This window comes from Propithecus coquereli, unplaced genomic scaffold (genome assembly GCF_000956105.1).
Source record: "Propithecus coquereli isolate 6110/MARCELLA unplaced genomic scaffold, Pcoq_1.0 Scaffold503, whole genome shotgun sequence".
NCBI lineage: Eukaryota > Metazoa > Chordata > Mammalia > Primates > Indriidae > Propithecus > Propithecus coquereli.
This window is the reverse complement of record NW_012150875.1, coordinates 1532905-1603663: the sequence shown is the minus strand read 5'-3', so window position 1 is coordinate 1603663 and position 70759 is coordinate 1532905. Positions and strand designations below refer to the sequence as shown.

General features: G+C 51.3%; 1 protein-coding gene across 3 annotated transcripts; it reads right to left on the bottom strand.

The window, feature by feature from the left end:
• Positions 1-32123: 32123 nt before the first annotated feature.
• EDN3 (endothelin 3) lies at positions 32124-53006 on the bottom strand. 3 transcript variants are annotated; one of them, XM_012656489.1, is made up of 5 exons: positions 52592-53006; positions 51704-52016; positions 35139-35315; positions 33916-34003; positions 32124-32153 (listed from the first exon to the last, which is right to left on the bottom strand). In XM_012656489.1, the coding sequence occupies exons 1-5, from the start codon at positions 52644-52646 to the stop codon at positions 32124-32126; spliced, it is 663 nt and encodes a 220-aa protein (XP_012511943.1). In that variant the 5' UTR covers positions 52647-53006. The 3 variants fall into 3 exon arrangements, with proteins under 3 accessions (XP_012511943.1, XP_012511945.1, XP_012511944.1); XM_012656490.1 differs by having other exon boundaries at positions 32131-32153; positions 33951-34003; XM_012656491.1 differs by lacking the exon at positions 33916-34003 and having other exon boundaries at positions 32124-32160.
• Between the last annotated feature and the right edge of the window lie 17753 nt (positions 53007-70759).

The window sequence follows — 70759 nt, the reverse complement described above, 5'->3', positions numbered from 1 at the left end:
GTGCCCTGAGCCGGGCTGCGCTTGAGCCTACGACAGCACAACTATTCATTTAACTGATGGCTGCTGTCTTCATTCAAATGAGGTCCACCCTGTTAGAAATGAAAGTCCATGGAATCTGTCACCATGATAAAGTGCACCTGCGTTTATCCTTTTGCTGCCAAGGCTGAGAGTTCAATATTTTGTCCATTAATTTTTAAGACTTTTTAAAAAATGGGGCTTTAGTGAGGGAATAAAGAGGCCATCACTTTCCCAGGCATACAGCCTTCCTGCCTCCTCCCTCTCCTGGGATTCGGCAGCTAGCAGGGTGGAGGCACCCCCCTCGGCCTTGTCATTCAAAGGCCCAGCCCTCCCGAAGCTCCAGCTGATGGGCAGAAAGATGTGGGTGACTTTTTACCTGCCAGGGGGCACCCTGATTTGTGCCCAGGTGTGTGTGGTTCTAGAAGGAAGGTCCCACTGTATTTAGAAAATACCCAGATATTGCCAAGGCCCCCAGGCTGCCTCCCCCTCACTCAGTCTGTTCTGGTCACCCGGGAGCCCCTTCTGTTCCAGACCTTGTCCCCTCAACTAATATTTACCAGTTGAATTGATTAATTCTGTTTCCATAAGGCTCTGCCATGGCTTTGTCTTCCACAAGTTTGCGCCTTGTAGGGAAGGACAGATGACCCCGACATGCCAGCTCTTTCATTCATTCGTCAACCTGTGCTAACATCGTGCTGCGTGCCGGGTCCTATGCTGGGCTTGCGGAATCGGGATGGTCACATCAGACGGGACCCTCCCCCAGGTCTCAGATCAGTCACGGAGCAGCAGGGAGGAGGCAGGTTTCCCAACCAGGGCTATGTCCCGGGGTGACACCCCCATTGGCTGCCCACCCCAGCCCACTGTGGTGCTGGAAGCAGAATGGCACCCGGCACACGCAAACAGTAGGACGGGCAGGGCAGGGACAGATGCCGGGAGCCTGCGCACGTTTGCCAGCTTCCAGGGACTGGGGCTGCCTGTGCTTTCTGTCACTGTCACCAGCACTCCTGGGGAGTGGAGCTCCTTCTAGGAAGTGTCCCCTGACTCCAGTCCCCCAGGCATGGACCATGCTTGCCCCTTAACCTCTCTGGGCCTCCATCTCCTTATTTGTGCATGGGGGTGGAAAGAGCCACCATTTTTGTGCAGCGCTGAGTGCCTGGCAGTCCACTAAGCCCTCCCTGTGCTCTGTCTGTCTGTCGTCCTGGTGACCTACACGATAGGCTCCACCTGCCCCTCAGCGCCACTGAGGAAGCTGAGACTCCACGAGGCCATAGGATGGAGGCTGATGCCCTGATCCCTCTGCCCCCAGGACTGGAGGAGCCTCGGCTGGGATGCTGTGTGAGAAAGCCGGGGCTTGGCCTGGTGAGGCTCGATTTCGGCTTCCTTCCTACCCTCTGAAGAGGTGGCTGGAGGGGCATTCCTGCCCACGTCCGGTCAGTGTGAAACACACCACTGATGGCCTCACCCCACAGCTCTGACCACATCCGGGATGTGGCCTTGGGGAACACCCGGAGGAGTGAAAGGTGGTCTTACTAATAACCTGTCTAACCAAGGAAAATAGCCTAACAGAAAGTAAGGGAAATAAAATCACAATGCAACTACGCTCTGTTTACTTAAAATACTGTGGTCTAACTTGTTATCTCCAAGACTTCGTTTTTTCTCAGCCTCGAAGAGCCCTAGGCCGATGGTAGGGGTGCAAACCCCCCACTTCAGTTCTTGCCAGATTCCAAGGACACAGATAACCCAGCCTCACGGAGAAAAGAAAAATAAAAAACACCTACAACAACTTTGCTGCCACTTCTGTTCTCAGCCTGCTGACGCGGAGGGAAAAAGCCATCTCTACCCTTTAAAACGCCAGCCGCTTCTCCTCAACGGCCCAATATTCTCATTCTTTCTCCATGTGCCGGGGCCACTCCCTCCTTCTCTCTCTCTCTTTCTTTCTTGGGAAAATAAATAAACTTTGTACTTCTTTCTACCCTAACCTTTGTCTGAGAAGTCTTTCTCACAGGCGCCACGAGTACCTAATAAATTTCCATCCTTTCAAGGGGTCCCCTCCCAACTGCCAGCGCCGTGCCATCCCATAGCCCAGATGGCAGGTCCCCTGGAATTTCACAGAGCAGCCCCAAGCCCACCTCAGGACCCCACCTGGCAGGCCCAGGGGCCACCTGCACCCTCTAGAGAGCACTCCCTGGTATCTCGGGGAAGTCTTCGGTTCCTCAGAGGCGGGGCCCTACTCCCTGTGCCAGGTGGGGCAGGGAGAGAGAGGTAGAGGAGGAGAGGGGAGAGGAGCAGGGGAGGGAGAGCGGGTTGCATCCTCGAAAATACAGTGGCAAGCAGAGACGGGGAAGCCAGGCCCTGGCTCGGACCCCCAGTGTCCACAGTAGTGGAGTGGGGCGGGGGACACGGCCAGGTAGCAACTCCCTCCTGCTCTCCTGGATCCCAGCAGTCACTTGGTGTGGTTCTCTCAGGGCCCCAAGGCCCTGAAGCCCAGAGATGACACCCGTGACAATGAGGGTCCTTTAAGGCCTTTCTCCTTTCTCCTCACGTGCATGAGTGATAGTAATACTACTAAGGATATTAAAAATAGCCACCGTCCCTGAGCTCTTGCCAGGCCTGGGGCACAGTGATTATTCCACCGAACACTCACACCAGCCCCATGGGAGAGGCTGCATGGTCACGTCCATTTTTCAGATGAACAGACCGAGGTGCCATGAGTTCAGTGGCCCGCTGCCCGAGGCGGGTCAGCCAGGGGAAGCGCGGCCGGGCCCCACAGCTCGAGAGCCTGGGGCCTTCACACCCCTTGCGGCTCATTCGCTTGTTTCTTTCACATCATTCACTGGACCCCTCTGAAGCTCCAGGCAGGGTCATGTAGGGGTCTGTGCTCTCGGGCTGATGCCCACTGGCAGGAGACCTGACCACAGCAGCAGAGAGGTGACTAGAGTTTCAGCAGGTGGACCCTGCCCCCTGGGCCAGCGTGTACTTGCCGGAAACCGAGAAACCGAGAAACCTCAGGCTCGTGATCACCCACGGGGCTCCGTGCTAGGAAGTCGTGGAGCCCAGACTGTTTACATCCAACCTCAGCTATAGCAGGTAATACAATACCTCTGCATAATTATACTTAATTGAGGAGGAAATGGGCTTTTATCACAAAAGGCATAGATGGGATTTTGCTTTTTAATTTTAAAAATTCCATTCATTTAAAAAAAGCAAAACAAAAAGCCTAAGGGGGAATATTTAGGCTGAGGCAGGAAGGAGAGAGCTGGGGTGATGGGAGATGTTCCAGGCAGAGAGCAGAGCAGACAGGACCCACACACAGGGCCCCGCTGGGCACTGGAGTACGGACGCGGCACGGCCAGCTCTGCCCTGTGCACACGGCGGAGGGAAGCTCCACTGCACAGCAGCAAACTGCCAGCAACAGCTGCATTGTCCAGCGTGGCTGGGAGTCAGGCCTGGCCTGCCCGGCTCTGCATCCCACCCTTGCTTGTGGCCTGGGTGAGTCTCTGAGACGGTGGCCCTTGTCCTTCAGGTGGGGCAGCTGCAAGGACTCCACAAGGGCCCAGAGGAAGAGCGCAGGAAGCTGCACGGAGGATGAGGACTTTCTCCCTCCCGGCTTCCATCTGTTCTGGGCCATCCACTTCCCCAGGCCTGGAACATCACCCACAGGGGCAGCAGACACACACACACCAGGTGTGTGCACTTGGGTTAGATTCCACTAAGGGAAAGTTGCTGCCACCCGGATCAATAAATCAAGCCACAGATGCCGGGCCCAGACTCTGGACAGCGCAGAGCAGAAGTGGCTCTAGAGTCCCCATAGCCAGTGAGAATCTCAAGCCACATCTCAGAGAGGCAAGAACCAGACAGGCTCTAATCCTCCCCATCGAGGCACGTCACCTGCACACGCCCCTTCTGCCATCTGAGTGCCAGGGGGCTCCCCAAAGTTGTGCTGAGGTCTGAGCAGATGCCAGAGCATAGGAGAGAACCTTCTGGGCGGGTCCACCTGTCCACACTGCTCACCAAACAGGTGCCGGTTGACTCAGCCGACGAGGTCTCGCCGACCGGCCCCTGAGAGCTCCCAACCTCTCTGCTGGCCGCCCTGGTCCCTGAGCGAGGGATGAATGGCCTTCCTCATTTTCCGTCTTTCTTCTTTCTCCACCAAACCACCCCTTTCCCCTCTCTCTGCAGCCCCTCTAGGACACCAGCGTTAGTTCTGCCAATGCCCACGGTCGGGGGCAATAGTTAGGCGGGCAAAGACAGACCCTCTGAAGGCTCCAGCTGGTCCTCAGCCCCAGCCCCGATGGCCGCGTGGAGATGCAGGGCCAGGTCACCTGGGAGTCCCGGGTTTTATGTGAAAACTCTGAATTGCACAGGGCCAGTCACTGCAGCTTCATTTTATAGAAGGAAGAAGCTCTGGCAGGTGGCCGCCACCTGGGCGCCCGTAACACACACCTGCCCAGAGGCCAGGGGACGCAAAGGGCCCAGTGAGCTGCCGGAAATGGGGGAAGGAAAAAACAGAAGGAAAGCCAGCTTGAGTGGCTAAAGAAATGACTTGCTCGGCTGCCAGGGACGCAGAGGAGGGCACCTCACGCTCCGGGCAAAAGACCCTGAGAGTCTCTGAGCCATCACTGGACAAAAAATAGAGCCGCCAGGGGTGCAGGGTGAATTGCACACTGAAAAGGCGGGACAGAGGAACCTCACCATCAAGCGAGATTCTGTCAGCCCTGCCACCCTGGACTGGGAACAAATTATTAATTACTCAGATCCAGTCCAGCGATAACAGCCCCGAATTCCACCAAGACGCCATAGGATGCCGGGCTCAGGTGGATGAATGTCTTCAGACGGAAGATTTCCGGATAACTGCCCACGTTGTTCCCGCCACGCTCCATTAGAGACAGCAAGTTCAACTAGCCCAGGCCCTCAGGATGATGAAACGCTGCCGCAGTTTTAGAAGGAGATAAAGTCATTTTTCTTTTGTTTGTTTCTTTTTCACTCTTAAAACTTAGTTTCCCTTGCTATGGCCTGCACTAGAGTCCCTTGAGCCAGCAGGTTGGGTCCAAGGTCTGGCACGCGAGACCCACCCGATTTGCTTCTCCTGCCTCCTTCTACCCACTGCCCACCCTCCCTCTCCTGGGCTCCAGCGGCCTCAGTTACTGCCCTTAATCCTCCTTGGTTGAAATGTAGGCATCTGTTTGTGATCTTTTCCCACCTCCTGGAGATGCCTTTGTGATCGCTGGATGGAGTTTTTGACGGTTGGATGGAAGGAAGGAAGACAAATGGGTGGATGGATTGGTGGGTGGTCTATGGATAGAAGGATGACTTACCAATTATTAAGGCAGTGGTTATCAAATGTCAGTGTGCCGAGTCCTCATCTCTAAAATAAAAATTATGACAATACCTCTGATTGGAGATTATTATCAGTCCCACTTCGCAGATGAGAAAGCCAAGGCTTAGGGAAGTGGGGTACCATGACCCAAGCTCCCACAGAGACCTCTCCCCGATCCCCCATCCACAGCCACCTACATGGTTGGTGAGTGAGTCCCTGTCCCGTGCAGTTCAAGTCCAGTTGGGGAGGTGGATGAGCACCAAAGATATAAGCATGTGGCTAATCCACGAACTGGCTGCCACGGCAGGTTGAGAAGAAGCCGCACAAGACTCCAGGAAAGTGCGTGGGGGCAGAGGGCTGAGATGGGGCGTTCACGCCGCCATCACAACGGTCATGCACTTTGCTTTCATTGGCTCAGGGGCGCTCAGGGAGCGGTAAAACAGTGACCTAGTCCAGTGAATTTGTCAACACTGTCATGCCTTGAAAGGGCAGCCCATGGTGAGGAATTCCCGTAAAAGAACCAAAGACAGCTCTGAAGCTGCCCTTCTTTGAGTCTCTGTCTTCACCAACATCTTTAAGAGCTGCGTTGCCTCTGGGTGGCCCCCGGAAGAACAGACCCAGAGCTTTTCTGGCGTGTTAAATGGTCTTCCTGTTAAAGGGGCCTGTTTGGCCAAAGATGCTCGGGGGAGGAGGGCAGGGATGCCGTGACGAACCCATTGTGACGCGGCGCCATCTGCGCAGACAACGATAAGTCGCTCGGGCCCTCGAACACGCTACATTAAACTCTCATCTCGCCGTTTCTGTTTTTTTGCTTCTTACATATTTGTTTAGATTACAATGTAATCCCTGGAAAAGGTAAAAAGGCCCTTCCAGAGTTTGTTTTTAAGATCCACTGGGAAAAAACTGCAGTGTTCAAATGGAAAAATAGAACCTGGGTTAATCAACTGCTTGACTCATGTTTGTTTTAACTTGGTGTCCTAGAGTGTTAGTACTAGAACAGGCTTGACAGTCTCTTAACCTAAGCCCTGGGTTTTACGGATGGGGAGAGCTGAGGCTCCGTAGGCCACAAAGTCCCACCCAGCGGGGATCCACGGTGACCCTGGTTCACCTGTGTGTGGAGGCACAAGAAAGTGTCACTCAAGAAATACCAAAGTGTGTGGCATTTCCGTTTTTCGAATGAATTAGGGTAGGCTCAGGGTCACCTCTACAAACAAAATTACTCTTCCAGGAATTCCAATAGGTTTCTTGTGGAGGAGAGGAAGGGGGCTTCCAGGTGATTCCTGGAGTGTCACACGGGACCGCACGCACCGACGCCCAGCTGTCGAGGAGTCTTGCCACTGTGCTTGGCAGAATCGGGGCCTGAAAACGTTTCCGTGAGTGACCATGTGAAGGACCTTGCTCGAGATTGTGTGCCGGTCACTGGTGGGGTGCATGAACCCCGTGGTGGGCAGGCGTGCCAGAGCTCGAGCCAGACCCCATGGGTCCCCTTGGCTGTGTGCACACCCCCGGCCTCTGTGTGCTTGCTCTTGACTGCTCACACTGCAGGTGCTTTTAGAGGACGGTGCTCGTGCTGCTGAAATAGCCTAGGGACATGGTGCCTCAGTCCTCACCCCCAGGCAGCCCAGGGCTGAGTGCTGTGCGGGTACAGAAGCCCAGTCCCCTGCCTCGAGCAGGACAGACCTCGTTGTCGCTGAGGCTGCAGTGCTCCCCGCAGGACGGGGCTGCCTTGCCCTTCTGGGTCTCACCCTTCCCTCCCGGCTCCCTTCCCTACCTCCCCAGTTTCCCTGGGGGGGTGCCCCTTTAATGAATCCGCAATCCAGGGGCTGCTTCTGGGGAGCCTGGCCCTAGGGAAACTCCAAGTTCCCAATTTCCAGCTCTAAGGCACTGCGGGCCCCTTCGGCCACAGCATGACAAGTCCAGACTCCCAAGAGGAAAGTCGTGAATTTCTTCCAGCTGCAGCCCCAGGGCCATAGGCCCCAACAGCCTGGGATGCCAACGCTCGTCCTCCTCCTCCTCCTCATCGCTGGCACCTCACAGGCCCTCGCTGTATGCCGAGTGCCGTTCTAATTAATTAATTAAGTCGATCCTCACACAACCCTTTAAGGCAGGGACTAGGAATTACTACTGCAAACCTTACAGATGTGGAAGCTCATGCAGGAAGAAGTCACATGCCGGCCCCAGGCCACAGGGTTAGCAAGCGGCAGAGCTGGCATATGAGCAGCTCTGCTCCAAACCCCTCCACTCGCCTGCCCCTTGTCAACCTGCAGACACCTGTGGGGCCGGCTGAATATTAGCCCTAAAATGTGATACCAGTTATGAGCCTCAGTACTCACCCAGGAACCAGCCCAGCCCCTCGCAGAGCTCCCAAGTATTTCTGCACCCCCCTTGAGCCTGCCAGCTGCCGTCCCATCGAAGCAGCCCCTGCCCTGCTCTCCGGAGTCAGCCTCCTCGTGTGCACGGGAACCCGCACCCTCCCCGGGAGCTGCCCAGGGGACTGTCACTGCTGGCCAGGACGATGGATGCACCTGCCAAGGAGCTGCCACCCAGAACTCCCAGCCCCACGGGTCTTTGCAGAGTCAGGCTAGACTCCTCTCCCCCACTTGGGGCGGCACTTTGTCACCTGGGCAGCACCAAAGCAGGGCTACTTGAGCCCAGAGACTCACAAAATCTCCACTCAAATCGGCTTCTTTCATTCCTGCCCTTAACACCTCTCAGACTTTAACTCCGGGCCGGGGGCGCTGGTGAGACCAGCAGGAGGCAGTCACTGTCAAAGCACTGTCACCCCAGGGCCCCACATACACTTTCCCTGGCCCCTCTCCAGAAAGCCAGAGCCCTAGTGCTTGTTAACTCATAAAAATAACCCCCCAACCCAGGAAGGAATTCAGAACGTGAGCAAACACTCTAACTGCGTTACAAACGTCTGAGGCAGCCTCGCTGAGCAGGAAAGGCGCTGACCCGAGCGGAGGCGCTGAGACGGAGGCCACGGGACCTGTGGCCTGGCTCGTAAAGTCCTTCCACGGGGCGGGGGCACTGATGAGCAGCTCTGATACCAACACACGTGTCCCCTGCAACTGCACAACGAGGTGAGTGGGCGGCGGATGGGGAGCCAGAGTCCAGGTTCCAGATGTGGGTCTAAGAGCTTAGCTTGATTCCCGAGTGCACATCTGGACTCTCCACACCACTGCTGGAGTGAGATAGGGGCGGCTAGAATGGTCCACGTGGTGATGGGTTAGCGTTGGTGACATCAGCATGAACTCACATTGAGCTGTACATACACACAGGTGACTGCATACAAAACTATTCACAGATGTGTGTGCATACGTGGGCTAGTGTGCAGACACAGACCTCCTTCCTGTGTCCGCTGAGAGTGCCTAAAAGCAACGCCATCCCATAGCAGCGAGCTCGCCTGCACCCACGTCTTGGTTTCTAACTTCATTGTCACCAGCTACAAGGAAGCAAGGCTCCTTGGAAAAGTAGCTTATTGCAGGACTGGGACGGGAATGTACACGATGACCTTGGGGCATCTTATAGCCCCAGAAAGTAAGGAAATGCTGAACAAATAATAATAACAGCCACCCACAATGATGAGAGCGTCAGAGGAACACAGGAGCCAACTGAAAGAGCTCCCAATGGTCGAAGCTGGAACAATTTGAGCAACAAAGTATATAAAGTAGCACCAAATCATGACTCAGAGTAAAAATAAATATCCATGAGACCATACTGATTAAAAATGTAGAATAAATAAATACACTGGAGAGAAGAGATAACTCTCCCATGCAGAAGAATTCCAAATAGCTGATGTGGACACTCTGCCCTCAAAGATGGGGAGGACGGCTGCCGACTTCTCGAGGGTGGCTCCATGAGGACCTTCTTCCAAAGTGTGTAACGAGGGATCCTACCTATCCTGAGGGCAGAGGAGGCTCTCCTGATCCTCCAGACAAGATCTGAGGAGGAGTTGGTTGAATTCATATGTGGTGGTGGAGATGGAGGGAACAGCATCGAGGCACAGGGAACAGCATGAGCTAAGACTCTGGAAGGAGCAGCCAGAACACCAGAGATGGGTGCAGCCTACGAGGCACAGGTGAGACAGTGGGCGCCTTCGGTGGGAGCAGCCGCCTGCATAGGCTGTCACAGGGTCTACCCTCTGCAGACGGCCCAGCTGCACTGATGGATTCGGGGAGCTCCCGAAGGTTCCTCGGGGTGGGGGGAGGGCCATAGGGGAACCCAGGACAGCGGCTGTTTAACAGCCAGCAGGGAGGGCTCTCGCAGTTCTGCCTGGGGCAGCCAATGTCTTCTGTCAAAGGCCGTGCGGGGCATGTTTTAGACTTTGGGAGCCACGTGGTCTCTACCACGACTCTGCCCTTTTATGGAGAAAGCAGGCAAGTGAGTGGGCATGGCTGTGTGCCACGCCACTTGTGAACACTGCAATCTCAATCTCATAGCATTGTGTCAAAAAATATTATTCTTCTTTTGATTTTTTTTATCAACCTCACGGGCTTCATCAGAGAGGTGGCCTTTTATCCCAGAGCCCGGGGGCTTTGAGTGGGATCTGGGGGCAAGCTTAGGATCCAGGCCTCCGCGCTCATACTCCGGTCCCTGGGTGCCTGGACACCAGCGAGTCATTGCCCCAGATCGTCCCCCGGGCTTTGCAGAATCCCATGGGACAGCGCACAGGAAGACGGGGCTGTGTTTGCGGGTCCCAGTGCCTTGGGCTTTGCTTCCCAAGGAGGCCGGGGGAGCAGTCAGGGATCATTCGCTGCTGGCCTGGGGTTGTGATGTGTGACTTGATTCTAATGGGAAAGGCGCAGGATGGATCGCAGTTTGGTTGGCTCTGGAATCAAGCGGAGCTCTAAAGCCACATCTCGAACCTGTCACCCTACACCCTCCCCCGTATCTGATCTTCATCAATTTTGAAAGAATGAGGGGATGGGGGGCGGCGCTCTTCCCCCAGGAGGCTTTTCCGTGGAAGTGAATGTTTAAAGGCACAGCTTTCTTGACCGCCAAAGGAATGTCTCAAAGAAAAAGCTGGATGCGGGGTGGGGGGCGCCTGGCTGAGGCTTGGGCTGGGGAAAGAGAGGCCACCATTCTCGTAGGTCCGTGGAGCCGGCCTCGGCGTCGCTGGCTACAAATCCGCTGTTTATGCAGCACCTTTGCGGAGACGGCACCGTGGCTGGAAATGGCCCATCTTGGCAGTGGGCAGGTCTGTGATGACGGCACCACAAACCTGCTCTTCTCTGTGCACCTGCGTGGTGGCCTCTGCTGTCACCCAGCAGCGTGAGTCAGAATCCACCACAGCTCACCCTGGGCCATGCGCCCTGCCCGTGCTTCCCTCCTGCCCCCATCTGTTGGGTTCGCCTGAGCCCCTCCTGGTCCTCTGCCCCTGCCTCCCATGGCAGCAACCCTCACTGGGTCACCTCTGTCTCTCCCCTGCCCCTGTCCCTCACTCTGGCTCCCCAGCCGCCCCCTACCCCATCCTGCCACCCTCTGCTCGGAACCTCCAATAATCCCCTCACCTCCACCTCTGGCCAGCGTGGCCCAGCCATGTTGACCTGCCTGGCTGCACTGCCCTCAAATCTCCTTCCTCAAGTGCCCTCACCCCAGACCGCAGGGCCTTTGCCCGTGCCACTGGCTCTGCCCAGAGCTCCCTGCCCTCTTGGCTTGGTCATCCCCTCCCACATCAGGGCAGCATCCCAGCTCTGTTTCTCCGTAACTTGTGTCTGAGTGGGAACTCTTATCTCAATGGTAACTTTTTGTGATCATTTGACTGTCTCTCCTGGATCATGTTGGAACCCCCTGAGGGTAGGGACCATTGAGCACAGTGCCTGGTGCATGGTAGGTATACGTACTTATTTCTTAAATGCAGGGCCAGCTACCGGTTTCGCACGACAGGTGCAAAATGAATACATGAGGCCACCTGTGCAAAAATGATCAAAAATTTCAAGACAGCAACAGCAGAGCTGACACCCAGTGTGGGGTTCTTCTTAGTGCCGGGCACAATGTGATGGCACAGGTCACACGCCCGGAAGCTGCCCCTGCTGGGATCGATGTCCTTGGGCAGGCCCATCTGCCCCTGGTGTATCAGTGTCCTTACCGTGAATCGGGCCCTGTTTTAGCTATCTATGCTAGGTGACAAATTACCAAAAACTCAGTGGCTTAAAACAACACTTACCTATTTGCTCACAGTTCTGCTGGTCAGAAGTCCGGGTATGGACTTTTGGGTTTCGCCCGGCTGAAATCAAGGTGTCAACCAGGCTGTGTTCCTTTCTAGAAGTTCTGAGAATCTGATCTCTTGCAGTTGTAGGACCGGGGTCTCCATTTCTTTGCCAACTGTCAGGCCGGGGCCTCTCCCAGCTCCCGCAGGCCATGAACATGGCCATGCGGGCTCCTTCCTCTTCAAAGCCAGCCACAGAGCCGCCTCCACATCAAACCTCTCTCAGGCTTCAAACCTCTCTCATTTCTGTCTCTGATCTCTGGACCTAGACTTTAGGGGCCCATGTGACTAGGTCAGGCCCACCAGATAATCTCCCTCTGAATTAACTCAAAGGCAACTCATTAATAACCCGAGTTATATCTGCAAAATCCCCTCTGCTGCGTAAGGTGGTCTCAGAGTGACATCCATCATATTCCCAGTTCTGCCACACTCACAGGGACAGGACCACACAGGGCACACGCACCAGGGGCAGGGTTCTTGGAGGTGCCCTGGGGGTCTGCCACCACAGGCCCATACATCCTGACTCAGGGGTTCTGTTTTGGGAGGCTTACAGGAATAACAGGCGTGTGACGATAATTTTACGTGTCCACCTGGCCAGGCTATGGTGCCAGTTGTTTGGGCAAACGCTTGTCAAGATGTTGCCATGCAGGTGTTCTGGGGAAGTGACTAACGCTTGCGATCCGCTGATTTTGCAGAGGTCACCCTCGCTGCTGTGGGTGGCCTCATGCAGTCAGTTGAAGGCCTTAAAAGCACAACCTGAGGTTTCCTTAGTAAGAAGGGACCCTGCCTCCGTCTCCAGCCTGGGGGCCTGCCACCACAGATTGCAGACTTGGCCTTGCCCACAGTCCTGGGGCCAACTGACTGCATGTGTATATTACATCCTGTTGGGTCTTTTTCTCTGGAAAGCCTTGACTGACACAGTATGCAAGGCGCTGCACTTAGGAATGAATGCTGAGTACAAACATTTTTCCAGTGACTTCAGCCACGACAGGCCCTGTGCTAAGGCACTGGATGCAGAGAGGTCTGGGTGAGAGAGGCTCGCCACGGCCTCTGTCCTTCATCTCTGTCCTGATTCTCATGGTCAAGTGCCATCTTCCTTTGACCGTGAGCAAAGCGAGCCTCCGAAAAGGGAGGTGACTTGTCCAAGGTGGAAGAGAGGTTGAGAGGCAAAAACCGCACGTGACCAAAGTCCGTGGTCTTGATCACCACGCCACATTTGTTTTGTGTGGCTTTTGATCTTTCTGGAACACTGTTTTCTCGCTTCTCTGCCTAGTGGCCAAGGACGGTCCTTACCCCACGTTGTGGAAGGAAAGCTGAGATGCACTCGACCCCCCGCCTTCTCCTGGGCCTCCCTTTGCCACGCAGAGGCCTGGCTCCCTGTGGCCAAGCGGCGAAATCAGGGCCGAGCGTTCCCTTCCGCGCCGCTGAGCCACGCTTTCCCGCAACTGCGAGGTCCTCCCAGCCGTGTATTCCACTAAATGAGCTTTGCTGTTACTTTAATTAAAGCTGCTTTTGGAACCCGGGTCTCTGTTGTGTTGCTCTCGCCTCAGTGCAGCCCAGATGCTCATTTCCACGAGCCAGAAGCCCCCACGAGGTGCTAGGAAACAGCGTCTAGCTATAAACACGCCTGGATGTTCTCTCACCGCTCAGCCTGGGAGCCGGGGGCCCCTGGAGCACATCTGGCCTCATGCAGCCGTGGCATGAAGCTCATTTCTACTGGAAGCTTTTTAAGGTTATCGAACCAAACCCCCTGTTGACTCTGGTTATGTTATTACAGGGACTGACTCCACTAGATCAGGGTCTACACTCTGGATCCAACACTAACTAGTGGTGTGACTTTGGGCAAACCAAGTCTCTCTGAGCCGTGGTCTAGTCACTGTGTATCAGTTAGCATTTGCTGCATAACAAACAAGCCACAAACTCAGTGGCTAGAAACAAGAAACATTTATTACTGTTCATGAGTCTGGGGATCAGCAGGTGCCTCTTCTGGACTCTCTGGACTTCCTCTTAACCCACGGTCCACTCCAGTTTAGACGGAGCTCTGCTGACCCTGTCGGGCTCTCTCAAGTTCGGGATTCGGCTGGCTGTCCACAGGCGAGGGTGGCCTTGGCTGGAACAACTAAGCTCTACTCCCACTGGTCTCCAAGCCCCCGTGGGCCAGTCCAGGCTTCTTCTCAGGGCAGCCGGGCAGGTGCTGAGAGGGAGTGCAGCGTCCAGCCAGCCCCACGGTGTGTGGGACCCACCACTGGCATATTGCTGATTCTGCCCCATTCTTTTGGCCAAAGCAGGTAACAGGGCAGCCTGTGTTCCAGGGCCGAGAGACAGACTTCACCCCTTGATGGGAGAAGACACAAAGTCACATCTCATAGTACGGACCCAGGGAGGGGTTGGAACTCGTAACCACCGGGTCTATCCCAATCCGTGTGGCCGTGCTGGTTTTTCTTCTGTGTATTTCTGCTGTTCAGCGTCCACATCCTTATCCCCACGGCATTCTTTTGGGGAAATCCCTCTTCCATCTCATGAGGGAGGACTCTGAATGCTGCTGTCCCCTGGCTGAGAAGCAGGCCCATGGTCGTGCCGGCCAGCAAGACCCTCCCTCCCTGGATGCCGAGTCCCAGGCAGAGAGTAGTTGAGACGGGTGTGGCCGGATTCCTGGGTCCCGTCATTCCAGCAGCGACTCTGCTCAGACAGCTCTTCCCTCTCTGCCACGTCCCTCACAGGTGCATGCCGTATCAGTCAGGGCTTTCCGGAGAAAAGGACCAAGAGGACATAATACATACACGTAATCAATTGGCCCCTGGATTGTGGGCATTGGCAAGTCTGCAATCTGCAGATGACTTTCAAGGTCCCTGGGAATCTTGTCACACTCTTGACCTCTTAGACAGTTTAGCCTGAGTGTGACCCAAGGCTTGATATAGTGGCATGCCCCCCAGAGCTCACATGGGCTCTGTTCCAGGCAGCACCAATGACCAGAAGGCACATGGAAGTGTCCACTCTGGGTGACCTGCACTCCCACCTGGCTGGGACTGAGAGCTAGCTTTCAGCAGGCCCCAGGGCCGGGCTGGGGCTGGGGTGGAGGGAACGGGCCAGCAGGCAGCATTTCGAGGTCCCCTTAGCCTCTCCCTACAGCAACGCTTCCGAACCAGCAGTGACTGTGCCCCCAGGGTATGGCTGGCGATGTCTGGGGTGCTACTGGAATCTGGTGGTAGAGGCTAGGGACACTGCTAAACATGCCACAGTGCCCAGGACAGCCTCACCACGGAGAACCATCCTGCGCCAGACGCCAGCAGTGCCGAGGCTGAGAAACCCTAGTCTAAAGAAAGCTCACGTCAAAGGTCCCAAGTCCAAAGTCGGCCTCTGAACTCCCCCTTTCCTGGGTGTCCTCGTCTGCGGCATAGGGACAATAGTCCCCACGAGACTGTGACGAGAATTCAGTGAGACAGGCGAGCTAAGATCACAGCGGGGGCTGTGCAGAGCCCAGCGAGTGACAGCTAGCACCGAGAGCTGCACCTCCAAGCACACACGCGTGTCTGCTCCCACGTGACCGAGCACACGAGCAGCTCCAGATGAGAGGGGGACACGCACTAGGGCTCCAGGCTGTCTGCAGGGACACCCAGCCACCTCTCCTAAATCACAGCCACCCCATCAGATGGCAGGCCCGTTGTCACCACGGCTGCCTAGTGGCGCTTTTTGACAAAAGAACTCCGGCATCCCAGCAGTTCTGCTCAGCTGAGGGGCTCTAGACTTTCTGGGAGAGAATCTGTGCTCCACGTGAGCCCACCCCCACCCCCCAAAGGACTGGAGAGTCATTGTTACCAGCTGTAAATCTCTCCTGCCGGTGGGGCTGGGAGGGCCCTGTGCCAGCCTCTGTCCCGCTTGCCTGGCTGGGCTATTGTCCCAGTGTCCTGGGCCTCTGGGGCCTGTCTGGCCTCACCCACACTCCCAGGGTGGAACCAAGTGCTCGTCCTAAAGTGTGAACTTAACTGTCACCACCACCCCTCACCCTGTTGCTTTAAAACCCGGCACAGTCCCCAAGGCCAGATCTCAGCCTCTTTTCACCTTTGGTTTTCTGCTGCTCCCTCCTGCTCAGGTCCCACCCCACACACGCCCACGCACACGCAAAGTCAAACGCCCCCACCCCCAAATGCTAGCCGCACCAGACCCCACACATGTCTGTTCTCATGCCCCGGACTTCCCTCGGTCTCGAACCCTCTCCCTAACTGGGGCACCTTCTCCTCCCTGAGGCCCATGCGGAGGGGCCTTCCTGCCACCCTCCCACAGCGCCAGGCAGAAGTGCGACAGCTGCAGCTTATGCACATTGTCTCGTTCCACCCTCACAAAAACGGCAGATAGGGACAGCAGGGCACAGAGAGGTTGAACTACTGGTCTCAAGTCAAAAAGCCACTAGGTGCGGAGCCAGGATTTGTACCCCAGGCCCCTCCTCGGAGCCTGCAGGCCCGACGGCCACGCTCTGCTGTGGTCTTAGAGGCTGACAGTCCCTGCGCTCCAAGAATACCTCGCTGTCTCTTAGAGCTTCGCCCACCCTGCAGAAGGCTTCCTGGATGCCTCTGCCCACAGGCCAGATTCCAGAAGGCGACAGCCGTGCTCACAGCCCCAGGGCTCAGCTGAGCCTGGCTCCCAGCCGCTGTGCGTAATTGTGGCCACAAGGCCCTTTTGGCCCAAGCTTCCTTCTGAGCTTTTGAAGGACTAGCTGGAAGGGTTTCTTTTCGTCAGCCTCCATCTCCCCCTGAGCCTCACCATGCGGGGTGCAGGTGCTGCTTTGCTATCGTATAAGCACGTCCCCCCACCCCTCACCCCGGCAGACGGACCTCTGCACCCTCCCGCCTCTTCGGCAGACGGTCTCCTGGCTGCTCTTGAGACGCACGGCTCTTTGCAAAGACGATCGGCTGACACGGGTCATGTTCCAATAACACAGAGAGTCCATCTTTAGCCAGATTGCATCCCTGGCGAGGTTTAGGAAGCCCTGAAATGTGGGGCGACGATGGCTGTGGCCTTGTTTCATGGCAGACATGTGACGAGGTAGCACACACAGACCCTCCTGTCTCCCTTCCTCTTGCCCTCCTTCTCGTCATTAATATTCTTATTCACGACGTGTGCCCAGCACACATTATTCTAAACACTTACGTGCACTATCTCGTTTAGTTCTCACAACTGTCCCGTGAGAAAGTGTTGTTGCTATCCCCACATTACAGATGGGGAAACTGAGGCAGAAAGTGTTCAGAGAACTTGCTGTGGTTACTCAGAGTGAGGCTGAGCTTCCAGCCCAGAGCGCTCAGGCCTCCGCGGACGCTGCCGGCAAAGAGGGTGCGCACACGTCCAAAACCCCAGCTTCTGATAGCGGAGGACTGACGCTGCCTCGGAAAACAGCTGCGACGCTGCTTCCAAATTTAAATGCGTCTTCTGGATGACCCCAGCCCACGTGTGCAGCCGAAGGAGCGGTAATATTTCACAGACCAAGCTTGCTGCACCTGCTCCCACCTGCACAGGTAGAATCTCTGGCGATCCCTACAGTCGTCTCAAGGTGTGCAATGGCAGGTCCGCTGGCCACCCCCTGGCCCCATCAGCCGTTTCAGGACACGCCTCCCTCTTCTCAAGAGAGAAAATGAGTGTGCAGAGTGCAGGGGTTGCCGCTGAGGTCCCAAGGCTGCCCAGGGCCGTAGCCTGACCTTTGCGCCCCCTGGTCCCCTTTCTCTGCGAAGAGTATTACAAAGTTGTTCTTATGGCTGTATTGATATAAAGATGAATATAATCTGGGATGGATTTGTTATGAGATATTCATTATTGTTACAATATTTATTTTTTTCTTCTGATTTTAAAATAAATCAAAACATTTTCATAGGACCCTAAAAGTTTCATGGTCCCTAGGCACTGTGCTTAGTGTGGGTAAGTTTCCCCAGAGCTGCCCTGGGGTCTGCAGGCCCTGTCCTCAGCCTGGCACCTGCCTGCCTGCTGGGGCCCCAGTCTCCCCGACAGCACCACCAGCCTCGCCTAACCCCTCTTCCCTCACCGCAGCAGGTAGGCAAGGAGGGGTGAACTCCTCCCCACCCTCCTCCATTTTCTCTGCACCCTAAACTCTTTCAGCCCCCATCCAAAGGCTTATAGTGTCAATTCAAGAAGCAGATGTCACAGAGAGTCAATGCCCATCATTTCTCTGGTATCAGGCTGTGAATTCGAGCCAGGCCTGGCCAGGCTGCCATCCACCCATCCCATGTTCCAGGACTCAGCAACAGCTGGCTACCTTTGCAGGGAGCCTGGTGCCACGCTGAAAGGGAGAACCACATCTGTGATCCCAGAATCTTCGAGGAGCACCTCCCTGTAGGCAAAGAGGGTATTCTTGACAAGTTATGTGCAAGATGAATGTTGAGTGAATTCCGTGTGTTTCCTGAGACTCCAGTCTGCCGTTCTGACTTCAAGCTTCTCTGATGCTCAGACCCTCGGTCCGGGAGACAGAGCTGATGGCCTGAAAATCGGCTTTGAACCGCAAGAGGCCAACACACAGAGTCAGGAATCCCTTCTGCACATGAACAGCCACTTCCAAAACATCCATTCCAGGCTGGACTACAGCCAAACAAGAAGACCACATTTTTGTTGTTTATTTTTTGTCACTTCAACTAAATCTTCATTGACAGTCATCAGAGTATGTCTCAATTTTTGCTGGAAAATGTCAGATTATTACTATCATTTAAGCAGTGGGTTTTTTCCCCAGGTATTTTGCTATTTTAAGTAACATTGTGATGAATATCCTTGCAATCAAAGTTTGGGGTATGAACATTTTCGAGTTCTTCAATCATTTTGACAAACTGTTTACATAAGGATTATTCTAGCTTCCACTTCTACTGGTATGCCGTGAGAATGACAATTCCTATCTATTGCTGCCAGCTTTAGAAAATGCCAAAATAAATTTTAGTACTCAAAAATTTATATTTTTTTCAATTAGGAAATAAAAAATGAACCACACCAGAGGCCGATGTCTATTGGATTATGAGAAACTAAATCCCTTATTTATGACTTCAAGTACAATAAAAACTAAAGAGAGTGTTGCCCACTAGAACTCTGGTAGACCCAAAGGAATCGTGGATAATTACTCTACTAATTCACTACATAGTGTCAATAACAGATGCTCTCAGAGGGCAGGGAGTTTGTTCTTGTAAGTAGGTTAGGCATGTCCCACACAGTCAGGATTAATCTCTTAATTTGCTTTTTCATAGATAATTCACAAAGAAGCTCCAATCCACGCCTGTCGGGACAATTACAAAGTCTGGATTTATGGGGGCTGCATTACCGAATGTTGACCGCGCAACGCCACAGGTGCAGAACCTGTGACGTCGGAGGATGATCTAACTGAGGCATCGGTGGAAACAGCACAAATGCTGCTGTTCCGAGCCTTTTTGGTCATTAACCCTGAGCCTCTGGGGGCTTCCGGGCCGCATACCCTTCTCCCTAATCCTTTCAACAAATGGTCTCTTCCTTTTCTCCTTCCACATTCCCCACGATTCTGAAGGGAAAAGTAGCCAGGCCTCTGAGACCGGGGTGGAAAAATGCGGTAACTGGAGCAGGTGGGACCACCTGTGGTTGGCTCCAATTCCAGGCTCACAGCTGCTGCCCAGCTGCAGAGACCCAAATCCCAAGGTTTTCTGAGGATTTTCCCACCAGCTGGGCTCAGGAATTCCCATGCCCAGAAGCTCCTCCGTGAGCCAAAGTGTCCCGTTACAAATGTTACCAGTGTCCTCAGAGGATTCGTTCACAGCCCCTTCTTTCCCAGAGACATTTTAATCCTCTCCCACCCAGACCCCCACCTCCTCCAGCGACGTTGTCCCATCTGTCTCCCAGCAATGATCGTCCATCAGAGGACGGGCTTCCGCCCAGCCCCTCATCCAAGCCTGGTTCAAAGGGAGCTTGGAACCTCTCCAGTAACACAGTCCCCTGTACTGTCTCACGGTTTTACTGTTCTAACAGAGGGAAGAAGCCTTTCCAAGTTCTGAGAAAAGCCCCCTTCCCACCCTGCAGTTGTCCCGGCCCCTTCACCTGCTGGCCGTGTAACAACCCAGGCACTCAACAGAAGACGGGATCAGTGAGCAATTCTCTTCCGAAAGAGACCCCAAAGGGCCAGCCAACTTTTCCTGCCTTCTTTTCCTCACGTCCTCTGCATTTCTCTGCTCTTAGAAAAACTGGTATTGCGTAATTAATTTATTCATTCAACGGACTTTCCAGAATACAAACTTGGTCCTGGGCTCTGAACTACCAACAAGAACAACCACAGTAATGGCTCACATCTATTAAGTATATTCAGTGTGTACAGCATCGTACCAACGAATCCTCACAACAACCCTATGAGGACGTTAACCCTGCTATCTCCAGGTTACAGAGCAATCAGAATTCATAGAGGCCAATCCCCTCGCTCAAACAACAACAAGCAAAACAACCTGTAAGCACCAAAGTTACAGAGCCCACACTCAGCACCCATCACAGCTTCCAGGAAAATGGCAGGGGCAGTGTGGACACGTTATACACAGAGCTTCATGTCAGGAGAAACCAGGGCAGCAAATGTGCATTTTGCATCATTGTCATTTGACATACGTCAAGGCGACATTGATTACATTGTATGGAAAAGATAGAATTTGGGTATAGCAAAGTCATATTTTCTGCTAGGGCTAAGTATTTCCTTGAAATATGAAGCACAAATAAATGATAGATTTGCTATTCACCTGTGACAAACACGAAGATGTAACTCCAATTCTCCCCTCTTTCTATAGCCACATCCCCCCTTCGTAATGTGATTTTTGTGGCTCCTGTTAGCAAGAGGCGGAGTTTATCCCCATGTCCCTGGAATCTGGGCTGCTTGTGACTTGCTTCGAACAACAGAAGGCGTGGGAGACCCTGCATGCATCTCTTCTCCCTCTCTTGGGCCCCTGCCCCCACCATGGCCTGCGGGCAGATGAGCGACCCTGTAGGCAGGTCCAGGTCACTCCAGCAAAGGCCATGCCGGGCCAGCCGGTCCCAAGTTGAACCACTCGCTGACTGTGAACGCACAAGCAAGCCCAGCCCAGCCTAGATGAGCAGAAACACACCAATGGCCCATAGATTTGTGGCTTGTGTGGGGTGGACATTAGTTTTTTAAGCCTCTAAATTTTAGCAAGATCTGCTGTAAAGCAACAGACTGGCGCAAAAGCTAACAAAACTTTAGGCATTTTGCTTTCTCCCTCAAGGTCAGTCGTTTGAATTTAGGCAATACTTGGACCCACGCATAGCTGTGGCTTAGGAGCCTTTCAAAGTGCTTTGAGGGCTGAGGCGAGCAGAATCTGTTGGCTCCAAAATATAAAGCAAGACAAAGCAAAGGAAAGAAAAAACACAAACAACCATGCAAAATAAAATTACCAAACACTTCATCAACTGTCTTTCAAACATAGCACTATGTAAACTAGTCAGATGCAACTCTATTATTAACAGTATGTAAACACATCAATTAAGCAAACCTAACCCTATAACCCCAAGGAATAATTTCTTCTTAAGATCCAACATTTTAAAAACACGTAAGAAAATTTTATATTATTATCTTTGTCACTTTTACTGAGCCAAATTCCACATAAATGTCCAAAGAAAAGTAAGAAACCTTTCAGAAAATTTTACAGGCCCCCGAATTATTGCCTAGCGTGCAATGTGTCACCCGCACTCTCATGTGTTCACGTGCCTTGGCCTGCGCCATCCAAAAATGACCGTGCCCAGGGCCTGCTAAAGTCTCAAAACAGCTCCGGGAAAGTATGGCCATTTTTTCAGATGGAGAAACTGAGAACTGCAGGTTCTCTGGAGACAGTGCGGGTCTGACTCAAGGTGGACAAACGTGGTTGCTCTGGCTGGGGCCAGCGGAAATGTCACAGCAGGGCAGATCCAGGAGAGGACACCTGCTTCCTCCAGGCTCCTGGGCTTCTTGGAGCCTGTTTGTTCACTTGATTTCTCACGAGGGAAGGAGCCCGCGGTGCTGTCTCTGCACCTTAGTCCTCTGCGGTGGGTGCTGACTGCGAAGGGCCTGTCGCAGCACCCATGACAGCAGTCAATGCAACAGCCATCAGCTCCGCCCTCCAGAGGGAGACTGATGGCGGGGACAAGTAATAAGAAATTTCGGAACAAGTATGCACAAGACAGACTATTTACGACCTTGACCTCCCCCTGCCCCTCTGGCTTTCTACTGCTCCCCCTTCTCCCCAACCTCCAGAGGCTCCCCCCTCATCAGGCCAGTTCTCTAGGCCCTCCGGGAGGTAGAACTGGGGAAGGGAGCTGAGAGCCGGAGACTCTGGCGTGGGACAGGGCAGGATGGGGCAGGTGTGGTTAAGGAGGTGCGGAGAGAAGGTGGGAGTGGCTACAGGGAGATCTCGGCAAGTGTTGCTGATCTCTGTGTCTTCCTTTGCAGCAAAGGGGAAATTCAAGTAAAAACTGAAGGCACGCTTTGGCCACCGAGCTGTACTTCTTCGCAGCTCTGCCCGGCGGCTGGCCCACGGGGGTGGTGGCCTCCTGAGATGCATGCTGTCAAGCACAGAGCAGCAGGGCCGTGATCCAGACTGGGTGGGGATGGAATAGATGCTGGATGAATAGAGCGGAGGGGAAGGAACATTCTAGACAGAGAAACAGTCTAAGAGAAGGTCACGAGGTGGACAGGAATTCCAGCAGCTGCACGGAGCCTTGTGTGGCTGGAGCCTCAGGAGCAGCTGGGCGAGATGGGGCGGAGCGCCGGGCAGGGCGGGGTACAGACGGCCCCACAGCCACGCAAGGATTCACACTCACTTTTGTCTTAAGAGTGATCAGCAAATAGCAGGTTCTTAAGAACCAGCTTTCTTTTTTATTCAACGTTGACGGTATTTACCAAGAGAAAAGGCAAATACCCGTAGAACTCATCCTACCTCGCTTCTAAGCTAGGGTCATGCTGGAAACGGAGCAAGCAGGAAGCGCACCCCGCGTGGGGAACCTGCGGCCTCGAGTGCGGTCCCTCAACCGAATCCAAACTCCACAGAACAGATCCCTTGATTACAAGGCTTTGTTCTGTGAAGTTTGGATTCGGTCAAAAGGCCACAGTCGAGAGTCCAGAAGGCCACCTGTGGCCCCAACGCCACAGGTTCCACACCCCTTACAAGTGACCCGTACCTCTAGGTAGGACTCCCTGAGTCCAAGTCCCAAGGTTAATCAATTAGTTACTAGGAAAATATTTCCCCTGGTTTTTGATCCAAGCAACTAAGTGAATAAATACTTGAGATATTTAAGGTTGAACTTTGGAACTCCAGGTTCTTTGACCCTGGGTATGATGGGGATATGTTTGTGACACTCTCTTGGGCATCCCTGTAATGATGTCACACGCTTACTGGCTGTGGACTTGCAGCCGCGTGGTGATTTGGAGGAGGTGGCCTCCTCCTCCAACACCTTCAATAAAAGAATGCAAGTTCTCCCACTGAATTATCTCTTCTTCCTATTTATAATATTAAGCTGTTTCTTGGGCAACAAGTCATGGAGAGAAATACAGGAAGATCTTAATATCATTGGGTCTTCTCCAGTGAGAAATGTGGGAGAGACAGGTGCGTGGAGTGTCTGGATAAGCCTGTCAAGGAGCATTTCATATTGGCAGGCTGGAAATTGGTGAAAACCTCAATTTATCATAGAAGCAGCACTTAATGCCCTCAATTCAAGACAGGTACGATGTCATAATCAAGGTTCGTGGCTTACCAGTTGCGTGCAATGGGCCCTTGCTGGGATTTGCTGTTTGTTCCACATTTTTTCTTCCTCTGGGAAGAGCATCCGAACTTCCCTTGGATCCGGCAGCTGAGTCCCAGAGCCCAGGCTGACCCTCAACCCATAACCTCCTAGCCCAGTGATTGGTCCAGGGATGGACACGTGACCCAGGTTGGCCCAATCACAATGGAGCCAGCACTTGTACAGGTGTGGGTGGAGACAAGGCTCTCCCTCTTCCCTCTTCCACTTGCAGTCCTAAGAGCTGGTGATTGCTGGATTCTCTCTAGCAAATTAGGGGAGGGTGCCCAGGTCAGAATTTTTATCTCATTCCATGAGCTGGAGGGACTGGACGGACTCTGCTGAGAAGAGACTGTATTCTCGCACGAGATCCAAGTATAAAGTGCAGCCAGTCCTTGCGAGAAGTCCAGTCAGGGACAAAGTGTCACCAAGAACCAAGAAAGCCCCCTTTCCTTTTCTCGCTGGCCGCAGGCTGTCTTGCTCTCTTGTAGGGTTGTAGCTCCCTTGCTTCTCCCTGACTCTAGAGACCCACTGTCCCCACTGCTCTGAGAATGAGGCCGGAGAGGCGTCTCCTCCGCAGGCTGCTGCAACACCTCCAGCTCCCTGACTCCCGGTATCTGAGCAGTTCACCCGGACACGTCCGTGCTCCTGGCCGACAGCCTTTCCAGGCACCCAGCCCCAATCCAATCAGACGTGGCCAGAGCAGCGACAGCAAATAATACAAACTTCGGCACAGAGACCCACCCTGGGGGTGGCAGGGTTAAGTTTTTGGGCTTTACAAACACACCCCACATGTCTGCTGCTGCATGTGGAGATGGGCCTTGTCTTTTGCACTCTCAATGAGGAAAAGGTTCTCATCTTGGTGAAAAGATGCAAAAGCTACTTTTATGAGATGGGGACCTAGTGCTTCTGAAAACAGCTGCTGTCCTACACAACCAGACGAATCAGTCCACTCTAAAAGAGGGAGATTCCTCAGCAGTCAGGAAGGAGAAATAAGCACATTCTGCTTGCAGTGGTTCCCTCTGCCCACCCCAAATGTTAGCAAAATTCCAAAAAGAAATCACCTCCAGGAACATGAGGGAGCAGGGGGAGAGTCTCACCCTTCAGTGGCTCCTGCTCCTTTCTCTCGCGAGACTTCGCTCCACCTGCCGTTTTGCATAATGTTCCTACACGTGGAACCACTTTATCTCACTTTCACCAGGAAGCACCTTCTGCTCTAGCCCATCAGTCTTCCCTGTCTCCTGAATACCTGCGTCCACTCCTGCCTCCTTAGTAGCTGTGTCACTTAGGGAAATTGCTTCATCAGTCTGAGCCTCAAGTAGGGGCTTTATCTACAGGCAGAGATAATAAGGAAACATTCCTCAAATCTGGCAATGTCTACCAAAAGTACAGCTGTATTCTCCCTTTAACACATCAATCTCACTTCTAGAAGTCTGTCCTACAGGTAGACCTGCACCTGTATGAGATGACAATTGTGAGGTTATTCATTGGAGTATTATTTGTCATAGCAAAATACTGGAAGAAATCCTATTGTCCATTAACGGGTATCAGTTAAATAAACTACGGTGTATCCACCCAGTGGAAAACCGTATGACTGTAAGATGAACTAGAATACGGTCTGTGTGCTGATACAGGAAAATCTCCTCGATACAGTAAACAAAAGCAGCAAGGTACCGAAAAAGTTCAGTATGATAAAAAATAAATGTTTGGTCTTTATCCTTGATTCCTAGCAAAGAGCTCCTAAAACCCTTGGAATTTGCAGCCTTTTGTGTGCTAATGAAATGGCTCACAGAGTGGTGACAGTCTGGGCTAAATATCTTCAGGATGAGGAATGTTCACCCCAGCAGACCACAATTAGAGAGTTGGAACTTTCTGTCCTACCCCAGATGTCCAGGATTGAGTTCAATCTCCAATGGCTAAAGATTAATCAGTCATGCCTTTGTAATGAAACCTTCCTAAAAAGCTTTAAACAACGGGGTTCAGGGAGTTTCCATTTTGGTGAATACATTGACATGCTGGGAGCTGACGTGCTCTGTGCCCCCAATACCTTGACCCATGCATCTCTTCCATGTGGCCGTTCCTGAGTTCTGCTCTTTGTAGCAAAGCTGCAGTCACACACAGAGCACTTTCCTAAGTTCTGGCAGCCGTTCTAGTGAGTTATCAAAAGTGGAGGGGTGGTTTATGGAGCCCCCAAATTTGTAGTCAGCTGGGCAGAAATGTGGGTCACCTCGGGACTCCACTTGTGGCTGGGTCTGAAGTGGGGGCAATCTTGTGGGACTGAGACCTTAACTTGTGGGATATGATGCTAACTCCAGATAGGTAACATCAGAATTGAGCTCAATTGTTGGACACTCATTTGATGTTGGAGAATTGGAGAACTGATGTGGAAAAACAACATGTTTTTGGTGTCAGAAAAAAAAAAAAACTCACACATTTGGTGGCAGAAGTGGTCACAGAAAAAAATGTCATATGTTAACTTTTGTGTAAGAAAGAGTGGAAATGAGAAGTGTTTGTATTTGCTCAGATTGCCCAGTGCAGTGGGGAGACCAGATAGCGGCAGCAAGGACCGTCGGCATGGAGGTGAGCAGGGTGGGTGGGGAAAGGCCTCCCTAGGTAGAGTCTTTCACAGTTTCAACTTTTGAATCATCTAAGGGCTGAGCAAGTATGCTCAATGTTTCAATTAAAAATTCCTTCTTCATAAAATTATTATGACCCTTAATTCCTCACCGTCACGTGCCATTAACTAATTATATGATAGGACAAGTAAGCATGCTGTGGACAGGTGAGGACACGTTACTAGCTATGTGACCACGAGCTAGTAGCCCCTCTGGGTCTCAGTTTTCTTGATAATCTGTAAAATGAGGACAAGAATAGCATCCACATCATGGAATTATACTGAGGGCTTAAAAAGAGGGTGCAAAAGAGTGCAACGCGCACCACCCGAAGGATGGACATATTTGAAACTCGGACTTAGGGGGGGAGGGGAGGCAAGGGCAACATACATAACCTAGACATCTGTACCCCCATAATATGCTGAAATAAAATTTAAAAAAAGAGGGTGCATACTTTGAATGAATGCAAGACTTCGTGTGTGTTTTGGACTCCTCACGCGCACCTTGTGCAAGGAGGGCTCCGAGGAACAGCTGCATTGACTGACAGCGAGGAACAAAGCTTTGTGGGAAAACTTGCTCCCAGATAACCTAAAATAATCTCTTAATGACAGCCCCTGATTTTCAATACTAAACTCAGACTCAAAAATAGGAGAAAAAAAGAACATATCAAAATATGCAGGCAATGGAGAAAATACGTAAATTTTTTTTTGGGGGGGGGAGACAGTGTCTCTGTCTCTCTCTCTCTCTCTCTCTCTCTCTCTCTTTCTCTGTCTCTCTCTCTCTCTCTCTCTCTCTCTCTCTCTCTCTGTCACCCAGGCTAAAGTGCAGTGGTATCATCATAGCTCACTGCAACCTCAAACTCCTGGGCTCAAGCGATCCTCCTGCCTCAGCTTCCCTAGTAGCTCCGCCACCATGTCTGGTTAATTTTTTCTATTTTTAGTGTAGATGGGGTCTCACTCTTGCTCAGGCTGATCTAGAACTCCTGAGTTCAAACAATCCTCCTGCCTCAGCCTCCCAGAGTGCTAGGATTACAGGCATGAGCCACCTCACCCAGCAGAAAATATGTACTGTAAGTGAAGTTGAAATAGGCACTCCGGAGAGGCCAGAGAATAGCAGAGTAGCAACGTTGGAACAGAAAGCTAAGTCTCCAGGAAAAAGAAGGGGGCAGGGGAGGCCTTTCAATTGAGAACCTTTACCAAGTGCTAATTGGTATAAAGTGAAGGAAAAAAAAATCCCTGCCTAGACACTTCCTACTGAAACTGTAGAATATCAAGGATAAAGAGAAAAACACTCAAGCAACCAGAGAGAAAAGACAAATTACCTACAGAGGAAGAGTGGTTGGTCTCAGAGAAGATTTCTAACCAGCAATAACTGATGTCACAAGAGAATGAAATAATATCCTCAAACAACTGAGGGACTATTGCTGTCAACCTAAAATTCTATCCCCAGCAAAACTATCATTTACAAATTTCAACATAAAGATATTTGCAGATAGACAAAGACAGAAAATTCACTACCTCTGGCAGGTGTTGGCAAACTGAAGCCCACCGGCCAAATATGGCTCATGGACCGTGTTTGCAAATGAAGTTTAACGGGACAGGTCTGTGCTCGTTCGTGGATATGTTGTCTATGGCTGTTTTCCAAGCACAAGGGCAAAGCAGTTCTAGCAGACACTGTATAGCCCACAAAGCAAAAAAAATTTGTTTAGTATTTCCAAAAATAGTAAAATATTTACTAACAGTGAAATAGTATAAAAGTAAAAAAGTTAGTGGTAAAGTATTTACTACTTGCAGAAAAATTTTGCTAATCTCTGCTCTATAGGGACTCCACGTTTACATGTGTGTTTATTCATTCAGTGTATATTTGATTAACATCCACTTGCATTTGTCAGACCCAACACACAGTGAGATAAAGAATGTCAAGTTCCTGGCCCTGGAAGATGAAGCCTTTTTTGGGGAGTTCAACTAGATGGCAGTCCCACTTTCCTGCGAGGTGGCATTCGGAAGAATGTCGGGAGGAGCCTAGCCCAGGCATGTATCTAAAAATAGCAAAACGGCACAGACAAATCAGCTTGCCCATCGATTCTCATCCGTACCAGAAGACAAGCTCATGTGAGCCCTGCCCATCTCAGGCATGCCAGATGGTTCAAAGGTCGCAGAGTTGGCTTTGGTTCCTTGTGTCACGACTGCCCTCACATATTCCTCATTGCTCCCAACTTGCTCTCCACATCTTCCCTCCTCCCACCTGCTGTTGCTGAGACCCCACAGCTTTCCCCAGGCTCTGTGCCTGGCTGCGCTCCTCCCCAAGCCTCTGCTCAGGTGCAAAGCCCCTGTCCTCAGTGGCGACGTCCTTCCCGAGTTGCTTGGCTGACTCTTACTCATCTACTTCAAGACGTCTCCTCCCCACCCCCAGACTGGGCCATTTCATCTCATTATATATCGAATTATAACACATCTATTGAGTGCTTCCTTCTGCAGGGCAGTGTGCTAGACACTCATCTGTGTGTCAGATGGGTTTTTCCCTCTACCTCCACCCCTTTTCTGGGGCTAGTGTTCGTTGAAAACCAGGATAGCTACAGGGAACATTTGCTATGCAGTTTAAAGTGGACGACAAGGCAGAGACCCTTGGTTGTGAACACCTCTCCGTCAGATAAGCAACAAGGAAGCCGGTGAAAAGGGCTGGGGCTCCCACAGGTGGCGCAAACCGCCCCTCCCCCGCACAGGACACTGAAGGCTGAGTCCATACCGGGAGCCAGACGTAGTCCTGGTGGTTCTTGCCAATCACACACATAAACAGGAATTCACATAAGGCACCTCATCAGGAGGTCAGTCTAAATAGGAAAGGAGGAAGGGGAGGGAGAGGAGAGGAGGAAAAGGAAAGAGGGAGGCAGAGAGGGGAGGGGGCAAGTTCCCGTCTGCTGATCCCTTCCCCTGTCCTTTCTCTCTGCCTCTTCCACCCGTCACCCCACCCTTGCCACTTATCCAGTACCTCGTCCTGGAGCGCTGGGAGGAGTAAAGAGATATGGGTGGCACAAGCAGTAGTTTCATTCATTCATTCGGCCTCTGACAGTTAGCAATTCCCACACTTCCCTTGCACTAAATACCACCCAGATCTCAACAACTCTAGAATTCCTACCAGCAAAGCAAAAAGAAAAGGCATATTCAGTGGCAGAAGGACCCAAGTGGGTTTATAATGGTCTCAGTAACAGGTAACTTGATTTGCCTGGGCTTTGAAACACTTAAAAATTCACATATAAGTATTTGGGGGCTTGGAGAACATATGTCTTCCAGGGGGAAGAATATTAACTATATCCTGACAAGTTCTATAAATCAAACTACATTACTTTGAGGTACATTCTAAATTCAAAGATGTGCTTCCATGAGAAACTTTTAGTTAAAAAAAAAAAAAGGATCTGGTGGCTAGTTCAGGGCAAAGTTTGAAGACTCGAACTCTTGACTTCTCGATAAAGCCATGAGGCAGGCAGAGCCAGTATCACATCCATTTTATAAATGAGGAAACTGAGGCTGGGGGAATTCAAGGCTGAGTCCCCTAAAGGAGACGGTGACAAAGCCAGGTCTCCAGACCCAATGGCCCTTTCTACTGGGCTTCATTAGCAGGCAGCCCGGCCGGGGAATGGGGCCATGCTCAGAAGGGCCCCTTGTGGTTTAAGGCTCTGCTGTCACAGTCTTGAAATTCTTGTCCCTTTTGAGCCAGGGGCCCTGCAATCTCTGTAGCTGGTCCTGCCCACAGCTCCATGGACCCAGATGCCAGCAAAGTCTGCCGCATCTGGGACTCAGAATGCCTACAGCTCCTGGAACCCTCTGCTATCCTCCGCTCTGGGTCTTGGCGGGGTCCTGAAGGGCTCTGGGACCGGGGCTCTGGGACCCAGGCCCTCTGAGCACCTCGAGGGCCCTGCTGGGCGTACCTCACATCCTGCAGAATAAATGAGTACCCCACTCTCTCTGTTCATCGAAGTCAAAACTTTCCAAAATGAGTTTAATTAAAACAAGAGGCTCTTGGTTTTCTCAGATTAGACAGTGGTCAAACCTACTCGGAATACTGTGTTTCTCTGTGCTGTTCCGCTAGGTCTCTGTCCGGTTCCCTGCCTCTGAGGGTCACCAATTCTTGATTCAAAAGCAGGGGGTGCAGGGGGAGGTAGGAAGGGAAGAGAAAGAAAATGAGGAACTCCCCCCCTCCTTCCTAACACCCTCGAGCCCCATAAAGGTCTTGTAAGTAAGTCTTAAAGTCTTAAAATGTGGCAGTTGTGGTCGCTTCTGGCTCCTAATTCTCAAGGACTCTGAGTCGCCACCCAGTGCGCTCTGCCCTGCGTCCTGCAGCGGCATCCGTCAGCGCCCGGCAGGAACCTCTGCACCGCAGGGAAGGCACAGTGGGCCCCCGGGGAGGAGCCAGCTCTCTCCCATAATCTCCCTCTTCCTGGCTGCCTTGAATGTTTTATTTTCTTGGCGTGGTCCCCAAACCCGGATCCGTCCTTAATATTCGGGCGCCCCCATCTCACACCATAATTCACTTTAGATGGACTCTGCTTCCAGAAACATCACTCCCTCCTGTCCTCTCCACAGGCCCACGGAAAGTTGACGTGCAACCCACACATGTAACAATGGCAAGGAAAAAAGCCACAAATCGGAGCAAACTTTGAGGTTTTTATTATGCTTTTGACAGTTAGTATTTTCTGAGCATTTGCACAATGAATGAATTTCTCTCTGAGATACCACCTTGCCGCAGTGCCAAACAGTGCGTATGCGTTTTAGAAATGTAATTCAAGCGCTAAGAAATGTAAGACTGGATTGAGAACACAATTTAAAATCTGTCTATCTACATACACAGTGACTTTCCTTTGAACGAATCCACATAAAGGAGTTGAAGTAGAGACTGGTTTCACAATAAATAATCGCTTCTCTAAACTGTACAAACTCTGCCAGCAAATCGGTCGCTTTCATTTCCTCGTGATAGATACTCACTTTTGCACTTGTAATAATTTACGAAATGCTCATAGAGAATTTAACACTTGGTCAAGGCCAACATTCCATCGTACACCATCTTCAACCTCTCCGTGCGGCGCCTGGGCACGCTCTCCTCCCTCTGCTGCCAGGTGGGAGGTGGCAGCCTCGCCCCCGCACAGGCGACCTTCCATGGCAGAGTCGCATTTCCACACACGTAAGCGCAGCGCGGCAGGAAGAGCGCAGCTGAAAGAGATTTTGAACTGTCAGGCGTTACAATTCCCAGTTGTTGCCAATTATATAGATAAATAGGAATTTACATAATTTACAAAGAATTTGTGTTCGTGGCTCATTTTGCAGCCATTCCCCAAAGATCCACATGTATTCATGAAAGCAAATATTCAACCTAATAGCCTTGAGCTGGGGCTGCCTGTACAGCCAGCGGCTTCCTGCAAAGGAGGCCTCAGAACGCTGGAGTGCACGGGCCTGGTGTCTACAAAGGACACAAAAGGTCAGGTTTCCAAGCACAAGCTCTATGTTGCATGCATGCCCCAGAGTTCAAAGCCAGCAGATATGAACTTTCTCTTTTTCTTGTAACAAACATCAAGGTTTCTTTTTTCTTTTTCTTCTTCCCTATTTATTTATTTATTTATTTGAGATACATTCTTTTGGTGGGTATAAAACACAGCTGAAAATTTCTCTGCCTCGCGGCCTCACCAACTCTCACCGCGCCCGTCCCGGTGGGGACAGGGAGGCCGGCGTGCTTCTGCCACACGGGCACTTTGCTTCTGTAACAAGATGGACGTGTGTTTACATTTGCAAAGAGTTAGCTTGGAGTCCACTTACTCTGTAAGAGAAGTCACGTCAAAAGCCAGTAAGTGGCTTTCCAACTTGCCATGCCTCTCCAAAAACAATTTCCTGCGTGTGACCGGAGCCGTGGGCGTCATGCCCCAGGGCACATCTGGGATCATTTTACCCATTAGGGAAACTGGGGTCATTTGGCTTTGGACATTCTTGGAGTAGGGGGGTATTGTGAAGTGGGGACTCTAAGGGTGGGTTTTCTGCCCCAGGCAAATTCACTCCTTGTCCTGAAAGAGGAGGAAATTTGAACTGTGTACAAGCAATCGCTGAAGCCTCCCGAGAACAGGACACCGCAGGCCGGTTCTCCGACGGGGCTCCTTCCCAAAAGGCAGCTGGGCGGGCAGGTGAGCGACAGTGACGTCCCCTGCTGGGCACGAGCTTTGGATGGTGGAGGTCTAAAGCCTACTTGCTTTGTCTGTCCTTGACTTCACCCTGTCTCGCAGTAAGGGGGCAAAGGAAAAAACAAGCATGTGAGGAAAGAACAGCTCTACAAAGTAGAGAAAGGGGACCTCTTCCCGCTGCTTCTCTGCCGTTCCCTGATGGGCATGTACTCTCCCGCCGGAGCTTCCCGGCAATTCCAGCCTACCCTCTGACTGGGAGGGTGTGAAGAGGGCAGCACCCCCGCAGCCTGGCCCCACCTCTGGTTATCACGAGCAAAGGCTGGAGGCGGCTTCCTCTCTGAGAACGTGAATCCGAGAATTACTAACTGGAATCTTGCAAGAGAGCAAGCACCTTGGCTTCATAAAAGATGTTTTCCTCCCAAGTATAGCTTCTTATAAGAGCGTCACATGAATCGTAGAGACCTGGAAGAACCACCTTTCCAGGCCCCAGGGGGAAACCTGGGCCACCGATTTCATCTTTGGAACATCTGTATGCTTTTCCCGCGCAGGGCTCCCTGGCCGGCTGTTCCCCAAACACACCTCTTCAGGGCCTTTGCACATACTGTTTCCCCTGCCGGAACCCCCCTTCCCTCACTGCTCCCTATAGATCACCCCTCCTTCCCTCAGGTCGCCTGGCTGGTGAGACTGTCCCTGTCGCCCCCCACAGCAAACTGCAGCCGCCCCACACCTCCCACCCCTGCCAGGCTTTCCTGCTCTCCTCTGCGCAGCTCACCATATTTTGCGTATTTGTTTGCTGCCTGCTGCCCCCACTATTTAAGCTGTGTAAGGCAGACCCTTCGTCTTGTTCCCTGCCATGTCCCCAGCATCTAGAACAGTGCCCAGCAGGTAGCAGGTGCGCCACAAATCTTCGCTGAATGAATGCATAAGTGAATAAACAAATGGCGCGATGGATGGATGGGTTTAATCACATCGCGTCCTTGCTGAGAGGAGTTTTGGTTTGGGGTGAGGAAGAGAGAAAGAGGAAAAAGAATAAAGAGGCAAAGTGGGGACCAGCTGGGGTCTGACTCAGGCTCTCCGGGGATCTCTCTCCGCCGCTTCGGCCCACCTCCTCCCTCTCCACTTTCATTACGGATGCTGACAGATCCCTCTCCGGACTGCTGGGAGCGATCTGCCACCGATTTGGAAAGCCTCCTGTCTGCCGCGCATGGTTCAATCTTCCCTTGATCAGTCCCTGTAGGGACCCAAGCCACCTCCAGGCTGTTATTATGAACATAAATCACCATGCCATTGCAGATGTGCAGGTGAGTCATTAATAACGATTTCTGATTGATAGAATGACAAATAAACCCAGTTTGGCTGCAGGAAGCCGTCATGATGTCTCACCCAAAAAAGACAAGCGGGTTAAAAAAAAATAATAAAAGGAATTGGGGAACTTGGGGGAGCTGCTGCCGAGCCATTGTCATTCACCTCTGTCCAGAATCAGCCATTGAGACAAAATGATTCTGGGGGCGTCAAGAACACATGTTGCTACGGAAGCAGAGGCAGAATGAGAGCCTGGGTAGACCAGCCTGCAGGGGCTCTGCGGTCAGCCGGCTTTGTCCAGGCCCAGCAAAGCTCAGGCTGGACATCGCTACCCCGGGGCTCTGAGGGGTGCGAGGGCCAGCTCCTGGAACGCGGGCAGGCTGGCCAGGGCCAGGGAAGTGGCAATGGCTGTCCACAGCTTTAGCCTGCTCTGGCCCCAGAGATGTTTGACCAAAACGCACGGTCCGCTGTGGGTGTAGTGGCCCCAACCAGACAGATGCCACCCCCTCAAGACACCCTAACCCCTGGAGGAACGATGCGTCACATCTTCCCTCCTCCGTCTCGGGCCTCTGGTGGCACCTCTCGCCTCCTCTTCCTCTTCTTTGTCTGGTTTCTCTGCTGTCCTCGAATTGCTGTGGGGAGAGAGTTGGTTTTAATTAATCCACCTGCGTTTCCATGTGGCTGGTTTTTCAGTGTCAAATTACGACTTCCTCTTCCCCACCAATGAGCACATTAGCGCATTCCCCAGGGATCACGTCTCGAGCACGGTTTCCGAAGGCTGAGCGCTCGGTGGGTGGCTTTCCACCGCAGTACAGCGTCTACTCAGTTACCCGTCGGATGTTAAAAAGCCCAGAAGCAGGAAAGAAAAAGGCAGTTAACACAGGGTTTTGCAGACAGCAAGTTCCGGGATCCTGAGTGCTACGCGCCTGCCTGTTCGGACTTCTGTTTATGCGCCTTTTGTCGCGTCAGGGAGCCGGTGGCATCCCACCCACGCCTGCTCCGAGAAAGGTTTTTAAAGAAAGGTTTTAAAACTCGGCCTGGCTGGGTTGACGAGTTTTGGCCCAAAGTTAGGAAAAAAAGGAGTGAGGAGAATTAACAGGAATACCTGTTAAGTGAAGACCGGTTTCAACAGCCCCCCGGGTCCTGTCTGGGGTCTGCTCATTCATTCCGCTAGACACGATTTACAAGCTTCTCGAAAGCGGCTGAACAGACCACAGGGTCTCAAACTCAGGGCCTCTGGGAGCCACAAAGTAGGAGAAATGAGCAACACAGGTGAATGGACATCGCGTGTCTCGCTCACACATGAGTGGACCCCACCCAGTTCCAGCCTGTAGCGGCCGGGGAGGAATGCAGGGCAGTGAGACCAGATGGTCCCATGTGCTGTTTCTGAAGAAGCTAAAAATATGCATTTGTCGAGGGGTTAATTCTTTAATCTTTAAATTGTTGACAACTTATTCATATTTTTGCAAAGTGCTGCGCAAGCCAGAAGAAACATGTCTGCAGACCAGACACAACTGTGGCCATGGCGTGGCCTCTGTCCGAAAGGCAGCGAGGGGGTGGAGCCACTGCACCACCTGCCCTCCTGGAGCGGATGCCCCAGATCTTCTCTGGGCTCAGCACCTCCTTTTCCTGGTTCAGAGGACCACAGGGGCCACGACGCAGCTGATCCGTCCTGCAGCCTCCTTCAGAAGCCCCTGGTTTGGCCTTGCCCCAGGGTGGGGTAGGGTAGTTAGTGTCTGCAAAAGAGCGGAACTGGAGGTGTCGTACCTGCTGACATCCAGGGTTTGGGTGCAAAAGTGTACACAGGCCTTGTCATCTCTCCCCACACAAGCACAGCGCAAGGGTGTATGCTTCGATGGCTGCCAGCTCCCCCGAAACAGTTCCACGGACCTTTTGTCCCGGAAGCTTCCTCTGTAGTTGGACAGTCCATAGGGCACGGTCTGTCTGCAAAGCATAGAGTGATGTCAGGTGAGCATGCACAGGGTCCTGGGCCTGGGCACCCACAGGCGGGGCTGGAGAGGTCTCTGGAACAGTGCTCACCCGCTCCCCATGAAGCTCTGGGTCTTAGGAAGGCTTTGGAGTGAACTGTGCACCCCCTGCTTCCCCCCACTCCCCAGGAAGCGGGTTGGGGCCGAAGGCATGGAAGGACACGGAGCGCCTGGGGTCGCTGGTCGACTGGCAGCAGCCAGTCCTCTAGGGAGCCGAGCGGACGCCCGGGCGTGTGTGCACGCACATGCGAGGTCCTCAGACTCACCCCTGCGCTGGCCCCACCCGTGCACACGTGTGAGGTTCTCGTCTTTCCAAGACCAAACCATGGCTAGGCCTGGCTTCCTCCCGGGGCAGGTTTTGCTCCTCAGCTCTGAAAGGGCCACCTGTGCCTCCATCTACCCCAGTGAAAAGCCAAGAAATAATTCAAAACAATGGGAGCACCCTGCCCAGGTTTTTCTTCCTGTAGCAAGAACATCTGCGCTGGCCCCCATGCTGGTCCCGGTCTGTGTCCTCACCGGACCACCCACCTCACCCGGCAGCCTGAGGCCATCCCTGGCCCCTCTGCCTTGAACCGAGTTTCCTCTGTGTGCACAACAGGCCTTGCAGTTCGCGCTGATGAGAACACAACGAATGCAATTACTGTCATTAGAGAAGCATCCTGGCCTCTCTTGGCCTCTGAAAGATGCTTTTTGAAAGAGACAAACATCAGAAGTGACCCTCTGCGCCCTCTGAGAGCCATCACCACTGCCCTGGCGATACAGCGAGGGCCAGGCTGGCCCTGGGGAAAGTCTAATTATAAAGAAAAAGTCTGAAACTGTTTTCCAATTTCGTTTATGGTTGGCGTTGAGGGAAGGGTGACAGTGCATTCAGAGCGAGGCACATGAAATCTGGTTCTTACGCTTGAGCACGTCTAAACCACCACTCTCGGAGAAGGGAGGAGCCTGCTAGGCAGCTCAGTGGGAAAAAGTTAAAAACAGATGTTTAATTCATTAATTTTACTTAACATGATTCGAGGGACAAATTACTAATAACTAGGGGAAACTTATGTGGCCAAAGCTATTTTTCCAATAAGTCTTGGTATTCCTGTGAGTCCCCAAAGATTAACCACCTTGGGTTCTACAAACCTCATGGAATATTACCAATTATCCACCTCAAAAGGAGTCTGACATGCTTTCTGTGTGTTTAAAATAAAATAAAATTGAATTGCTTTTCATTTGAAACACATACCATGGAGCCCTTTTGAGGTGGTAAGGGCAAATTGGGTGGGACACCCCACAGTGACCAGACGCTGGGAGCGAGCCTTCCCCCTGGCTGGGCTGGAGACAGACAGCTGAAGACCCGACCCAGCCCTAGTCTTCGCCTCTGTTCTCCTCTCCCGTCCTCCCCAGCCAGGCTCCTGAGAAACAGCGCAGGGTGGGTTCCCTCCTGGCAGAGGTGGGCCCAGCCGTTGAGCGGCCCGTGTCGTAACACGGGGAAAGAAAGCGGGGTCCAGTCCTGCTCTGAGCTGAGCCTCTGGGCAGCCCCTGTTGTCCCCAGGAAGGGAAATGGTTGGGGGTGGGGAGGGAGCAAGACAACACAGACATTGTTGTGAGGTAGGATTTGGCTAACGGTGTATTTTTCCAGTAATAGGGCCACATTAAATCTCTAAGTGTTGACATTAAATCCAGTCCCCCATTTCTTGGTGAAAATTACATACAAGGAATAACAACGCTCCCATTTTTCCATCAACAGCAAGACCTGCAATTTTGAAATTGCTGTCAGCTGATTATGCCTTCGCGCATGTAGAGCCACTCAACTTGAGCAAAAACACTCTAAAGTGTTTTAAGTAAGGAAACAAGGCAACTTGGTATTTGTTAATAGAGACAGGCTTAGCACGCTCCCAGCAGCCAGGTGCAATTTCAAAGGATGTTTACAGAGATGCGTAACCGAGGATAGAGACCCCCTCACCAAGCCCCAGGCCTTTAACATGTGCACTCTGCTGGCTGGCTGGGGTGGGGGGGATGACCCAGGGCTCAAAATCACGCTACAGATGAGCTACCTATCATAACATCTGTAGAGTCTGAAACAAGAGTTCAAAATGGAGGTCCACCTCCCATAGGTCTGAAAAATTTAAAGCTTTAAATCAATCTGATAATCTTTCAAATGAAAGAGTTCTATCCCCCTACCTGGACAAATGTGGCTTTGAGACACCTTGGAAGTCCAGGCTTCAATTTAGAATTCTGGGGCTCCTTGGAGTTCCATATTGGAATGTGGGAGCCCAAGAAGGTTCAGTACCTTCTCTTCCACCCTGCACCAGCCCATACCAAGGGGGCCTCATCCATGTAGATGAGGGGGCCTCCCATGTAGATGCCCCAGGCTGCACCCCCAAGCTCCTTCCATTCCCAGCCCCACAAGCAGCTGCCAGCATGCAGGCCTAGGGATATGTACCTGAAGCCTTACTTTGTCCCTGAGTGCAGACCCTGGAAGACACCTGCACAGGCCTAGAAGTGGGCTTGGGGACTTCTTGAGTAGGGGACTCCAGGACCCTGAACACCTGCAATGCAGTCTAGAAGATGACATATGTGGCTTTTAGTCCCACAGACTCCTTACAGTGGGGTGGGGGATATAGCCAGAGGAGGCGTGGAGGCCCAGCTTGGGGGTGCCTCTTACTTAGCTCTAAGAGAAAACACCAGCTCCTTAAGGGTAGAAGGCAGGGTTTTGCTTCTTTTTCACCTGCCACGGATCTAGCACAAGGATGGGCAAATGGACTATTGATCGAGCAACTGGCAGTTAATCGTGAGATCATTCTAGTCCAGCAAGACTAGATTCTTTCCACTCTAAAGAGTTCAATAACCACAAAATCATTACAAAGATTCTCCTGCATTTGTTAAGCATCTACTGTATACTTAGTATCAATTTAAGTGTGATGGTGACGCTGAAAGGCATATGTGTGTCCATGCCTTCCGGAGCTTATGTGCTATTGGAGCTTGAAAACAGATAAAGAAAAAAAAACAGATAAAGGAAAAATGACAAGCCAATATACACCGGTATGTGCAAGGTACACAGAGCACAGAGAGAGATTACCTGGTAATGCTATGATCGCACTGTAAAGCACTTGCATGATACTTACTCACTCTGCCCTCCCAACAGTTTCCTGTTTGACAAAAGGGTTGTTGGATAAATCAAATGAGACAGTGCATGGAAAATACTTAGCAAAGAGTTAGCAGTAAACGAATGGTAGCTACTGCTGTTATATATATGGTCTGGAAAGTCAAGCGAGTTGTGTCAGGCAGGAAAGTCCATCTACCAGGCCTGCACTTGAGATACATGACTAAGCAACAACAACAGGAAATAAGGAACCAGAGGCCATAAGACACAGCCATGCATCCTTTATGACACCTCCTTTTGGCAGGTCCATGATTCAGCACTGCCCATCTAACAAGCACTTGTATTTCAGTTGTACTGTGCTTTGTCACTGGCTATTTCCTGAATGGTGTACAGGAAGGATCTAATGGTGGAACCAGGAAAATGAAGTTAAGTTGACTGGGAGCCTTTGGCCAGCAGGCTCTGCCCAGCTTTTTTAGCCTACTGTTCTACCATAGGGTTTAGAGAATGCAATTCTTTGTAAAATTTGGCAGCTCTTCCATCTGTGAAAGTTTCAGGTATAACACAGAGCTCCACACAAAAGAGAAGGAGATCGATTAACCCAGACACTCTTAGAAAAAACGAAATGCCCTCCAGCACACCTACATATGCAACGTCTAGTGCTGTGTGTGTCTGCATAATAAGCTGTCCCCCAACTTATGTATTCAGAACATTCATTATTTGATTGATATGGTGATAGCAGAATCTTATTTACCACGGCGTTTCTTATTTTTCACATTTCCCAAATGTCGTATGTAAATATTATTAAATATTAAACTCCCAAATCTCCCATATTCATTCTTCACCTGCAGCATCACATTGAAAGCACTTTATTTCTCTGCACAAGAAGTTTTTAGATAAGGAAATCTGGCTTTTAAAAAAAATCTGTTTTTAATTTCTGTGTTGCCTTTTCATAAATGAATTGACAATCTCCATCTTTCTGATCAGGAAACTGGCTCCTATACCTGCAGTTTAAAGAAGAGATACAGATATTCACAAACGCCAGCTGAGAAACAGCAAAAGGAACTTCACTGACCAAATTCAAAAGTTCTCAGGAAAGTTTATCAAGCTGTCATCTCCTATCAAAAACCCAGTTTTCAATTTTGCCCGCTTTGAATAGCATTCAACAAATATTTGCTCAATGCTTTCCAACATACAAGCAATGGACTAGACTGGGGTGAACGTCATGAAAGAGGTAGACGAGGGGCCGCACATACACAAAGTCTTAATCTAGTACCGAGGTTAGCAAATTGGCATTTTTGTCAGGTTTGTCCACTCAATAAAATTTTTTATTAAATCTGGAAATTTCACATAAACATCCCCATTTCCAGCTTCTCTTGAATAACTGGAAGTTGTGCTAACAGCAGCTCCACATTCCAACAAGCAGCCAACCAGTGATGTCAGAGACTAAGCATAAGAACTCCATTTTGCCCCAGTCCCCACCACTCCCAATAGCTTTGCACCTCTCCTTCCCTAGCATGTTTGTTACTTGTCTGGCCCTCAGGAGCACCTGAGTTTACAACTCCTGATCTAGTTAGTGGCTTGTGCCATAAAGCAAAGCCAGACAGGTCATATGACACATTAACAAAATTAGTACTTGATACTATTTTTCTCCTCATAAATTTAATTGTTATTGCAATTTAAAAACCTCAAGTTCTGGCTGGGCATCTTCCCAACGAACAGAACATGTTGACTTCACACTTAGAATACATGACAAGTTGATGATCTATTTACTTCCCTGGCTGACAGTTTTCCTTCTGAAATGGGAAAGAATAGGCATTATTGCCTTCAGGCCCAAGGGACGTATTGTACAGAAGGCGAGGCTGTGTTGACTCGTCCTGTGACCACGGGAAGGAGAAACAACTGTTTCCCGCTGGCAGACAGTCAGGAGGCAGCCCCCAGCCGCCAGGCACCGGCAGTCATTGGATACCACCTCCCGCCATTCTCTGAAGGGACAACCTCACATGCTTCCCAGCTACAGCTCAACTTCAGATTTTGTTCAATGCCCTCCTTCGAAGGCACCACTCGCCAGCTTTCTTAAGCTTAGAAAGGTCTTCCTGGGCAAGGAGGGAAATGTCAACCACCTTCATTTGCTATCTTTGCAACCTTCACTAGCTAGAACTTTGCTCTAATGAGTAAGACAGAAGGAAGTCACTATAGGAAGTGGTTGAATATTTAAAGGCCGATGACAGTGGCCTTTTCACTCTGACAAACCCCTACTGGCACCGCCACGTGTGAGAGCACAGAGGCAAGGGAAACGCTGGCGCAGATCAGGAATACGGCGCCTGCTCTCAAAGGACTTGAGAAGAAATTATCTAGAGCCAGAGGCCAGCGGCGGTTGTTTCTGTCTCCGAGAATCCAGTCTTCCATCTTTCCTTCAGGGAATTATCCCTCTCCCGTTGTGTGAGGTCCCTGTGGGACTGTCAGTCAAAGTGCCTCAGCTTCCCCCACCTGAGGGGTGGTCAGGTGACGTAAGCCAGGCCAGTGGGACCCCCTCTCCCGACATGTGCTCTCTTGTTCTAAAGAACATGATACAAACCTTATGCTTCACACACATTGGAGCAGTGAACTGGCAATTTGCAGCTTTACTTCTGCTGTAGAACATCAAAGCCGGACGAAGCCAGGGCAGACTGCGCATCCTGCCCTCCCGCGGTGGAGCGTCCATCTCCTGCAGCCCTCATTAAGGGCCGGTGGCTCCAGAGTATTTGGAAATATCAAAGCAGTGAGCAAGGAGCTGTGGGTTGATTGTTAACGTTTTAAAAAGACACTCTATCCCCCTCCCAAAACCTTTGGGATTATCCAGGATTTGGCTGTTTGAGAATTTTAACAGTATCACATACATTTTCAAAAGAGACTATTGAGCACTAGCCCCTACCAATCGGACCTAAGAACGAGGGTCATTACTTCTGCATTGCAGGCGCAGCTTCCCCCGTGTCTCATTCGAGAGACGGGGTCTGGCCCTCCCACGGTCCCCCGACCTCAGCAAGGGCAGGACTCTAGCTGGAGGCACGGGTTGCGTCTGCCTCGCTTGCCTCTCCACCGGGGCAGCTCGCACCGTGTCTGCTCAGACGGGTGCTCAGTAATGACCCAGTATCCCAGTAGGAAATTCTGTTCCATGAATGGAGGAAGGAAGGAATGAGGTCTAAATTCACCGTCACCTCTAAGCCATACCCAATGTCCCAAATGTACGAAATTCTGGGCTGACTCAATGGATTTCTACATATTTTGTTCTCAATCAGCCCATCTGTGAGGGCTTTTCCCAGACAGAGAAAAGCCTCTAGATTACTTCCAGTGGAAGAACCACGTCTTGATAGTAACTCCTGCAGGCCACAGAAGCACCATGGTGGTCTGAGCGGACTGCACGAGTCGGGGCAGCAGAGTCCACGGCAGAGGTGTCACCGGGCCCACAGACCCAGGTTTATGGTCACTCACTCAGAGAGCCCCCGGGTGGGCGCCTCCCTCTGGGCATGAGAAACGGAAGGGCGGCTGGGTTTCTCCAAGGTCCATCTAGCTCCAAGTTCCACCCAGAGATGCTCAAATCCCCTCACCATCCCCTGAGCACCCCCAGACAGCTCGGTCACTGGAGAAGGCCCCAGACCTTCGCTCTGGCAATAAAACCACAACTCAACGCGGGGTCCCCTGCCCCACCCAAGCTGAGAGGCTCCCAGGATCTCACCAACAGTACTTAGCTTTAGCCCAGACTGTTTACACTCTTCCATGGCCTGTTACCGTACGGCCGAGCTTAAAAATAACCTCAAAGCCACAGAACTTGCCAGCCCATCAGCTCAGCAGAACACAGCCCTACTCCTGCCCCAACACAGGCCCACGTGCTCCCAAGGGTATTTCAGGGAAGCACCAGGGCTCAAAGGAAAGGAGAACAACGGAAAAGTCCCTCTGTTTTTGTTGGGTGGTGTGGCATTTTCGAGAGTTACAGCTAAACAAAAAAAAGTGTTAAACTCCTCCAATACGCAGGGAACGAAGCCATCTATGGAATCCCACAGACGAGCTGGTTTCCCCTCCACCTGGTTCAACCCAAATGCATCAGATGAGTTGGGCTAGAGTTTCTCTCCCCACCCCCCGTGACCCCAGCGAGTTCCAGGTCGAATGCAGGCAGGAGGAGCCCCCGTCTGTCTGACATGGCCTCATTATAACTTTATGCAGAGTTGCAGACAGATGGAGCTCAAAATAGACCCAGCAGTAGAAACGGGGGGCGGGGAACGGGGAGCAGGTAGGTGTGTAAGGATGGGGGTATTTGCAGAGGGATTTAAAAAATGCTGACACTGTCACACAAAAAAATCCACACAAAGCAAGAGGAGACACCCTTGCTAATTTTCAGGAGATGCCACGTTAACAATGGAAAAGATCTCTGTGAACGAGACGTACGCTCCCCGTCACAGCAGCAGTAGAGAGACTGTCACTTCCCACCTACCCTAATTATTGTGCCCTTGTGTAATGCCCTTTTGGTAGCTCCCACAGATTAGTCATGTGCCTCAAATGAAGGTGACTTGAGTCCCTGTTAGAAATACAGGCTTTCCTCTCAAACAGGACGCCAGGGCTGGGGTTAGGGTGAGGCACGCTAAGCAAACTCACATCGTGTGTTTAGTAAAAATAATGATATTTTGTGGATTATGAATTTTTTGCACTCATTTTAATTTTCTGAAACTATTGCATTATATTTTACTTATTTTTCCCCACTGAGTTTTGGTGCCTCCTAAAAGTTTGTACTCACCCTACTCTAGCCCCTGCAAGAAACCCGTGGAAATCAGATTCCTAAGAATCCAGAAAAGATACACACACCTCTGTTTTCTCCTTTACTTGCTTCCGACTTTCGGCAAAGCTGTTTCACACTCCCCAGGCTGTGGGGCGGAACCGCCACCAGTGGGCCGTCTCTGCCTGTCTCCGCACCCTTCTCATCGACTGGTGTGGAACGAATCTGTTTCTGGTTTGTAAATTACTGCACAGCACTCCCTGGCAGCTCCATCCAGAGTCCCTGTTTCTGACGACCTCCTGCCAAGCCTGTCCTGGGAGGGCCATAAAAGAGAGGCGGCCTTGGCCTCCAGGCCTTTGACAGTCCCCGCGTTCCCCAAAAGCTCTTGGCTGCCCTAAGCCGCTATGCTGGGGCAGATGAGAAGGGCCCCCAGAGGCCTTGTCCTGACCGCCTATACTTAGAAGACTGGGTGGGTGCGCTGGGATTTAGGGGCACCCAAAACTGTGTGGACAAGCCACTCACACGTGTCGCGGCCATCTTCCACCGCACTCAGCGTGCTCTGGACCTATTTTCCTTCTGAGTACAACTGATTCCTGTTGCAAAGGGGGCAAAGTGTGCGTGTGCGTGTGTGCGTGTATCTGTGTGTTTCCCATTTTAAGGAACTCTCCGTTTTCAACTGAAACATGACGTGGGCTGAGAGCTGGTCACTTTCTATGTGAAACGAGGCCAAGCCATCTCCCATACACTCAGAAGCCGAGTGGTGCTTGGCCAGGATCACCTCAAGGTATGAAACGGCCCCTTCTCCGCGGCTCTCCATTGGGCATGTCGAGATGCTGCGGTTCCAGCACCGAGGGAGAGCTGAAAAGTCATTGTTTGCCTCCCAGCTTCCTTTGTTTTAAATTCTCGCAGGAACAAACCGCACTAGACGCCTCAGAGCCTTTCATCCTCCTTCAGATTTAAAGCCAAGTTCCTAGCAGCGGGCCCTTTCATCCAGCAGAAATCCAAATTCTCCCTTGGGGTCACTCAGGGTCACAACCTCTTTGTACCAAGTTTTCTTGCTACAAATCAAACTGCCTCCCAGCCAGCCTCACATCCCCCCTCTAGAGCAGAGACGGGCAGCAGCACGGCTGAGCCGCGTCTGTTCCAGGGCAACGCGCCTCCTTACGCTGACTCTGGGACAGAGAAGGGGCTTTCGGCCCATGCGAACCCAGCAGAAAGGTCCCCGTGGGAGCCAAACTTTCCAACAAACTCAGAAATTTAGCCCCAGGGCCCTCCAATTTTAAAGAAGTATCTTGCTATCAAATGTTCTGAGAAATATGCTCCTGCAACTCAAAACTGGCATCAAAAAGTGTGCCAGATTTCCAAGGAGGGGATGGAAATGTCACGCGAGGGAAGAAAATCCATAAAGCCACGAGTTGTCAGAAGCCTGAGCTCAGGGTCACATTTAGTCTGTCCGATGTCAACTTGTCACCTTCTTTCACATGTCCTCAAAAGCACATCATGAATTATTTTTTATAAACTGATGTCCATAGTATTTCCTGGTGACTCCCAGTCTCTGACACCTACTTCAGGTCCTGGGCAATGCCGGGTGAGATCAGAAATGAGGGTCCCGGGGCCCCATGGGGTCCTCAGCTGCAAATTACACGGCATCATATCCCCTCTGCTGGACATTCGTTCCTCCGTGTCAGAACAAAAGATAGCAGGCCGCTGGCCAAGGTTTCACCGTAGGTGTCTCACAAAGAGGTTCTAAACAGATCATCCAAATTGTCCTGAACCGAAACCCGTGAATTGCCCTGAGTCGCTACCGCACCTCCCACTCCACAGGGGGAGCCCCCGCCAGCGCCCTCAGGGAGTGCCTCGCCCCACTCTTCCAGCCTCCCAGCCGCTGGCAAGGCGAGAGGGAAGCCCTGGGAGACCAGAAAGGAAGGGCAGAAAGGGCTACATCTCAGCCCAGCCCGGAACAACCTTTGGCCACAAGTGTCTTCATCAAGCTGCTTATGAGCAGCAGAGGCAGCCGGGCAAGATGCTAACTGGATGCTAATGGCCGCCCTGGTGTCATCGGGCACTGAGGTGTGCACAGGGTGCAGGCCTGCTCCAGGGCACTCCAGGGGCTGAGGCAGACCAGGGTGGTGGGATATGACGGGAGGACAGGCTCTGGCCGGGAAAAGGTTTCTGCAGGGCTGGAGGGTGTATTTTTATCATTACGGCCATCGTCTTGTCTTCAGGACGTAGAGTGTTGACGAGATTCTAGGCATTGTGCTAACCACTCCCCATGTGCTTTCTCAGTTCATCCTGCCGACACCTTTCCTCACACAGTACTGTCCATTCCCCCACTCTACAGATGGGGAGACTGAGGCTCAGAGGTGACATCTCCTAAGTGGTAAGTCTAGGATTCCAGCCCAGGCATTTAAGGCCAGAGGCTGAGCTCTTAACCACCACAGGTCAATCTGTTCCTCCTCTAGGTGGGGATTTGGACGAAGGGTCCACTGGCAAGAGGGAACCTTTTGCGTTTCTCTATAAACGCCATGACACTCTGAACCAAAGGGTGAGATCAGTGTGAAGCCAGGTCTGCAAGAAGGGATGGATTTGAGCGGACCTGTCTCCCATCTCTGCCCAGGCCCAGTGACTGTACCAAGCAGCAAGAAGACAGATCAGGGCTCGTGGTGCAGCAGCCAGGAACAGTAAACTCCCACGCCAGGAACAGAGCACGTGGCCTGTGAGTCTCTCTCCCTCTCCCTCAGACATACAGCCCTCCATTCAGCATCTCTGACAGCAGGACCAACCTGGCTTGCTAGGAGCACACACTCAACAAGCTCCTCTTTCCTACTGAGAGACCAGCAAGGGCTCAGGAAGCTAAAGGAAGTGTTCTCAGCAAGCCAGTACTGTATCTCCAGAATAAAACAGCATGTGCGATGGACCAAAGATATGGGCTTTGCTCGTGCGTTAGCTTATTTCTAAAAAAATAGTCTTGCAAAGGGGCAAACATATTGTTACAAAGAATTACATATATGAGAATCATCACTATCAAAAAGAACAAAACCACCCTGAATCTGTCAGGAATGGGGACCCTCTCTTTCATCCATCACTGGGTCCCAGATCGCCACCAAGGGCTGACCCAGATGGAGCATTCAACAAAAAAGGTGCTGAGCAAATGCATGCAGAAGTGACTTAGGACAGCAGTGAAGCCCATATTGAGAAAATGTCCACAGGAAGAGGCTTAGAGGGCAGGTCCCAGAACCCAGCAGCCAGGCTGATGGTCCGTTCCCTACTTACAACCTCTGTAACCTCAGGCAAGTGACTCAGCCTCCTTGGGCTCAGTTTCCTCCTGTAAACTAGAGAATACAATAGCATCTGGCTCACGGAGTTGTCCTGCAGATCACATGAGATGGTGTGTGGTCACTGTGGACACTCGCCATCATCACCATCATCCCATCGGCACTTTCGTCAGTTTCAAGATTATTCATGACACTTTTCCAAAACTGCTGTCCAGAAAGATTCCATCCCTCTGCCTCAAACAGCTGCATCTCCAACAACCAGGTGTGGCTCACGGGTCAGGTTGACTTTTATCAAGATCCCAAAAACTACATGGTAGGCACCCAGCTGGTGCTACGTATGAAGGAAATTCGGGGTCCAGATCCAACCGTTTTTATTGGGATGTTCTAAAATTTGGAATTTCTCTTCTTGAAAACGTGCTAAAATGCCTTTCTTGAAGAACACAGAAAGCAAAGCCAGAATCTGTGGTGATGTTGCCTTTTTGTAGTAGAATACATTAAAATAAATACAAGTTTAAAGGTTTTATTAACTTTTCTTTTTGTTTTTTGTTTTTTTTTTTTACTCTTTACTTCTTTGGAGAAGAAAAGAACTTAAAACAAATGTCATTCCTGTGGGACTGAGTAAGCGTGGCATGGCTTGGAGCAGCCTGGGCACCAGGCTGGGCATCTCGGGAGTAGCGAGTCAGACCACTGGACTCAGAAGGCCCTGGAGGGCAATGTCCTAGAGTTGGACCGATGTCTGCACCTCTCAGAGAGGCAGCATAGAGGTGATGGCACCTCCTGTCTCGAGGCCACTGAGAGGGTCATAGCCAGGACACAAGCTCCTGGGTTCTGGAGTCTTCTCCACGGACGGGGATCGTAGAGCCCAGATTTTCCACCATAGTCATGGTCTCAAACATTCTGCCCTGCCCTTTACATAAATACATTCCTCCTTGTCAGCACATATGGCTCAGACTTTTGTTTGGAAAACATGGTTACCATCACAGCATCATCATGTATCTCTCACATGTGCTTGGAAAGATTAGCAGATGGCAGGTCCTCTCCGTTCCTGGGGTGGGGAGGAGCACGGTGGGGCTCTTTGCTGGTGTCCTGCAGCTCAGTGGGCCATGCGATGGCCTGGCTCACCCTCCAGCCAGCTTCATGGGGCCGGCCTGTCGTAGGATCTGGTTAGAACCGATAACCCTGCGATGGTTAACTTCAAGTGTCAACGTATCTAGGCTATGGTGCCCAGTTGTTTGGTGAAACACCAGGCTAGATGTTGCTGTGAAAGTATTTTTTAGATGTGATTAATGTTTAAATCAGTAGACTTTGAGCAAAACACATGGCCCTAGTTAATGGGAGGGGGGAGGAGGGGTCACCCAGTTAAAGGCCTTAACACAAAAGACTGAGGTCCCTGACCAGAAGATAATGCTGCCCCCTCAGGTCTACTCCCCAGGCCTTCAGACTCATGGCTACAACCTCAGCACCTGCTGGGATTTCCGGCCTACCGACTGCCGGCCCCCACAGTGGTGTAAGCTAATTCCTCAACAGCTCTCCTTCTCTCTCCATCTATTTATTTCTGAGGGACATTGCCCATAACCTCTGTGACATCGTCCAAAAAGCCCACAGCCCCAAAGAGGAATCCAATGTGTCCCTTGGCAACTGCACTTCCTACACGTACATACCTGCACACACACATGTCCTACGGGCCTGTCTCTCTGGACAACCCTGACTAATACAGTCCCCAACTGGCAGACACTCCATTTTTCAAGTATACTCCTAGAGAATAGCCCCAAAGAGTACAAGCCTATGGACCTCTAGTTCACCACCTGTCCCCTTGTCATCTTACTCTTGGCAAATTTTCCATGATAATATGATCGGATGTGTTTTTCTCTGATTTGGGTTTCGGTTTTTTTTTTTTTGGCAGTGGTGGGGTTGTAGGGGCTTGGGGTCCCTAACCTGGCCCAGGAAGGTCTTATGAAAATCACACTGTCCCATCAATTATCTGTGATCTCAGCCACCTCAACAGGGACAAGAAGTACAGTTGCCAAGGGACAAATTTTGTTCCTCTTTAGGGCCACAGACTTTTTGGAGGATATGACAGAAATTATGGGCAATGTTCCCCAGAAAAATACACATGTCCACGCACATCTGCAGGCCCTCCCAAGAGCACCCCCACACCTGGAGGAAGAGACCTCACGTGTGGGAGAAGCTCTACGGACTGGAACCCCAGTAACAGCAAAGGTGAGGAGGAAAAACCAGGCGGCAGGCCTGACCGAAAGCCAACCCACGCCCACCGAGTCCCCGCTGCACGCCGGGTGCCGATGGACTAAGCCCATGGGAGAAAGTGGAAGAGCCCACGGCAGAGCTAGAGACTCTCAGAGCCTCCAACTGAAAGGTATGGAAGAGAGGAACTGGGCTCCTGAGGCAACTGAACAGTTGACTTTGCATGAGGAGAAGCAGAGTGTAACTCCCGACCTCACCCCTGAGCATCCTAAGTCATTAAATGTAGCATCAGTGACCGTACTCAGAGACATGTCCCTCAGAGACAAAGCAGGAGCACTGATTCTCTCTCCACGCAACCAAATGGGCAGCAGGGCAAAGACACCAAAAGGTGAAAAATTCCTAGAGTTCAAGACTCTCGATTGAGGCGTGAGAATCAAGGCTCCTTCGGGCTCCTGAGCAACCAGCCGTGGGGACAGGTCACACGCTGGAGAAGAAGTCTGGAGAGGGAGGTCAGTGCGCTAGCACTGGGGGTGACAGCCATGAGGGAGGGACACTCAATAGGTCGGGCTGAGGCAGAAGGAGGGGACAGAACTGCTGGAGAAGATCTTGTCACCCACTGCCACTGCCCTTTTAGCTCAACTCAAAATTTTTCACCTTCTTCCATTTCACCCGAGCCCACGTTCCCTGTCGCCAGAGCCCGTTTGCTCAGATGTGCAGTCCTGTCCAAGGTATTTTAAAGACAGCAAATACCTACACGTCTACAGAGCTTCAGGAAGGAAGGAAAGAAGGAAGGGAGGGAGGAAGGGAGCCATCCAGGAAATCTTCCTCATAAAAATTATTTTGCTTGTCTAATTTCGAAACACTCAAGCCTGGCTATTGTCATCTTTGTTTCCCAAGGAGCTCACGGAACGCCCGGACACCAGATTTAATCCTTCTTTCCGAGTGTTTAAAACGACGCAGGGTGAGGGAAGAAGGGAAGAGGTAAATCAGACTTTAGGGGGAAAGTTATCAAGTTGCCTGTCCTGGAAAAAGTCAAAAGATCCATTTTGGGCCGTACGAGACAACTCGAAATTAGGAGACAGAATTTCAAACAGATGCAGAGTGTTTGCCGAGCCTCTCGGACGCGGCTCAAGCGAAGCTCTCTCCCCAGCCAGTGCTCGGGGCCTGGTGAGCCGGCCAAGAACTGAAATGGTCTCCAAACCCTCCCGCCACCCCCACCCCAGGCCTGGGCCCCTCATTCGGTTGCTGTCTTCTTCCTCCTCCGAGAAGCACAGCCTGGGAGTCCGGCCAAGACAAGGACGCAGTCTCTGCGGACCGTCACTGCCCTCAGTGCTGTGAGGCTAATTTGGTCAGACCGCGATGCCGGAAGGATAAGAATCAGAAAGGACAAGTGTCAGGATGGCACGGGCTGTAAGAAAAGGTGACACTGATCATTGTCTCAGAAGAGAAGGCGATCGCTGATAGCCCAGCACACATCACTTCTATCTTCGCCACAAAGGGGAAGGAAGCAAGGAGAGCCGCGTCCTCCCACTGTGGGCTGACGACAGGCAAGTACGGCCCAGGCAAGCAAACCCAGCTGTCAGGGGCAGCTACGAGTCTGTGGGACCCAGGATAAAACGTAAACATGGAGCCCATGGTTCAAAAAGTATCAAGAATTTCGAGACAGCGACAGCAGAGCACGACACCCAGCCAGCCTCCTCCTGAGTTCGGGGCCCTGTGCAGGCTTCTAGGAGGCTCGCAGAGAAGCCGCCCTGTCCGCCACCATGGCATAAAGGGGTAACTTTCCAGACCTACCCCGGATGTGATTAGAGGTCTTGTCATCTGGTTTGAAAGACATCTGACCCCTCAGGTCTACCCTCCTTCACAATTCATTCTTGAGGTAGACATGGAACCAGGTGGGTAAGTGAGCCCCACCAAAGCTGCCACCCAGAGGGCTCAGAGGCTACTAATGGCTTGGGGACAAAAGAAACCCCAAGGGACATGAATGGAGACAGCTCCAGAAAGAATGGCAAAGTCACCTTTCTGGGCCAAAGGTCTGTATTCACAACCCCATGCCCGAGTTCCCAGCTAAGACCCACTAGCAGGGAGCAAGCAGGCGTCCCAAGAGATTCTAAGAACCCCCAGGAACAGTTCCCAGGCCTTTGGCTCAAGTCTAGATTTCAGAGAACCAGAAAGCAAAGCCCTGCCCAGAGCAAGGTCAAGCCCTCCACACCGTTTGCAGGATGAAGGCTCTGCAGCAGGTTTCATAAAACACCGAACAAGTGAATGGGGGGGTCCATCACGCCTCCCCACAGCAGAGCCACACTCTCTCCACATGGCCTCGGGAGAGGGTTACTTCACCGCAGGGCAGGCCCCCAGGCAAATTCGGACCGGTGCTGTGTAGGTCCTATGGTGAGAAAGTTCTTAAGGACTTGGGGAGGGGCCCTCCGCAGCCATGGCAAGGAGACAGATCTGGAGACAGCCTGTGGAAGACCCATGGGCGGCCGCCCAGCGTCCACCCTGCCTTGGCATCCAGAAAGGCCCAGGGGAGGAAAGGCGCCCGCCCTGGCGGGATTCCCCCTACTGGGCAGGTTCGATCAGGCTCTAAGCCCACGCTCGGCCTCCCTGGAGAGCAGGCTGCTTTCAAGGAATTTTAAACTGCTTGGAGCCTGGTGGGGTCCGCAGGGGGTACGAGCCCACTTAGCCCCTGCAGCATGAGATGAACTTTAGGGGCTTCCTCTATGTCAGAAAAGAGACTTCTCAGGTATCTAATCCCCCAGGCCAGCTCATTTCACTCAGAGGGAGGGGTCCCCTTTCTACCAGATCAAACCTGGGATTGAGTTTCTCCTGGGCCAGGTCCTCAGAGGGGGTGGGGTCACACCCCTGACCTGCAGAAGGGACCTGAGCTGGCAGGAGACCCCAGCAAGAGCTGAAGGCTGTGCCAGGGCAGGCTCTGGGCTGACCCGGCTGGGCTGGGGTGGGGCTAGGTCATCCCGGGAATGTGGAGGGTGGGCCTGGCCCGGGAACCGTGTTCCCCACCCCCAAGGCTGACTCACTCAGGAGTGTTGATCCAGATGATGTCCAGGTGGCAATAGTAGACACACTCCTTGTCCTTGTAGGTGAAGCACGTGCAGCGCCTGAATCGGTGGTGCTCAGGGCCCTCCTCAGCCGCCTGCTCCCTGGCCTGACTTGGTCCCTGCTCCTGCCCAGGGCTTCCAAGGCTTGAACCCTGCACTGCTGTGACAGGAGCCACAGTCCTGTCTCCGGGGCCAGCCCCAGTCTCTTCAAGGTGCCCCTCAGATGTGGCTGCAGGAGGCACCTGGAGCACGCCGCTCCTGCCAGCATCCCCAGGCTGGGGGCGCACGAATCCTGCAGGAGGCAGATTGAGGGCTCCTGAGCTGAGTGTGCAGACCCCTCACACCTGCCACCCCCAAACACCTGAGAGGAGGGGTCAGAGAAGCAAAATTTCGGCAAAGTTTGCAAAGCTATGTGCACAGTTTCTGGAAAGTTTGCAAGTTACATGCATACTTTGTGAAAAGCTTGCAAGCTATTTTCACTCTCTGCAAAGTCTGCAAGCGATTTGCACCCGTGGAAAACTTGCACGCATTTTGCACATTTTCTGAAAACTTTGCAAGCATTTTGCACAGTCTTTGAATAGTTGGAAAACTTTTTGAAAAGTTCCCAACTTCAGGAAAAGTTGACCAAGTCGGTCTGGGCATCAGGTCTCCAGCCCCTGTGTGGGCTGCAAGCCCCAGAGCCCGCGCGGGTAGTCCTTGCACACCGCTTCTGCCCCCCAGCCCGCCCCCAGGAGTCTTCAGGGGTGGAGAGTTCAGGCAGGAGTCTGCTCCCGGCAACCCACACCTTCTCCGCGCCCCCAATCCCCCCACCCCTGGGTCCTTTTGTGTGCGCTCCCGCCAGGAGAGGCGCGTGCCCCGCCCGCTTACCTGCGGCGGCGGCGGTCACCGTGAGCCCCAAAAGGAGCCACAGCCCTGGCTCCATGAACCCCGATCAGGCGCGGGAGTTCTGGGCCCGGAGGACGGCGGCTCCTGGCCGCGAAGGGACACTGGGACCGGGCACAGCTGCCTTGCCCTCCAGTTGTGGGGCTTCGAGGCCGGCCGCTCGCTCGCTGCGTCCCCAGCTCCTGCCACAAGTTGGCTGTGGCGGTCACAAACTTTCAGAGCGTGCTGCCCATCCCAGCACAGGGCTGGCCGGCTGTGAGCTCGGGCTTTTCTGGCTCCCGCACCACCCCCCTCGCCTCCCCGCCCCCCGGAGGGGCTGGAGCTGCTGCGGGGCCTTTGAACCCGGGGCGCACCGGGGGTCGCCTCCCAGGCCCAGGGTAGGGGGAGCTGAGCACAGCGGCCGGAGGCGCACCCAGGACAGCGAGGGGCGGGGGCGGCGCCGCTGGGTGGGGTGGGGTAGGGTGGGGGCCAGAGACAGCTGCCAGCTGCAGAAGGCCACACGCGCGCGCGCGCGCGCACACGCCCACGCGCACTCCCCGCCGGCTCGGACCTGCAGCCCAAAGTAGCAGCCCCCACGCATGAGCAATATGAGATGATAAAAGGCTGCGCCTAAAGGTTGTTATCCATTATCTCAGGGTCTAAGGGAAAGAAACATTTCTCAATGTTCGCCTAATGACACCTTATCCTTGCACAAGAGCCTGCTTGCCAAGTCGCTAGGTGTACTTTACACCCGTGACTCACGGGCGCAGGCGTCTCCCTACCTCTCCCAGGCGTTCGGAGCAGCTGGGTGGGGCCGTGGCCCAGAGCAAAGTCAATAAAGACCCTGGGTTAGCGGTCCTGAGGTGCCCAGGACTTCCTCATGGCCCCGGCGCAGCTGGAGCAGCTTCAATGAGAGTCAGATTCCTCTCCCTAAAGGCCAAGTTCATTCACTGGACAACTGTGCACCCCGTGGGAAAGGGCTCCCCAGCAGCCCCTGTTTCCTTCAGAGCCTTGGCGGGCCCATGCGTGGAAGGCTCTCCCATCTGCATCCCAGGCAGAAATGTCTGAGGCCCTGGGGTCCTTCCTCATTCTCAGGGCACTTGTGGTCAATGTAAACCATGTCTGCAAATGACCCTCCTCTCATTAAAGGTGGGGTTGCATACTGCCCCTGCCCCCCTCTAGCCTTATGACCAGCTGAAAGGAGAATGCAGCAGACTTCTGAGTCGTGTCATAAAAGATGCTGCAGCCTCCACATGGCTCGATGCCTGGGACGCTTATCCTCTGAACGCAGCTGCCATGTGGTGACGCCGCACAAACGAGCCAACATGGGGTGATCACGTGGAGAAACCGGCATGGAGAGAAACTGAGGCCTTCCAGACAACAGCCAGCGTCAGCCACTGGTGTGTGAATAAATGAGCCTTCAAGATGACTCCAGCCTCCAGCCTTGAAGACTTCCAACTGAGAACCAGCTGTCCCTGCCATGCTCTGCCCGAATTTCCCACCCGCAGAATCCAGGAGCATAACCGACGGCTGATTTCTACCACTGAATCTGGGGTAATTTGGTAGAGTCATAGTAACCAGAATAGCACTCAAGCTTCCAGAATTGAAGACGATACTTAAGTTTCTCCATCTCCTCACCCCCATTATGCCCAGTCCCTCCAAGTCAAGATGCAGAAAGGAGTGGAGCATGAAGGACACCATCTTTTAAAGGGTCCACCAAGCAGGACAAATGGGGGTGAGGGAAAGGGGGGTTGCTTTTGTGTGTGTGTGTTTGGTGCTTTGAAAATTAGAACTCTCAAGACTAGCAATATCTTCTGTTCCCCCTGGGCTAGAATCTGGATCATTTCATTATTATCTTAATCTGTTCAAGCTGCTATAACAAAATGCCATCAACTGGGTGGCTTATAAACAACAGAAATTGATTTCTCACATTTCTGGAGTCTTGGAAGTCCAAGATCACGGTGCCAGCAGATTTGGTGTCTAGTGCAGGCTAACTTTCTGATTGACAGATGGCATCTTCTCACTGAGTCCTCACGTGGCGGAAGGCACAAGGCAACTTTCTGGGGCCTCTTTCATACGGGCACTAATCCCACTCAGGAGGGCTCCACCCTCATGACCTAATCACCTCCCAGAGGCCCCACCTCCTATTGCCATCACCTTAAGGGTTAGGATTTCAACAGATGAATGTGGGGAGGGGGACAAACATTCAGATCGTAACAATTATTATCTCTTTCTTTGGAATTAAAATATCCATCTTCTACAGAAATTTAATGAAACTTGGATTGGGAGATGGTTAGAGAAATAGAAAATATACAATCAGCTAAAAAGAAAAAAAAAAAAAGAGATGTTTTCCTGCCACTATATGTTCAGAGACAGGAGATGTCATTGCTGCTTAGACCACTCCCTGAAACTGTTGCCTTCAGTAGCTTGGAACTGACTGCCACTTGTCTTCATTGGGACTAAAAGTCAACAAATCCTGGAAGAACCTCTCAGGCACCCATAAGTGCTGGCTGATTCCCAGATGGAGCTGGCCCTGACCTCAGGATCGTCTACTCTAGTTGAGATGAGGAAGTTCGGGAGGGAGAAGCCAGGATACCAGGTGTTAAGTCCAGAAGACACTGTGCAGAGTTGAGAGAAGACAGTCTGCCGGCTGTGGTTAGAGGAGGCAGAATTTTCACTCATCCTTAAAGCCACCTGGGCCCTATGATTCGAGGTAGTACCCCGCTGTGATAGTCAACACCACCAACCCACACGTGAGAACATTCTTCCCTTTCTACTTCATTGCAGTCCTCTGGGGATGCCTAGGAGAACGCCTCAGTGGGTATGTCTTTAGTAAACTCCCCTTTCTGGAGAAAGGGAGAGCAGTTAGAGCCTTTGTCAGGCCATAGAATCAAGCTTTCCACATGTGGAAAATTACATTCCTATTAATTTAAGAAAATCAATTTTTTGACTTAAGTAAATTAAGTCAAAAGTAATGAAGTAATGAAGTAATGAAGTAATTGAAGTAATTCATTGTAGAGCTGGTTTGGAAACTTATAAAAATCACAGATCATTGTGGGCTCCAATCTAAGCAGTGTTCAAAGGAAGCATACACTTCGCATGACTGGGTGGCACGCTGGTCGTGAGGGTTTTAATCATCGTTTTGCCCTGTGACAACTCAGCAAAATGTATACTAACATTATCCCCATGTTACAAATAAAAATTAAGGCTCCAAAAGGTTAAAGTAACCGACATGGTCATGCAACTGCTAAGTGCAGAGTTGGGATTCAGAATCAACTCTGTCTGATTCCAGGGACAGAGTTCATAACCATTAGGCAGCGCTGCTGAGGTCATACCTGGGGTTTATCATTGTTCCCATTCCCTTCTGTGTGCCGTTGACGAGTCATTGCCTCTCCATCTGTCTAGTTTCCTCATTCCCATGATCTCTGATGAGAGGTCATGCAGAGGAATAGTGACCTCGTTTCCTCTGCAGAGACGCTAATGAACGGTGGGTCTCCTCCGCTGACGTCCACCAACCTTCCTTGATCTTCCTCTTCTGCCTCAAATGCACTCCTAAGAGAAGTCAGATAGTAGGACCCTGCTGGGCCTCGGCCAAGTTTGTGGCTTGGTCATTGTGTTCATTTTTCCTCAACTTTTTCCAAGCTAGCAGGTGGGCATCTGTTACTTCGCGCTCTTACAGCTCACTTACACTTTGATTCAAAACCTAGCTGCAAAACCTAGCCATGGAGAATATTGCAGTTGATCTCAGACAAGCATCTCCTCAAGTTGCCTCTTCATGTGCTTTATGATTCTTTTCAAGATTGTTTTCCCTTAAATTTAGGGGATTTGAGGGAGGGTAACATAATACATCATGGTTTTCCATTGCCCTGGAATTTCTTCCCCTCTCCCACCCTGATCAGCAGAAACTCCGGTCTCCGATAATTAAGTGCTCAAGTCTTAGCTGGGCCTCCCCTCATCACCATGTGGGTCATGATAAGAGGCACTTGAGGAGGTACCAGGCTCCAAATTCTTTGCTTTGGAAACTACATACATTGTATACAAAGTTCCCAGCGAAATGAAATGATCACAATGCATTCTGAAAGGTGGCGCTGCCAATAAAACGCGCTCAAGGGCTAAAAGAAATTAGCGGATCCTGAAAGGAAATCTGACAGGGAGTCTAATGAAAGTTGCTCAAGAAAGTCCCAAAGTTTTATCCTGTGTTTTCTGTTGTAGACGTTTGCTGTGGCTGCCCCTTAGCATTGTCCCTTCAGGTCTGGGAATGGACCAAGTCATCCCTGGGGAAGCCCCCTCCCCACCCTCTGTCCATGTGGTTTGAATGGGGCTCCAGGACCAGGCTTGTGACTCTGGACTAACCAATCAGAGCCTCACATCATCTTTGAAATGGACAGAATAATGCCCCCCAGCCCCCACCAAAAATGTCCAGGACCTAATGCTCGGAACCTGTGTATACGTCATCTAACTTGCCAAGGGGGACTTTGCAGATGTGATTACAGACCTAGAGATGGGAGGTTATGCTCGGCTATCCAAGGGGGTCCCCGTATAGTCGCAAATGTCCTTATAAGCAGGTGGCAGGAGAGTGGGAGTCAGGGAAGATGTGACAATGGAAGCAGAGGTCAGAACGGTGCAGGGCCACGCACCAAGGAATGCAGGCTGCCTCTGGAAAATGGAAAAGTCAGGAAACAGATCATCTTCCACCTCCAGAAGGAGCATGGCCCTTCTAACCCATTTTTAGACTTCTGACTTCCAGAATTGTAAGATAACAAATTTGCATTGTTTTAAACCACTAAGGTCGTTGGTGCTTTGTTGCAGCAGCAATAAGACATTGATGCAAACTTAGATATAGTGATTGTCCAGGGATGGGCCCACGAGCCACTCACAGCTAGTCAGAACCAATGAGATTCAGTTCTGGCACTTTGCAGAGAGGCTCTTCTGTTTTTCGACGGAGTTGCTGAGAGGATCAGACAGATGCTTGGCAGTGCCAGCAGCCATTGTCATCATGAGGTGGCAAGTCTGTGCAGGAATGGAGCCAACACAGAGAAAGAAGTGGAAAACGGGGGTAGAGAGGAGAGACCACGTCGTGAGCCCTTGGGTGCAGCATAGCCCCTTGGCACGTCCACCTGCATCGGCCAAGACAGTCCCATCTGCACTTCTGCCAGTTCAAGCTAGGTTTCTTCCCCTTGCAGTCAAAATCATCTTGAGATGTTCTGTCTCACCTCGTTGTGACCTTCGAGTAGGTTATCAAGGACACGGGTGCCGCCGATGGTGGTCGTCTCAGGAGGCAGCGGAATGGCCGTGTTGGTTAATTGGTCAGGGAATGGCAGGAGCTACCAAAATAAATACTGAACATTTTTCTAGAAAGTTTTAGGTTCCACACTTTTAGCAGGCCAGACATAAGTGCTCATTCAAAACCATTTCTGGTGAGGAGTAGAAACTGTGCAGGAGGAGAAGAGTGGCTTTTCGGCCCCTAAACAGCGTGTCGCAACCATCAGATGCGATGCTAACCCAGAGCCGCGTGGCTGCGCCCACAAGTAACAGATCCACAGGTGGACCACTTGCTGATGGAAGGACACAGAGAGTCCATCTGTCAACGGCATCAGCCCCTGCAGCAAGGTCTGTAGGAAGTAGATTTGGTTTTGGAATCTCCGTCTTGCATTTTGGTGCTTGTTTTATTTTAGCAATGCCTCCAACTCATACCTTTCTCATCCCTCCTAGGAGCCCCCACCCAGACCACATGCACGAGTGCACACACGCACACACACACACAGACACACACCCTCTCCACTTATCTCAAATGTGCGCATTTTTAACTGGTGCCTTCAATGCCTTAGATAAAGGTGGGAATTTCAGGCATCCCAGCAGATTAATGGGAGAGATGCTTTTGAGTAAGTTAAGTCAACATGCCACAAACACACCTGCATGTTTTATCTACCTTGAAGTAGACTTGACTTTCATCAGAGGAATTTTTCACAAACTACATCTTTCTAAAGCTCATATAGTGGTGAGTTCCTGTGTCCACCAAATGCAACCAGTCACTGGCTTTGGGAAACCTGGTTCCAGCAGCTGTCGAATACCTTGATCTGTTTGCAGAATAAAATTATTCATATAAGCACTCCTCCACTGCCAGCTCGTTGCATGAAATCCTACCTACAGCTACTTCAAATGCAAGCTCAAATGCTGTCCCTTCTGGCAAGTTCTACCTGATTTGCCTGTTTAAAAGGAATACATTGTGATCCTCTTATAGCTGCTAAAACATTTAGACGTGCAGTAAAGCATAATGGTAGCTTTACTATTCAATCCAGTCAAACGGATCTGGATCAAAATACTCACTTCCCCCTTGCCTAGCTGTGGGCAAGTCACTTCACCTCTCTGAGTCTCAGTTTCCTCATCTGTGAAGTGGGGATAATGGTAGTATGTACCTAGTAGGGTTGTTGTACAGATTAAATGGGGTCACGTAGGTGAAGAATTGAATATAGGACTTGGAACAAAATAAATAAGCATTTAATAAATGTCACCCAGCAGCGGTAGTAATTGCAGTAATTATAGCTGGGTGCAAACTTTTGTCTTCCACCAGATCAGAAATCCTTTGAGGACAGTGCATTGGTTATCTATTGCCACAATAATGTACATTACAAACATTCATCAAATCGTAGTGATGGTCAGCAAAGCACATGCTGGCCAGGCAGTTCTGTGATCTTGCTGCACTGAGACTGGCTGCTGGAGGATCCAGGTTGGCCTTGACTAAGACGACAAGAATGACTCAGCTCTGCTCCCCAGTGTCTCTCCTCCTCCAGCAGGCCAGCCAGGCATGTCCTTCCCGTGGGAGTAGAAGGGGCTCCAGAGACAGAAAGCCCTCTGTTGGCGCCATGTCTATGAACATCCCGGTGGCCAAAGTAAGCAAGTCCCACAGACAAGCTCTTGTGTCTCGAGAGGGTACACCAAGGTCACGTGGCAAGGGGCGCGGTAAGTGAGATGTGAAGAACTGGGGCCATTTGCAAAAATGAGGTCCTGCAACATGCCTACAAGGAGGTCATGATCCTGAGAAACCCATTTGTACATGTTGGCTGAGTTGAACATGAAATTGGGCTGCAAGCCTAACTTGCCAATATTAACATCAGAAGCAATTGTTACAGATGGAGGAATTTGTAGAGTGCAGGTGCTTCGTCGTTATTGCGGTTTGTGGGGTTTTCCCCCCACATAGCTAGTTTTATGTCCTTACATGGAACTATTTAAACTTCCGTTTCCAGGGTCAGAGAAAGAAGATATTGAACTTGCCTCCATTGCTAATGTGCCACCCACTTTCCCTCCTCTCTCACACCTGGGGACAGTTCAAGTTTGGAAGAGAAGAGAGGAAATGAATGCTGGCAGGACAGTAAGGGCCAACAGGCCGAAAGGGACGAGACGGTTGGGGTGGGAGGCAGGACCAAACTCTAAGTGGCGGCTTGATCCTGCGACTTCCAGAGCTTAGCACATGGACCTCACAGGACTTCTCCGGTTCAGGTACAGAGCATTTCCTTCCGGAAGAGACTTCACAATCGTGTTTTTAATGAGCTCAAAGCTGCCTCCACAAGACACAGGTGAAACCAAAAAGCAAGGCAATTGAGTCTGGAAGTCGTAACTCAAGTTCAGAAGTCCACAGAGGTCAGGATGTGACCCGATACCTTCTCAGAGATGTAGAGCTCTGAGGCAGAGAAAAATCTCCTGCCGGAACATGGTGATGGATTGGGGAGGAAATGGAAATAGTTTGGATTTTTTTTTAACCTTAAGATTAAGCTCTTAGTTTACAGAGGCGTCAACTGGTATCACAGTGAAAATATATTTAAAAGCGTTCCGTGTTTGCTCCTTTATTCATTCAACTACTTATTAAGCCCCTTCCGGGAGTCAGACACTGCTCTAGGTGCCGAGATTCCAGCTGGAAGCAAGACGATGCCTCCGGGACGCCCACGCGCGACTGACGGGAGAGACCGTGGGCCACGCGAAGGTGTCGTCACTACGCTGTCAGATGTGCACGCATGCTGCCAGGAAAAGGCAGGAATGAACAGAAGGGTGAAGAGAGGCAAGGGGAGTGAATGGAGTGAAGAGGAAAGCCATTCAGCAGAAACCCAAGGAGGTGAGGGAGAAGGCCACGCAGACATTCCAGACAGGCAGGGATGGACTTGGCGTGTGTAGGGAAGAGCGACAAGGTCAGTCTGTTAGCGACTCTCCCTGCTGCATCTACTCTCCCTGCAGATCACGGATCACCGGCAGTTTCTTGGGGAAACTCTTCTCACGGCTCAGCTGGGTTGAGTGCCCCATTTTGGATGCTCCTGGGAAGACCTAGGACTTCTCCTTACAGCATTCCTCAGAATGTCTGTGATCTGGTGAGTACCTCCCGCCCCAGCACCATCACTGGGAGCCACAGGTCACCCGTGCCTGCTCACCGCTGCGGCCGGTGCCTAGAGCAGGGCCCGACACTGAGCAGACGCTCTGCAGACACACACAGCACCCTCCCACGTCCTCTCATTCCGCCGTCACCACAGGTCTCCCACATGGGCACTGCCATGGTCCCCCTTTCACGAGACTCGGAAGGGGAAGTGTCCTGCCCAAGCCACACAGCTGAGAAGGGGCAGAGAGGGGATGGGAACCAGGCTTTTAGCCCGGGTCTTTTCGACTGCAACGCCCAACCAGCAGCCTCATCCCTGGACAGGGCTTGGCCAGAGCCAGGGACACAGCAGCAACGCTGGCTGGAGCTTCCAGGACAGAGAAGCCATCTGTCCCCGCAGGAGCCTCGGGTGAAGGAAGAGCCATGAGAAAGAATGAGCTGCCTGTGATGCTCGTGAAAAGAAAATCCTAAACCCACGTCTACCTTTTCCTCAATACCATGAATAAATGATTAATTCGCGCCAAATGCTAAAGTCAGGCATGTGACAGCAGGTAAGCCCACAAGAGATGAACCCATCCATCACCAGCAACTGAGAAGCCCACGCTTGGTGCCCAGGGGCATGCAGAAGTGTGACATACTCTCGCACTTTAAAAGCCGGTGATTTTCCAGGGAGATAAAGGAAGGCAGGGAATTGTTAGAGAACATCGCAAGACAGAGGCAATCAGAGCCGAGGTGGAGTCTCCCGGCTGCCAGGGCAGTGGACACTCACGGGGCAGTGCCAGCCATGGCAGCCTTCCTCACACCCTGGGTCCTTCCCCTTCTATCTCACATTCATTCTACCACCATTTTTTGCCATAGCTGGGTCTTCCCTCTCCCATTATCCACTTAATATTTTTCTTTTACGTGATAATATTTTTTTTCCTCAAATTTTTCCTCTAGTAAGACGATGTCAGTTACCTAAATGGAAACCAGTCTCATGTGCTGTAATTAGAAAGTAATTATAAAGTTAAATATAATAAAAGCACAAAACGCCATCATCAACCATCTAGCCAGATATTGCTGTGTGCCAAAGACCCTCAGCTCTCGGCTGGTCCTCTCTTTACATGTTTGGAAGGTGTTAAGGACACACTGTCATCACAGAAAGCCCGTCCTGGAGGCAATCGGGATTGGAACAGGAGCGAGCAGCCTTATCACCGCGTGGTTTCGTGTCAATGTCATGTCCGTGCACCATATAAAGTTATCTCATACACCACACTCGAGCATGCCTGCAGGGCAGCTGTGGGCAAGGGCCTCAGCGTCACAGCTGGGTTCGGATGCATTCAAAGCATTGGCTGCGAGCACACAGCTTAGTTCTCCAAGTCCTAGTTTCCTCCTTGGAAAAGTGGTCACGATAATAACACTTACTTAGCTGGCAGAGTTGTTGGGAGGATCTTAAGTGAGATGCACAGGTGCAATAATATGCACAGCAAAATAACTCCACAAATACCATTTTATTTTTACCACAATGACAATGATGGTGATGATAGCATTTGGAGACCCACAGCCCCCACCTGGCCAGGAGTGTGGCCAGCCCTGGCTTCATTCATTGTTTATTTACCCAGCAAATGATTAAGAGTTCCTGCCCCTGCACTCCAGGGGTTTTTACTTTAGTGGGGAGTGAAATGACCAATGTGACCAGGATACATCCAAGGTGTCAGAACAGGGCAACTCAGCCCTGTCTGGAGAACCCCCAGAAAGGTTCCTCGTGCTGAGAGCAGAGGGATGGAGAGAACAGGGAAGAAAGAGCTTTCTGGGATGCAAATGAGCAGGTCTGGGCAGCCAATGGGAGGGTGACTCTAAGCAGCCGGCAGCCAGACGGTGGGGCTGCTTCCCAGGCAGGGATCAAGCTGGGTCCTGGGACTTCCAGCCAGCACACTCCTCTCTGGGCCAAGGCCACCTCCACCAGGCCCTGGTTGATCATAGGTGAGGGTGTGGCCACATTCCAAAGGGCTGCCTGCGTGTTGCCTGGCCCTTGCCCGGGTGAAGCACTGCCACTGCCCCTCTGTGCCCGTCACCCAGCAAAGGAGAGCAACGCAAGCCAGGCACTACCAGAGGTTAACGCTAAAGCAACCCTGGTTTGCAAAAAACCCCTCCTTTTGCAAAGTGTAGGAATTATCTATAAAGTTAAAAACTTTTGTGGATCATGTCTGCTTCAAGGAGACCAAGAGACCAAGAGACAGTGGACAGGCAGCTCTGGAAGACAGTCCGTTTCACAACCAGCAATTGTCCTTTGGCTCCCAAAGCACAGCTTGGGAGCAGCTTTCCACTGCAGGGATCCTGGGTGTGATGCAAACACGGGACAGATGCCATTTAACTTCCACACGGCCGGACATGAAACACAGGGGGCGGTTTCCTACGAAGTTATATGTGAACCATAACCCAGTATTATGATTAAAAGCTGCCACTTACTGGGACTCGGCTATGTGCAGGGTACACCCTAAGCTCGTCCATTCCCCATCTCATCTCATCTTCGTGTCAAACATGGGGTCGGTGCTCTTGTAATCCTGTTTCACCATCAGAGGAACTGAGTCACGGAGAGATTAACTAACTGGACTTAGGTCATAAACCTAAAGAAACGGGGGTGCTAGGGCCAGAATTTAGGTCCGTCTGGTGCCAAATCCAGGCATTTCATCACTTTCTCACGCCCTCTCCTCTGTGGTGACCCTTGCCCTTGCCAAGGAGCTACCCTGATGCAAGGTACATACTGTCACCACCCTTGGGACCGCAGCATCTTGCAGTACCTGGCAGGTGTTGGCATCCAACTGAAGCTCCTCAAATGTGTTTGCTGAACTGAGCTGACATCTGCAAACTTGTGAACAAGCAGTGGCAGGTTCCAAGAGGTGCTCTAACATCAAGTTTATCTTAAACGGAAGTGAACCCAGCCCCTACTCTAGAGGAGAAAGCAGAAGGCCCCTGGCATTGGGGACCTGTGTATCTGCTCCATGTGGAGTTGACTCAACACGGGCACCATCTTGGGAACAGAGGCCAGGGACATGAAGGTGGGATCATTAGGCCCTATGGCAATGCCACTTGACCTTATGAGCATTTCTCCAGCTGCCCCTCCCCACCACTGCTCCCAAATCCATTTGTTCAGAAGCAGGGAAGACCACCTGTAGGGCAGCGATAAGCCCTGGGAGCTAATGGGGACAGCCGAGATGCTGCTGGTATCTATGGAGGGCTCCTCAGCCTCCCAGCTAGACTGGGGTTTCTACAGGACACAGAAGGTAGGTGAGTCACAACTTTGGACAATTTAAAAGCATGAACACATCCTTTGTAAATAGCTGTGGTATTTGCTGGTCTGGTTCTGGTGGGCCGGTTGGCTTATTCATTCACTCATACGAGTGTTCAACAAAATGATGCTTCCATCATAGAGCTACACGGACTTGGAAAGAATGGCCCTTGATTGCCATGAACTTGTTAAGCTGATCAAGGTGAACTGGACGCTGAGGGACCCTGAGAAGCAAGGGAAGAAGAACAAAAAGACTGAGGCCAGGAGGGGATGAGGAGCAAATGACACATGCATGACCTCACTGGCCCCTACAGTCAGAGTGCAGGGCAGTGGCGGGTGACTATAGAATGGGACCCTGGGCCTCTGGAAAAGAGTCCAAGGCCAGAAGAGGAAAGAACAGAGCTCAGTGCAGGGACAGAGGCCCTTCCAGCCCCCAAGGTCCCTTGGGGCACACTGTGGGCTCTGTCCTGGTCTTCCTGATGGCCTTGAGCCCAAATCTTCCTCTGCACATACAGTCAAGAGAAGATGAGCTCTGTGGGGACAGAGGCCTCCCATGCCCATCATGCATTCGGTTGGCAAATTTACTAAAGACTCTCTGTGAGCCAGCTACTGGTTTTGACACCAGGGAACAAGGTCCCAGCCCTTGAGATGCTTACAGTTCTGGTGGGGGAAGACAGGCAATAAACAGGCAAGCGACATGGTAGAACAAATTTACAGACAGAGAAAGGTTTGGTGAGTGAGCCGAACAGGGCAGGTGACACAAAGCAACTAGGGAGGCCATGTCCAAAGGGTGGTCAGCACAGGCCTCTCTAGGGAGCTGATGCTTGAAGGGATTCCAAAGAAGGGAGGCATTTATATCCTTGGGGGAAAGGTGTTCCAGGCAAAGAGAACAGCAAGTGCAAAGCCCCTGGTGGTGGGGGGGATCATGGGACAAACAGAAGGGCAGAGAAGCTGAAGGCTAGTGTATTAGTTTTCTGTGGCTGCCATAAAAAATTCCCACGGAATTGGTGATTTAAAACAGAAGTTTAGTCTCTCACAGTTAGAAATCTGCAAGCAAGGTGTCGGAAGGACTGTGCTCGCTCCAGCATTCCAGGGGAGAAGCCCTGCCGGCCTCTCTCTTCCAGCTGCTCGTGGCTCCAGGTTCCTCCCTGCCCTTTCCTTTCTCTTCTTTTACAAGAACATTTGTTGCTGGATTTAGGCCTCACTCTAATCGAGAATTATCTCATCACTTAATTACATCCACAAAGATCCATTTTCCAAATAAGGCCACATTCACAGGTTCCAGATGGATGTATCTTTTGGATCCCCATTCAATCCACTATAGTCTGCCCTCTAGCTCCCCCAAATTCATGTTCATCCCATGTGCAAAACGCATTCACCCCACCTCGCATCCCCCAAAGTCTCATTACAGCATCACCTCTATGTCCAAACTCTCGTCTCCATGTCATCACCTTGAAAGTCCCAGATGGCATCATCTAGACCAAATATGGTGAGATATTGGGTATGACCCATCCTGGGGCAAAATTCCTTCCATCTGTGGACCTAGAAAACATGTTATCGGCTTTCAAAATACAATAGTAGGATAGGATAGACGCTCCCAATCCAAAAGGGAGAAATTGTAATAATAAAGGGGTCACTGGCCCAAGTAAATTAGAAAGCCAGCAGGACAAATCTCAAGAGGCTACATGGCCTGAGAGCAAACCTCTGCAGTGTTTGTCCACTGTCTGGGCCCAGGCCCCACCCCTGTGGCTCTTGGCTCCTCCCTGTGGGCCCAGGTCCCGCCCCTGTGGCTCTTGGCTCTGCTCTCTGGGCCCTCTCCCTGCATGCAGAAAATGAACTGTGTTTATCAAGGACAGAGGCGGGAAACCAGCTGGGATGCTTGTATAGACCAAAGAAGAGACGGTGGTGGCTTAATCTGGGGTAGCGATGGTAAAAGTAAAGAATCGTGATCAGGTCAGATTCGGAAAATATTCTGAGGGCAGAGCCAGCTAGATTTTGTGATGGATGGAAGTTGGGAGGCAGCACGAGGGTGATGGATAGGAATCAAAATGCCTTCTAGGGTCTGCTAAGAGGAAATGGATGTGGAAGTGTTTTGAGATGCCCACAGCTCTGTGTGAGTGAAGTGAATCCTCCGCACCCTCTTGGTCCCTGAAGCGGGAGACTGGGCCGCCCCTGCCTGCCAGGCGAGAAGGACACGTCCCCAGAGCCTCTCCCTGGCGCCCAGCCAGCTTCGCTCTTTCATTCAGACCTTTGTCTCTACTTCAAACTCAAAGCACATTTCCCATGGAAGAGTTTGGAGGGTGACAAGAGAAAAAGAGTTATTCTTGGAGGCCAAGTCCACAGCCCAGCCTGCCGGGAGGGCCTCCCACCACTGCCTGGCCCCCGGCTCCCCCCCACTCTCCAGCGAGTGCCATTCTTGGCTGGGCCTCTCCAGCCCACCGAACGGGCCCGGGCATGGTCATGTAACCCGCTCATGTTCACCAAGCCATGCGTCTCAGCACCACCGTGATTTACAGTTTGAAATCATCTGCTATTTGCCGACACTGCCGCTTTCAATTGGTTGAAGACAAAGCGAAGTGACAAATGAAATCCCTTTGGAAAAATACATCAATATGAAAAGTACAAATGGTACACACTTGATGCCTCAAGGGCACTGGGGGCGGCTTGGACCTGTCTGCCTGTGTGCAGCTTCCAAGAATAGCCAGGAGGTGCTGGGACCTACCATGTTTAACTCTTGCTTTGATCTTTTCCCAAAAGTCCTTTATTAAGGAATGTCTGATAATGTTAGTGGTCTTGAGGGGCTTCCTACAGCTGAGCCTTAATAAGAGAAACTGGAATAATGTTCACCACCTCCTAGGTGCCCAGCATTGACACGTGGTACGCACCACAGCAAGGGAGGGCATTCTGTCCCTATTTTACAGATGAGGAAACTGGGGCTGAGAAAGGCTCAGTGACTTCACCACAGTCTTACAAGGGAGAGGCTGGCTCTGGAGATTTTTTTTTTTTTGAGACAGAGTCTCACTCTGTTGCCCTGGCTAGAGTGAGTGCCGTGGCATCATCCTAGCTCACAGCAACCTCAAACTCCTGGGCTCAAGTGATCCTACTGCCTCAGCCTCCCGGTAGCTGGGACTACAGGCATGCGCCACCATGCCCGGCTAATTTTTTCTATATATTTTTAGTTGGCTGATTAATTTTTTTCTTTTTTTAGTAGAGGTGGGGTCTCGCTCTTGCTCAGGCTGGTCTCGAACTCCTGAGCTCAAACAATCCGCCCGCCTCGGCCTCCCAGAGAGCTAGGATTACAGGCGTGAGCCACCGCGCCCGGCCCTGGCTCTGGAGATTTGAACGGAGGCGTTCTCAGCAGATGGGTTCATTGAAAGCTTCAGGATGAGCCTTCCCTGGAAATAAATGTGGATGGAGAAGACATCTGAAGTGGAAACCTGAGGTGATCCAAAGTTCAGAGCTGGAAAGAGAAAGAAAATTCAGAAAAGGGGACTGAGGAAGAGAATCCAAGCTGATCCAACCCCACCGGGCCACTGCTCGCCATGGGCAAGGGGACACAGACACCAGGGGCCATGCCCATGTTCCCAACACTTACTAAGAAGTGAAGAGGCTGGTAGTGCAAAATCACGAACAAACTCATAATATGCCCACGACATGCCCAGGGCGGACAGATTTCAAATAAGGATCGATGTAAACCCCTCACCAGGTCATCGGGGTCAATATGGGCCGCCTGACTATATTAATCAGATTAACCCAGTGAATAAAAAAAGAAAACCTCATGGTAACACCAAGATACAAAGTAATGAAAAAATCTGGGCACCATTCTCAAAAATGTCGTCATCTAGTGGAACAGCTAGACAGGCACAGAGAGCACAGATACCATGAGAACACGACAAATTCAAAGAATGCATAATAAATACAGGAAAAGTTCCTGACGGCACGTCCAAAAGTAAACCTTCGCATGTATGTGCGAAAGATTTTCAACAAAGGTACCAAGACTATTCAACGGGGAAAGAACAATCTTTTCAACAGATGGTTCTGGGAAAACAGGATATCCACATGCGAGTGAATGAAGTTGGCCCCTTACTAACACCATATATAAGAATTAATACCAAATGGATCGAAGACCTAAACATAAGAGCTAAAAGTAGGAAACTCTTAGAAGAAAACATGGGGAAAGCTTCATGGCAATGATTTCTTGAATATGACACCAAGGCACAGGCAACAAAAGCCAAATAGATAAATAAAGTCCAGTAGACAAATTGGACTTCATCAAAATTAAAAACTTGTGCATTAAAGGACACTATTGACAGAGTAAAAAAGGCAACCCATAGAATGGAAGATAGTATTTGCAAATCACTTATCTGATAAAGCATTTATATCCAGCATATGTAAAGAGCTCCTAAAACTCAACAATAAAACAAACCCAATTTAAAAGTGGCAAAAGATTTGAATAGACTTTTCTCCAAAGAAGATATACCAATGGCCAATAAGTACATGGAAAGATGCTCAACATCACTAATTATTAGGGAAATACAAATCAAAACCATAATGAAATACCACTTCACACCCATTAGGATGGCTACTATAAAAACAAACCTGAAAATAACAAGTATCGATGAGGATGGGGAGAAATTAGAGCCCGTGAGCACAGCTGGTAGAAATGTAAAATGCTGTGGCTGCTGCGGAAAAGTGTGGCAGTTCCTCAGAAAACTGAGACTAGAACCTCCTATGATCCAGCAATTCCGTTCCTAGTTATAGACACCAAAAAAACCGAAAGCAGGAATAGGAACAGATATTTGTACACCCATGTTTACAGCAGCATCGTTCACGATAGCCAAAACTTAGCAGCAATCCAAACATCCACTGATGGATGAATGGGTAAACAAAATATGGTGCGTACACCCAAAACCTACACACAGCCTTAAAAGGGAAAGAAATTCTGACAGATGCTACAAAATGAATAAAACTTGAAGACATTACACTGAAGGAAACAAGCCAGTCACAAAAGGACAAACACTGTATGAATCCACTCATGTGAGATCCCAGAAGAATCATATTTATGGAGACAGAAAGTAGAATGGTGGTTGCCAGGGACTAAGGGGGAGGAGGGGTGGGGAATTAGTGGGAAATGAGTACAGAGCTTCAGTTTGGGAAGATGAAAAGTTCTGGAGCTGAGTGGCGGCTATGGTTGTAGTCATGTGCTGCATAATGACATTTAGGTCAACGACAGACTGCACATATGAGAGTGGTCCCATAAGATAATCCTTACCATTGTGTTACAGTTGCCTGCAGTATTCAGTAGAGGAAGATGCTGTACCGGTTTGTAGCCCGGGAGCAACAGGCTGTTCCAAGGATCCTAGGCGTATACAGCAGGCTACGCCATCTAGGTTTGTGTGCATGCACTCTGCGATATCGGCGCGACAAAATCCCCTAAGGGTGAATTTCTCAGAATGTATTCCCATCATTAAGTAATGCATGACTGCATCACAATGTGAATTTACTTAATGCCACACAACTGTACAATTAAAAATGATTAAAACAGTAAATTTTGTTATGTATATTTTAATCACAATTTTAAAAAACAAAATTTTTAAAAAGGGCAAACAAAAGCTTTCCCCTTTTCCACAAAAACATTACCAATGGCGGTAGTGGCCAAGTGAGCTGGTTTTTCAGAATACTTTAGTCCAAAGCCAGGAAGGCATCAGGGGAAATCCTCAGTCTTTGAAAAAGGAATTAAGGCAAATCATCTCTTCCTTCCCTGCGTTCCCCTACCGAGCCTAACTGGTCTGCAGTGACCCCGCTCAAAGTCTTTCTCCCGGCAACTCTTGAAAGCGGAGGTGGGGCCAAGCGTGTGATCCTGGGTAGGACCCCCTGAAATTCCATCCTTGTTCATTTTGCCGTGGGTGCCCAGCACAGAGCCAGGCACTTGGAATGTGACCAGCAAACGCCGTTTGAGTGACGGGCTGGGGTCAGCTGCAGCTTTTCCGGAGGCAGTTTTAGGGCAGGCGTGGAGGTGGGAGTTTTAAAGATAATAAAAGTTTCGAGCGAAAGAGATGTTCCAAATCTCTTAGAAAAAATAGGAGAAAAGAAAGGGAATAAAGGCCTTGTGGTTATGAAATGGGAGGCCACAACCCCCAACGTGGCATCCCTTTTGCGTTTAACTCCAGTACGGGCTGGCTCGCACCCCCTCCCCAAGAATGGGAAGCCCAGACTGTGCGATGTGGCTGTGGCCCGATGATCAGATGTTCGCCATTTTGTTATAAACTCTTTTTTTCTGTGGGCAGAATGCCGCACACATGGGTCCTGTTGGATCCACAGATTCGTGGAGGCTGGTTTCCTTGGGGGATGGCCTCTGCACTGAGGCGAGAAGATACTACCATTCCATTTCTCCTCTTCAGAAGAAGAAAAATGTCTGTGTCAATTTGAGATTGAGATTCCTCCAACAGGTTTCATCTCCTTCCCTTTGGGGGTCACCTGAATTATGGTTTTCAAACTTATCTGGCCTTTGAACAGAACCAAGCTCTCCTTGACCCGTTCCTCTCTC

What these genes read in the sequence shown, in the direction of transcription:
- EDN3 (XM_012656489.1), bottom strand. Translation starts at nt 52,646, where the DNA reads ATGGAGCCAGGGCTGTGGCTCCTTTTGGGGCTCACGGTGACCGCCGCC. An exon ending in ATCTGGATCAACACTCCTGA is followed by an intron (nt 35,316 to 51,703) that starts GTGAGTCAGCCT and finishes TATGCTTTGCAG; the next exon opens with ACAGACCGTGCCCTATGGAC. An exon ending in CGAGACGGAGGAGGGAAGAT is followed by an intron (nt 32,154 to 33,915) that starts GTGACGCATCGT and finishes GACAGGGTGAAG; the next exon opens with TCAAGGACAGACAAAGCAAG.